Below are 60948 nucleotides of genomic sequence, written 5' to 3'. Positions count from 1 at the left end.
GAAACATTTGCAGTTATCCTACTGTACTAATAAAACAATATTACAACACAACATAATTACATAAGCACAGTGAATAACTGCACACAGTGCATACATTACAAAGCATATCTTTATTCAGATTTCAGAATGAATACTTTGATATTTGTAATACATGTTGAGATGTCTCGTTCAAATATTCACTTCTACAATGAATATGAATGTATTTTTTTAATAAGAAGGAGAAATTACCAACATTAAGCAACCATTTACAGGCTTAAGACATCTGCATTGTAAGAAAGTATAGTTGTAACGTTTCCATCCTTTAAAGGAATCCAGGGATAACCAAAAAGTTATTTTAATAAGAAACACGATCTCAAAACAAAGGTTACACTTCATGACAGGACAAAGACTCAAGGGAAACTGAGGACTTTAAAAGGAACCGGAACAAACGAGTAAACGAGATAATTAATTGGAACACAGGTGAAAAGACTAAAAGATGATTAACAAATAACAGGAAACAAGAACAGGAAGAACCAAATAAGGGCAAAAGGGAACTAAACAGAAACAGACAAGTAACAATAGTGAGGTTTCAGATATAAATATTCTGACTTGTTAGGTGCGTTTTAGAATTTCGTTTTTTTTAACTGATTACATTTGATTACTTTTCTAAATTTCTAATGTTTTCAACTGTTAATCATTTTCAAACATGTAAACCAGACAGGGTTAACCTTACAGTAGAACTCAACACTAATATCTGTCAGACTTTCGAAATCCTTCATCACTTGAATTAAGATTATAATATTTTAATTTTAAACGAGACATTGGATGCAAAATATCTTCATTTATATATAAATGTATATATAGCAGTATGTGGACACAACCCTACAATGATAAAAATTCACTCCTTTTTTTTAATCCCCAAAAACCTAAACCGTCTCAATTATCAAGCCATTTTGATTTTGGAGTGAAAAACTAGTGCTCTCTTCCACCTTCAATACCACGACTGAGGTGAGACCCTTGAGCAAGGCACCAAACCCCCAACTGCTCCCCGTGTGTATAAAGGGCATAAATGGCTGCCCACTGCTCCGGGTGTGTGTTCACGGTGTGTGTGTGCACTTGGATGGGTTAAATGCAGAGTACAAATTCTGTGTATGGGTCACCATACTTGGCCACACGTCACTTCACTTCACTTTTACTAAATTTGTTTATGTCTGGCTACGCAACTCATTTTACTCCAGACTGTTTTCTGAATGACGGACAATTCAAGGCAGGTTTTGTTAAAAAGTTACAATTCAAGGATGGATCAGAACCCATTGTTCACGATCCAGTCAGGTCGGCAGTCTTACCCATGATTGCGGTTTTGAGTAATGAACCAGGCTGGGAGTTTTTAAAAGCCTCAGGAATCTTTTGCAGGTGTTTACAGTTAATTAGTTGATTCAGATGATTAGGTTAATAGCTCGTTTAGAGAACCTTTTCATGATATGCAAATTTTTTGAGAAAGGAATTTTGGGTTTTCATGAGCTGTATGCCAAAATCATCAATATTAAAACAATAAAAGGCTTGAACTACTTCAGTTGTGTTGTAATGAATCTAAAATATATGAAAGTCTAATGTTTATCAGTACATTACAGAAAATAATGAACTTTATCACAATATGCTAATTTTTTGAGAAGGACCTGTACATACACCCATATAGGAAATATAAGAGTTATCGGATAAGCATGTTATAAACTTCTGAAAAATTGCTGTTTCATATTTTAGAGCAGTCACTGCAATTTATGAAAGAAATCAGTTAAATCTGTATGTGGGAGTGTGTGTGAAAGAAATCAGATGTAACACCCTTTGTAATCATTAACATTTTCATAAGTAACTGTAATTTAATTACAGTTTTTTTTCTTAGTAACTGTAACTAATTACAATTACTTTTATTTTGTAATTAAATTACGTAATTCCGTTACATATAACTAGTTACTCCCCAACACTGGATGTAATAATGAACATAGCAGTCATCATTTACTCCCAACATCTGAGCCGCTGAAGATGCAGAGGATTAACTTTACTTTCGTTTTGAAGGGAATGCGCCGATCTGCCTAAATGCATCCATGTTCGTACGAATCATTCGTGATCCAGCTTCATCTACAAAAGAAGTGAGCATAAGGGTTTTTTTATGAATCTTTGCAAATCACCTTTCCTAATAACATGCTAGTTAGCCAGTTTCGCGGCTAAAGTAAACCGTACCGCTCGTCACTCCACAGAAGATAGGGGCGGGGCAAGCAGAGCTCATTAGCATTTAAAGCAACATGGACTAGAATGGCTTGCTGAAAACAGAGCTGATTTTGACTGGGTAAAAAGGTGCTTTTTACACTACCATTGAGAAATTTTAACCAAAGTATGTTGTAGACTTTTCATTGAGACCCTAAAAAATAATATCAACTTGTGGAAAATGGGCATCTGATGACCCTTTTAATACAAAAAAGTGAGAAACACAAAAACCTGAGATTTGACATCCATAACAATATCACTCAAAGCTTTTAAGAGTTCAAATTTTTTGAGCTGAGTCAGCTGTAATCATTAGGCCATCTTCTTTGTTGGACTCCTCCTCCACATCATCATAATCTGTTATTAAAATCAAATCATGTCAAATGTGGATGAATATATATTTTTTAAATTTTAAATTTTAAAGATTATTAAAATATAAATAAAGATAACATAATGAGAACAACAGGGTTATAGTAACTTACCCAACAGGTTTCTCACATCTTCACTGACCCTCATCACATCATCATACTCCTCCTGAACTCTCTCTGATCAAGAATGACATAAAAACATGTCTTATTAGTTTATAAAACTCTTTATTCTGCATTAGCCTATATGAGTGGCTTTGGAATATAAATCGCAACACGTTTCAGATGAAAAAAACGCGACTTTTATTTCTGAAAATATCACATTTAGGAGGTTTATAACGAGTGGTTCCCTGCATTATTACAGCAAAACGCGTGATTACAGTCTACTGAGCCGCTGCAATGGAGCAGCTCTAATGCTGTTAATTCACAGACTCTCCTCTTTCTCGTTTGGCTCTCAGCGAAGGCGGTCACATTTTTATCTCCCTGTCCTCCCCTTACCTTCCCTTCCCTGCTTTACTCTCTCGTCTCGTCTATTGTCTATTTTCTAATACTTGAGAGACTCTCTCTGCACTGCTCTCCAAACTGAAAAATGGATTTGATCAACTGGTCTCTCAATGCAATTGACACAATTTTCTCGACGAGAAGTTTAGGTTCGGGGGAACCTGATTGTACCAACGGAACTTTTGCAGCTGGATATACGATGGACGCATGGGAAAGGTGGCGGATCGTGTGTCTGGCGGCTCTTTCCGTGGAGGACATTGAAGATATCTACCTATTCGGATCCATGATAACATGTCTTCTGCTGATTGGATTAGGCTTTGCCCTGGGTTATCGTAAAATTCAGGAAACGGGTACAGGGGTCAAAAGCCTCACTAGGCTGCCCGTTATGATTGAAGCAGTAGGCAGAGCGGTCAGCTCTGAGACTGAGACTATTAACCGCAATATGGAGTCTATCACGGAGAAGCTTTAGGATTTGAAAAGAAAAATTGTTGGATTTGTAGACCAGAATGGACAAAGAGAGGTGCCGTGAAAATTGGAATACGGCTACTCGCACCAAGACTAATCTTATCTTCTTTCGGCTCTCTCAAAACAGCACGGCTTCAGACAAGGTCGTGTTGGGAAACAACGCGGGAAGAGCACTGCAGTGTGACGCTCTTGCATTCCTTCTTCCCTTCCACAGACAACTGCGGATTGTTGACTCTGTCTGGCTCCCGATCAAGGCTGTCTCCATAGCAACGTGCTGTGTCGCTATCACATTCTGCGGACTGAGACAATTGATTTGCTCCACAGGCACATACGAATGTGACGAGTCGGCTGCCTCCCCCCTTATCATCATCACCACCCCGTCCCGTATTCGCCGCCCTTCACCAAGCTCCCGACGGGAGTGGGTGTGTGAGAGAGGAGGGGCGCTGAAACAGCCAGGGCTGGCGGCGTGTGATGAGGCGCACCTGATGTGAATAGAGCCTCATCACCGCCGCCGTTTAAATGCCGAGCGCGCCTCTCCTCTCCTCCTCTTCCCCGTGCATGCACGCTGGTGTCCTCGTGGGGCCAGGAAGGGCACGTCGAGTAGGAAGACGGCCACACCTGTTACGGCTGACGGGCCAGGATGCCGGGCCGTTTAATCCCCCAGAAGCTCCGGGGGCCAAGGAGTAGGACGAAGCCGTTCGAGAGAATCATTCCCTCTCACTCGCAAGAAGCCGTGGAGCCCGCACGGGGACGGAGGAACAACGGGGACAGCCTCCCAGCCACCTAAGGGGTAAGTGACATTCTCTCTATTTGTCATTTTACCCTGTGGTTGGTTGAGGCTGTCGACTGATACCCGGTTTCTCTGTCCCGGTTCCGGCGCGTTGCGAGAGGGAGAGTTGCCCGGAGAGGAATTCCTGCCCCGCCCACTCCGACCCACTCCGGATGTCGCTTGGGGGGGGGGGATGTGACGAGTCGGCTGCCTCCCCCCTTATCATCATCACCACCCCGTCCCGTATTCGCTGCCAGGCTCACCAGGCTCCCGACGGGAGTGTCTGTCGTTTGCTCCTCCCGCCACAACATACACATACGCACATACCGACTGGCGCCGAGAATGGCTGCAGGACCGGATAGCTGCTTGCCGGAACTGGATTACTCCCCTGTTGCAGTCGTGTGACTATGTTGTTGATTATGTGCTTTTTGTTGCTGGGGTGTTTTTTCTGTTCTCACACTGTACTCTCATAAGAATATAGTCTGTGAATTATTTTTTTTCTCCCCCCTCTCCTCATGCCAAGCTGTATCTCTTCCTATAATACCTACATTTCACTGCTGGTTATACTCTGTATGATTATATATGTGACAAATAAAATTACTTACTTACTTGTCTGAATAATTTTTGGTTGATTGTAATCCATTATATACCTTTCTATCAAAGTTATCTTGCATTATCAAGCTAAATTTGTTCTGACACAGTTTAACTCTGAGTTCGTCATATTTTATTACCATTTTCTAAACTATAGCGAATAAACTGTGGTAATGTGAGAAATGTTGAAGGTGTCTGAATAAATTTAGGTTTGACTGTATCTATTTGATAAAGGAAGTTAACCAACTAACATTATACATACTCTTTTGGTTTCTGTACCCAATATTTAAAAATTTACAAATGCAATGAAAATATCGGTATCAGTACCCGGTATCGGCAAGTACCAAAAATAAAAGTTTCGGTATCGGGCGAGTACTGAGTAGTGGTATCGATACATCCCTAAAGAAAAGCATTTTTTTCCGGTGTACAGAAACACTGCAGCTTATATTCAGCATCAAAGCCTGAACCTGAACACAGCAGATACAAACACTAATGACTGACTGCTCACTTACTGAAACTGTTTAAATAGTTTATTTTTGCTATAGATTTATAAATTATAATAAACTGAAAATTTAAAAAAAAGTTATTTTTGAAAATATATATATATATATTTGGGGGATTTTACTTGACCATTATGTTTTAATCAAGAGCACAATAAACAGTATGTTAATACATTATAAAATGAATGGACTGAATGCGTACAACATAGCAAAGGCTATTCGGACAAGATTTGTAAATAAACATTGGTTTCTGTTCTAAAGATATCAATTTGCCATCATATCAAAGACATCTGTATAAGTGTGTTTAACACTACATTGTGTAATTCATCCAGCAGATGGCAGCAAAACATTTCTTTTTGTAAAGAGGAGCAGACAAGAGTCTTTTCCTTGTGTCACCACATGAGGGAGCTTCTCATTTTTCTGGACAGAAAATGTTAATTTATTTGTTCACATGTACATTACAGCTAAAAATATAGTTTATTTCATGTAGAGCATTTTCTCTTTTTTTGACCATTCTTTGTAAACCCTATGGGTTGTTTAGGAAAATCCCAGTAGATCAGGAGTTACTGGAATACTCAGACCAGCCAGTCTGGCACCAACAGCCATGTCACTTTCAAAGTCACTTAAAACAGCTTCCTCATTCTGATGCCCAGTTTGAACTTTAGCAGATTGTCTTGTCCATGTCTACATGCCTAAATGCATCAAGGCATGATTGGCTGATTAGATACAGTATTTTCATTAACGTGCAGTTGAAGTGGCCAGTGAGTGTTTATATTAACACAGAGGTAACAAAATGGGAACTCTGTTTAGTGGATACTTATCTTCAATCAACCAAAATGAAACCTGCAATTACATACTATTGTTTGTAAGCAATAAATAAGCTTTTATTAAGTTATTTATTTTATTAATAAAAGTTAAACTTTTATTCATTTTTTTTCATGACTGCAGGTAAGGACAATTTCCAACAAAATAATTAAAAAAATACCCAAAAGTATGAAATTGCCTTGACGTCACACAACAGGCAATTACACTTGTTTTACAGTATATTAATGGATGTGACATGAGCTGCACTGGGATTCTAATGATCTGTTATTAAGCATTATTAATTCATAATATATTGTTAAATTATAAAGTGATTCATATGGTTTATGGAGAAGAAATATGCATTTTAAATGTGTTACAGGTGTTACATGTTGTTGAATTACACATATAACAAAACACTTCTAAAGCCTGATAAATGATGCATATAAAAGTAAAACGCCCAGTAGATAAGATATATGCATATTTAATTATTGGTTAAAAACACATCTGATCACATAAGATAATATTTGATACAGACTTTTGTGTGTTTCTGTTGTAGAAGTTAGGCTACTTAATGCATCCAAAATAAATGCAAAGATCAGCATTTATCAACTCTCAAAACTCCAGTACTTGCTGTGGTGCTGCATGTTGAGGGCTGTTTAATCACTGATGCTCATTTAGGCTTATATTTAGGATGTCTTTGATTGTCAACATGGTTGTGCTTTGTTGTGGAATGTCTTACTGAAATACACATAACATTTTGTCTGAAATGTTTTTATTGATATTAACAAGGCCAAAAAATAATACAAAACATCTCACAAAGTCAAACTCAAACTCAATTTTAATACAAAAATATAACTTGAGATCTGACATCAATAACATATCACTCAAACTTTGTTCAGATTTATTGAGGCGCTTCTTTGTTTGTCCTCCACATCATCATAATCTGTTATTAAAAACAAAATCTTAAAACCATGTCAAATATTATCATTAGAAGAATATTTTAAAAGTCAAAAAAATGGAAAACTATTTAAAAGATTAAAATATGAATAAAGATGTTAATATAATGAGAACAAAGGGTTATAGTAACTTACCCAACAGGTTTCTCACATCTTCACTGACCCTCATCACATCATCATACTCCTCCTGAACTCTCTCTGATCAAGAATGAAAACATCATATTTATAAAACATTATCTCATTTGAAAGATCCATTTTCCCTTGATTACACAGGACACATGTCTGATACTCATGTAAATATCCAAATGGGGATTAGAATAGAAGAAAGGAAGAAAAAGAAAATGTAGTTCTGTGCGTCTCACCTGTTTCACCTTGAGATCTCAGTCTATTAATGATGACATCGTCATAATTCTCTGGTGTGTTCACTACACAAAAAAATTCATCAAAATTGAATAAGCCAAATAACTGTAATGCAATGTAATTTGTAATGATCTTGATTTTAAAGGAATATATAAAAAAAAATACAAAACTAAAACACCTTTTTTGATCTCAGAGTTCAGTTCGCTCGTCATGACATCATCATAGCTCTCAGGTGTTTCTTCTGCAAATTCACACATTCATTACGTTCAGAACAAATCTGAAATATCTACCTTAAATATACTGTAATATTTCAATTTAAAAGTGTGTTCTATGCTGTTGTAGAGTAAGAGAGAGACACCTGTCTCACGATCTGCTTTCAGTCCATCAGTGATGACATCATCATAGTATCCCGGAGTGATTTCCTTCAGCATCTCTTCTGCATCAACAGACAGTATGTTTGGAAACAAAGCCAAAATATGTTCTTATTGCAGATCATGAGACTGAAAATGTATTAATCATTTGATAATGAATCATGTTATCAATTAAAAAGGTCACTGACCTTTTAGGCCACTGCCGTTGGTGACATCATCATAATATGCAGTCTTGAACTCTTTTGCTAAAAAAAAAGGAGAGCAGACTGTTAATATATAATTGAGTAACAGTATTTGAATAATATTAGTCATTAGTAATAGTCATTAATCAAATATGTAACAGAATTTATTTCTTTAGTTGTTTATTTATTTAGGTGAATTCTTCAAAAAGGATTTGAGTGGAATGTGACATAAATATGCCCTTCATCTCTCTGACCTGAGAGAAGCTCATCAGCATCTTCATACCCAGAATGCAGTTCTTCAGAGATGAGACTCCCTGTTAAAGGAGAGCAGTCAGAAACATGTTTATCATTAAAAAACAGACTGAATACTCATTTCCTCTGGATCATAAAGAACATAACAAAGCACAAATATTAATTATTCACATTTAAAAGCATTATAGGCAGAAATCCCTTTTTGTTGGGCCTATTAACAAACACACAAGTATCCTCACATGAACCCATTCCTAACTGCCTTCCAGAAATACACACACACACACACACACACACACACCTGCACTTACACTTAAAAACATGAACATCTCCTTATGATAATCTAAAAATACACACAGGAAGAGACACTCACTGACACACACACACACATATATAAACATGCACCTGCAGCTCTGTGGTTTTCTGTCAGGAATTCTGTGGTTTGAAGCAGGAGGTTTAACAGGACTAATAATAGATGAACATCAACTGTCTGACAGACTCTTATTAATGGTATTAAATGAGATTGATGGCTCATGTCTCACCCCTCTGAGTGAAGTGATTGTGTCTGTGCTGAATCTCCTCATAAACGGCCTCAGTCGTCGTCCTGTGTCTCCTCTTAGAGAGAGCTGTGAGTGTAGACAGACAAACCTGCTGTCAGTTCACAACACATGACTGATCACACACTGAATAAGACACAATATGATAGTCTCTGGATCTCTCCTACCTCTCCTCATCACTCTGTTCTGCTGAATCAGTATAAGCAGCGGCACTAAGAGCAGTAAGAGCACAACTCCCAGTACAATCACAAGCACTGGGGGGACAGAGAGAGATGCTGCTGGAGGAGTTTGTGAAGGAGAGACTGATGTTGAGCGCACTGGAGGAGAAGCTGGAGGAGAAGCTGATGTTGTTGTGGCAGGAGTAGTGGACACTGGCAAATCTGTCGAAACAAATGCATTAAAAATCATAATTATCTTAAATACACATATATTATTAGCTCTAAAATGATTAAATGAATATAGTTTATCAGTGTTTGGCAGTGACCTGCACAGGTGAGTCCAGCGTGCTCTTTGTGGGAGCAGTCAGTGTGGTTTTTCAGGGAGAGAGGACAGTCCCACAGGTGAATCTCATTCCCTCTGCACTCGACTCTGTTCAGCCACACAACACCTTTACCAGCACCAAAGACTGAATTCCCATCAGCCCTCAGTGCTGCTCCACAACCCAGCTGCCTGCAGACCACCTGAGCATCGCTGATGTCCCACTGATCATCACAGACGGAGCCCCACACAGCGTTATGATACACCTCCAGCCTCCCAGAGCACCGGCCCTCCCCTCCACTCAGTCTGAGAGGAATATGATCTGAAACAAACACATCAACCAGCACTGAGCAGCTTCAGCACAACATTTACAACAAAACACACACTGAAACTGAAGATATAGTTTAAAATGCAAATTGAAATGCACTGATTTTAAATGCAAATAATGTAATGAACAGATAATAATATATGAGGCAAATACAGGCTTAAACATCTAACTAATATTAACAAATGTATCACCAGGAAACTTACTTGAACACTGTCTCTGGTGAGGAGATGTCGAACATGTCAGACGACTCCGAGCAGACTCATCACTCTCCTCCACTGAAAAAAACATTAGTGCTGTGACTGCTGTCAAACGATTAATCGCAATTAATTGCATTCAAAAAAAAGTTTTTGATTACATACTGTAACTTGTCGGTGTACTGTGTATATTTATTGTGTATATATAAATACACACACATGCATGTATACATTTAAGAAAAACATGTTTAGAACATGTTATATTAAAAACATTTATATATAATATCAATTATATGAATATAAATATACACATGTATTTACACATGTAAATATTTTCAAAATATATAATGTATGTGTGTGTATTTATATATGCAGAATAAAAATACATAGTATACACATATTATGTAAACAAAGTTTTTTATTTTGGGCGCGATTAATCACAATTAATCATTTGACAGCACTAAAGATTATACAATCAAGACTCTTGTCACCTGCTCGGTTTAGTTTTGCAGAAAAATTAGTTTACTTACCACATAAACTTGACCATATATTAAATCCCAAAATAATTTAATTAATCAATTAATCTTACTCGAGCAGATGATTTTGGCCACTTCATCTTCACCACAGTAGTTCTGTCCCCAGGGTAAAGATGGACACTGCCATAAAGTGGAGTCATGTGGTCGACATGCAATTTTATCCAGCCAGTTAGAAGCTGATTTCATTCTTGTTGTAGAATCAAACAAAAGACCAGATCTTCCACAGTTCAGCTCTTGACAGATCAGACTCGCTGTGTCTCTGTCCATCTGGTTCCAGCATACATTACCCCAGGATCCATTGTAGAAAACCTCCACATTCCCTTCACAGCCCTCAGTTAACCTGATCTCTTTAAACTCTAGATAGAAGTGTTAAAAATACCAATTAAAAAACTAAATAAAAAAGGGCATTGTGGACATGTGAATATAATATGACTATATTATATACAGCAGCTCTTTTACCTGAGCACACAACTCCTACATCCTCCTTGTGATTACAGTCATGTTGTCCCCAGCCTGGAGAAGAGCAGCTCCACAGGGACGTCTCATTCCCCTCACACTCCACCTCATCCAGCCATATGGGTCCAGAACCAGGACGAAACCAGGCTGGTACCTGCTGGTTACTGAGGCCCACTCCACACTGCAGCTGTCTGCACACCACATGGGCATCTTTAATATCCCAGGAGTCATCACACACTGTCCCCCATGAGCCGCTGTGAAAAACCTCCAGCCTCCCTGCACAGTCTCCCCCAGAACCCACCAGCCTGATGGACCCACGACCTGATATTCAGAGAAAGATAAACACATTATTGATCACTAACAACTGAAGAATCTGCCCAGATGTTGTTCTTCTCACCAAGGCAGGTGATTGACAGCTGTTGTGTGGAGCTGCAGTTGAGAGTTTGTGGAGAGCTGCAGTTCCCCAGATGAGCTTCACTCCCAGAGCACTGGAAGCCCGTCACACACTCATGACTGTGTTCAGGACTGGATGAAGAGGAGCCGTAGAAGTTGAGCACAGAGCCACAGCCCAGCTGTCTGCAGACCACAGAGGATTCAGTGAGACTCCAGGAGTCCAGCAGAACTCTCCTCCAGACCTGATGGATGAAAACTTCCAGCTCCCCCTCACACTGTCTCTCTCCAGACAACCGCACCAGACCATCATGAAGAGCCAGAGCAGAACCTGAGTGAAAAGTGTGACATTTTATTAAAAATTGCAAGCAGTATTTCCAACTAATTTTCAGGGGAAGTTGCTAAAGGCAGGTTGATTAGTTGCTAAATGACATAATAACATAACCACAATGCAAAACGGTGTTATTGCTTAGAACACAAAATGAGATTACTCAAATTATAATAATCTCAGTGGAAAATCTGATTTTAAATGTGTTAATTTAGATTTGTTCATAAAAGTAAAAAACATATATTTTATTTGTAAATGTAAAGTTAACATAAAATTCACATTTTTATTATCAGATATTTTCATTTTTAAATACAACACTGAATTAATGAATAGCTACACATTTTAAAACATTTTATTTATTTTCTACACATTCTGAACAATTATAGTTTTAAGCAGTATATTGGCAGTTAATATGTTAAATTAATAGTTAATATGCTACACTGTAATATATATAACCTTTATTTAACTAGGAAAGTCACATTGAGGTTAAAACCTCTTTTACAAGTGAGACCTAGTCAAGACAGGGTCAGATAGCAGGATTAAACAAATAACAAACCACAAACAAAACCAACATCATCAATGAATACAACAAAGAATACAGTAGCATAAGCATTTAGGTATTACCTAATACCCTGTATAATACTGTTCACAAAAACGACATTAATAAGATCGTGTTGATAATGAATTTAAGTGGAAGTAGAATTATCAAAACATCTACACTTAGCAATGACCAATTCTTTTATTCTATGTTTAAAATCATTTAAAGAGATGAGGGATTGTAGTTTAAGTTTAGTCTGCACATCATTCCAGGACCAGGGACCATAATAGAACAGACTTAGCTTTCCAGCCTCTGTTCTAATAGCCGGCACTTTAAACTGTAACCATTTTTGTGACCTGAGATTATAGGAATTTTGAAATGATAAAAATTTCCTATATAGATATTTTGGAAGTTTTCCTAAAATAACTTTATAAATTAAAATATACCAATGTTCAAGCCTGCGCAAATGCAGAGATGACAATCCTACCAAACTGTAAAGTAAACAATGATGTGTCCTAAAACTAGAGTTTGTGATATATCTGAGAGCAGAGTGATAAAGGGAAATGTCAGAAAAGTCTGTAAGAAAAGTCTGTAAAATTAGGTCAAAGTCTATGTTAATATGAAGTATTATTTGTAAAAATCTGTATTGATTTTTCACAGGTGTTTTACCTGCATTTTAAATTATGCAGTGCTGTTTGTTGTATTTTAAGCACTAACAAAATGTCTGTAAACTTAACAAATCTGACCCAATTGATTATCAATTATAGGTACAAACTAATAACATCATAAATGAACAATTACTACTGAACAATTGCAACTAGCAATTTTATTCCCATACAATGTATGTGCTGCTAGATAGCTCTCTGAAGAATGATGTGCTGTTTGGCTGGCTAGCTTTTGAATGAGCCACTTTTCAAAAGTTGCAAAAATCAATGTTTAAAATAGCTAAATTTGTTGCTAGGTTTTTAGTAAAATCCCCTCACCAGAGCAGATGACTCCAACATCTCGTCTATGAGAACGTTCAGCTCGACTCCATGAAGAGATGGAACATTCTGAGAGTTTTGTTTCATTTCCGTCACAATCAAACACATCAGACCAGATTTCATCACTTCCCTCTCCAAACCAGTCTGATCCCACAACAGACACAGCAATCCCACAATTCAGCTGTCTACAGAGGACACTGGCAGCTCTCATATCCCAGCATGCATCACACACTGTGCCCCACTCATTGAGGAACTGAAGCTCCACTCTTCCAGAACAAGAGTCTGAACCATTTACCAGCCTGAGATCAGTGTAACCTGGAGAGACAACATAGTTCTTACTGAAACCAAGCATAAAAATAAAAAAAACAAGAGAAAAGAGATAATCTGAGCAATTCTCTAGTTCTAATCTCTGTTTAATAAAGATCTCAGAGTGTGGTTTTGATCAAACAAATAAATTTTAGTATTTAACAGATGGAACTGTATTCTTTACAAAGAGGTTAAACATTTTACCAGAGCATATCAGTCCTATGTCATTATCATGGGTGCAGGTTATTTTATGTGAAGTTGACAATGGACAGCGTCGAATGTGTGATTCATTTCTTCTACACTGAATCTCTTGTGTCCACATCTGAGCATCTCCTTTCCCAAAAGCAGCTGCTCCCAGCACCTGTACAGGAGCCCCACAGTCCAGCTCTCTACACACAACCTCTGCATCCTGCTGGTCAAAGACAGCATCACACACTGACATCCACGTCTGATCATGAAGTATCTCTAACCTCCCAGAGCACAGATGGGATCCATTAACAAGTCTGGGGTGGCGACCTGTGTTTATATAACTTAAGTAAATATCAATGTACAAAATGTGTAAGCATTTCATTATCAAGATAAACATCAATTCCATTAAATTTATTTTTCTAATAAAACGTTTGGACTGGCTTACCTGTGCATCTGACTCCAGCATCTTCACCATGATCACAGTCACTGACACCCCATCCTTCTGACCCACAGTTCTTCAGTGTGGACTCTGATCCAGTACAGGCTACTTCATCCATCCAGATTTGTCCTGATCCTGGTCCAAAGTGAGCCTCACCCAGAGCCTCCACAGCCTCTCCACATCCCAGCTCTCTACACACCACTGCAGCATCAGTCATATCCCAGTCATCATCACACACTGTTCCCCACTGACCATTATGATGAACCTCCACTCTACCACTGCAGGGACTGTTACCACCAACCAACCTAATAGTCTCAAAATCTGTACAAGGAAGGGAGAAAGGAATTTCATCACCAACAAGCAAAAAAGTTGAGAAACACAAGATGTAAAAAAAAAAAAAAAAAGTTAGTAAATACAAATATGTATAGATATTTTAAGATGGATGAGATAATAGTACAACTAATCCTTTCATCATTAAATTGTTAGCCTTTAAAAGCTCAAATTCTTAATACAATTTAATTACTAACTAATGAACAAGTGTCATAAGATATAGTTTCTAGATATTACACAGGCTTCTATTCAATTTCTAGTGATATATGGCCATCATAGATAAACTGTTCATCTAAACATGTATAATTTCACGTCTTTCTGTCTATTTTGTACTTACAAGATGTGGTTAGCGTGATTACAGAGGAGAGTAAAATGAGTCTCAAACATCCCTCCATCTTCTTCTGCTCGTCACACCGTCTCTTTGACTTTCAGCAAAAGTTTCTCCGCTGCTCCTCAAACACACTGAAGAAACTGGCTCCTGTCAGCCCCCTAAAGAGAGAGAGAGAGACTCACAGCTGCCAATGACACTCACTGTTACCTTATTAGACACAACAGAGGAAATCATCAAACACAATCAGTGACAAATCAGAAAGCAGCATTTTGATTTTCTCCATATATATCAATAAAGTGTCAGGCTGATGAGCGGGACTCCTCCTCCAGCGTGAAGAGACACTTCACTGAGGACAGACTCGTGTCAGTCAGAAGTCAGTGTGGAGATAAAGTCACACTAAACTTAAAGCAGATTGATACAGAAACACTGCAGTTTATATTCAGCATCAAACCTGAACCTGAACACAGCAGATACAAGCTCTGGTGATGGACTGATCACTTCAGACAATTCAAAATTTACTAAAAAAAAGCTTGGCATTTGCTGGCATTAGTTATTTTTTCACTATACTGTTATAATGTTCTAACCAAGAGCGCAATAAACAGCATGTTAATACATTATAAAATGAACAGGACTATTTGTGTACAGTACAACAAATAGAGGGCTATTCAGACAACATTTTAAAATAAATATTGGTTTCTATTCCAAAGATATATTCATCTGGTATTATATCAAAGACATTTCTATCTGTAGATGTGTGCTCAACACTGTAATGTGTAATTCATCCAGCAGATGGCAGTACAACACTTATTGTGAAGAGGAGCAGATAAGAGTCTAGTAATCCCTGTGTTACCACGAGGGTGCTTCTCAATGGTGAACTTTTCTGTGACAGAAAAAAAAAACTTTCTAAAGAATGCTACAAATCTAATTTATTTCATGTAGAGCTCATTTCACAGCACTTTCTTTTTACTTTTTGTCTCCTGCTATAATATATTGTAATACACAGAGAGACAGAATAATATACACTGTAGCAGTGAGAGTGATATTTCTGGTATTTTGATTCAGTTGCATAATAACGGCCTTTAAAGTAGGATTACCAGACCTCCCCGTTCTCCAGGAACAGTCTGGATTTCTGGTGTTCTGACACTAACATGGAGCTTTTCCTGTAAAATGTTCCCAATTTTTCAGCACGGTCAAAACAGCTGCAAAGTCTGACCACCATAGCCTGCTGGTCAGGGGTGGCTTTACCATTTTGAGGGCCCTAAGCAACGTGATGACCCCCGGCCCCTTTTTCCCCGAGGTGCACGACAAGATAAAAAAGTCGCTCACCAGTCGTGTGCATAATCCGGGATCCTCGCTCCTGTCTTCTGTGGACGGAGCTGACCAAGTGGGGTATGTATTGTTTCTATGATATTTTCCTCTTTTTTTTATCTGCCATCTCTCCCTATCTATAGTCGATTGGCTAATATACGTCCTGACTCCTGTGCACTCAAATAGAGAGCTCTCTTCGCTCTATCAGTACAAGACACGCCCCCTTACTGCTGATTGGCTACACATGTTTTGGGACTTGGTCAGACACTGCGGTCAAAAGCATTTTTCAAAAATGGCTTAGTGCATGTGGCCTGGCCGCCACTACTTAGGCTAATGTACATAGCGGAAACCCTGATTTATCCTCCGTATACTGATGTTGCCTTTTGTAGAGACAGTGAGGGGGACGGATCGGGTCACTATGAATCTGGGGGGGTCATGCACCCCCCCGTCCCTAGTGCCATCTGCGCGCCTGCCTCTAAACCTTGCCGTGCCACTGCAAACCTCGTTGGCAAGGCTTTCTCCGCGGCAGCCAGGCCGCTTCAGCACTGCACGTGATGCCGATACTCCAGGTATATCAGGCCAAGTTGCTCAAGTCTCTGGATGAGGACGGGCCGGACCCCGAAATGTTTAAAGAGCTTAAAAGTGTTTAATCTGCCACGGATCTGGCCCTCAGAGCAACGAAAGTGACAGCTCGAGCGATCGGCCGCAATATGGCGAATCTTGTGGTGCTAGATCATCACCTGTGGCTTACTCTGACCGAGTTAAAGGACTCGAGTTAAAAACACCCATCTAGACGCTCCCGTGAACCCCTCAGGTCTCTTCGGAGCGGCGGTGGAGGGTATGATGAACAAAGACCAGGAGTCAGATTGTGATTAATTAAAGAAATTTACTGAAGAAATAGTTTGCAGTTGTATCCGCAAAGTCAGCTTCAACACTCACAATGGAGTTCGTAGGCCGACCTGCTTTACAATACAAAAATCACCACAATTATACTCTGACAGAGGTTGCTAATTGCGTCAATGCATAAGTCATCAAAATTCTGATTGGTTCCAAAACCTAGATAAACTTAGACAATTTCCACATATGGACACAAGCTTGGAGCATATCTTCTGATGACTATTTTAGTGACAAGTGATCAAAGGTCTGACGCAATATGTCTCTCCAAAGATGTATGTCTGATACGCTGGACATCAGCAGCTGAATGTTTGTCCTGGACTGTCTGAGCTTCTCCCTATACAGACAGATACTAACACACATACGCAGAGAAACACTTATCTTACTTCAAGGTTGCCTCAGCCCTAAACCTTATCGGGCATGGTCTCACACACACAATGAGAGCAGCTGCATAGAGAGTAGAAAGGCAGACTAAAGCCATATTCAACTTATTCTCTAACATGCATAAATGTAACTTTGATTAATAATTATTCAAGAAATATTATAATTAATATTATTATGACGAAGGCCATTGTAGATCTACATCCACTCCTTCAATAGAAAGGTTTATAAAAAATTTAGTTCTGTGCATCTCACCTGTTACACCTTGAGAGTTTGGTCTATTAATGATGACGTCATCATAATTCTCTGGTGCAAAAAACATGGAAATATGAGTCAACTTAAATGTAAACCAAAAAACCCATTAAGGCAGTAGTTTAAAATTTTATCTGTAACAATCTTGATTTTAAAGGAATATTATTATTAATATTTAAGTGATGAAGTAAAAAAACTTTTTTAATGTCAGAGTTCTGTCCGCTCGTCATGACATCATTATAGCTTTATATAGCATTATAGTGTCTTCAACAAATTCACACATTCATTACATTAAAAACAAATTTGAAATAACTGTCTTAATTTAATTTAAAGTATATTATATGCTGTAGTAGAGTAAGAGAGAGACACCTGTCTCACGATCTGCTTTCAGTCCATCAGTGATGACATCATCATAGTATCCCGGAGTGATTTCCTTCAGCATCTCTTCTGCATCAACACACAATATGTTTGGATACAACGCCAAAATATGTTCTTGTTGCAGATCATGAGACTGAAAATGTATTAAACATTTCGCAACTGAATCATGTGATCATTTAAAAAGGTCACTGACCTTTTAGGCTATTGCCGTTGGTGACATCATCATAATATGCAGTCTTGAACTCTTTCGCTTAAAAAGGACAGCAGACTGTTAATATATAAGTAAACAACAGTATTTTAATAGTATTGGGTCATTAATCAAATATGTAATAGAATAGTTCACTTCACTCACTCAATTTATTTATGAAGTGACATACTGCCAAGTATGGTGACCCATACTCGGAATTCGTGCTCTGCATTTAACCCATCCCACGTGCACACACACAGCAGTGAACACACACACACACCGTGAACACACACCCGGAGCAGTGGGCAGCCATTTATGCTGCGGCGCCCGGGGAGCAGTTGGGGCTTCGGTGCCTTGCTCAAGGGCACCTCAGTCGTGGTATTGAGGGTGGAGAGAGCGCTGTACCTTCACTCCCCCCACCTACAATCCCTGCCGGCCCAAGACTCCAACCCGCAACCTTTGGATTACAAGTCCGACTCTCTAACCATTAGGCCACGACTTCCCCTTATTTATTTATTTATTTATTTATTTATGTGAATTCATTAAAAAGGGATCTCTTTTGAGTGGAATGTGGAATAAATATACCTTTCATCTCTCTAACCTGAGAAGCTCATCATAAAAAATCATAAAAAAGATAACACAGCACAAATATTAATTCATCATTTTTTAAAAGCATTATAGGCAGAAATCCTTTTTTTGCTCCTATTAACAAACACATGTATCCTCACATGAACTCTTTCCTCCTTACGACAGTTTAAAAATACTCACAGGAAGAGACACTCACTGACACGCATAAACATGCACCTGCAGCTCTCTGGTTTTCTGTCAGGAATTCTGTGGTTTGAAGCAGGAGGTTTAACAGGACTAATAATAGATGGACATCAACTGTCTGACAGACTCTTATTAATGGTATTAAATGAGATTGATGGCTCATGTCTCACCCCTCTGAGTGAAGTGATTGTGTCTGTGCTGAATCTCCTCATAAACGGCCTCAGTCGTCGTCCTGTGTCTCCTCTTAGAGAGAGCTGTGAGTGTAGACAGACAAACCTGCTGTCAGTTCACAACACATGACTGATCACACACTGAATAAGACACAATATGACAGTCTCTGGATCTCTCCTACCTCTCCTCATCACTCTGTTCTGCTGAATCAGTATAAGCAGTGGCACTAAGAGCAGTAAGACCACAACTCCCAGTACAATCACAAGCACTGGGGGGGGGGGGGGGGGGGGACGCTGCTGGAGGAGTTTGTGGAGGAGAGACTGATGTTGAGCGCACTGGAGGAGAAACTGGAGGAGAAGCTGATGTTGTTGTGGCAGGAGTAGTGGACACTGATAAATCTGTCAAAACAGACACAAACACATTGAAAAAAAATCACGATTGTACTGAATATATAAAAATATTTTTTTTAAAAAGAAAAATTTTCAGAGTTTTCTGTGACCTGCACAGGTGAGTCCAGCGTGCTCTTTGTGGGAGCAGTCAGTGTGGTTTTTCAGGGAGAGAGGACAGTCCCATGATCTAAAACACACACATCAACCAGCACTGACCAGTTTCAGCACATCATTCACAATAAAGTTTAATGTTGTGATAATAATAATAAACAACCCATAAAAAACTAACTTGAACAATGTCTCTGGTGAGGAGATGATGAGGTAGAACATGTTAGATGACTCCAAGGAGACTCATGAATCTCCTTCTCTGAGATTAAAACATGTTGAAATTTAAAAACTTCACTGAACAGACACCATCAGTAATAATTTTGTTAAGTAAAATTTAAACATGACTACTTCAGACCAAGCTAAATCAGCTAAACATCCTACCTGAGCAGGTGATTTTGGCCACTTCATTATGACAGTTATTCTGTCCCCAGGGTGAAGATGGACACTGCCATATAGTGGAGTCATATTGTCGGCCATTTTAAAAAATCAAGCCAATTATGAGGCTTCAGTCCCTCTGAATAAATGGGTTCACTGCCAGATCTTCCACAGTTCAGCTCTTGACAGATCAGACTCGCTGTGTCTCTGTCCATCTTGTTGTAACACACATTTCCCCAGGATCCATTGTAGAAAACCTCCACATTCCCTTCACAGCCCTCAGTTAACCTGATCTCTTTAAACTCTAGATGGAAAGGGATGAGAATCAAACATTTACCAATTTTATTATTGGAAATATTTGGAATATTTGAAAAAAATAAATGCTATCACACTGGCAATTGCTGAGATCATTTCAGTAATAAATTTGTAAATATATATATATATATATATTCACAATAAAAACAGACTAGATTCCATAATTGTATAATTATTCTATTTTTATTAAGCATATTATATTTACCTTTACATTTACATTTAGTCATTTAGCACATACTTTTATCAAAAGCGACTTCAAATGAGGACAATGGAAGTAATCAAAACAAGAAAGCAATGATATGCAAGTGCTTTAACAAGTCTCAGTTAGCTTAAGACAGTACACATAGAAAGGTCTGTTTTTTTTGTTTTTTAAATTACATAATTTTTATTTATTTATTTATTTAGTCATTTAGCAGACGCTTTTATCCAAAGCGACTTACAAATGAGGACATAAGAAGCAATCAAAACCAACAAAAGAGCAACAACGTGCAAGTGCTATTACAAGTCTCAGTTAGCCTAACGCAATACAGATAATTATTATTATTATTGTTATTTTTTAATAAAAAGACAGATAAAATAAAATTAGAATAGATAGTGCTAGAGTTAGAGGGTCAAGTAAAGATGGAACAGATGAGTTTTTAGCCGTTTCTTGAAGATGGGTAAGGATTCGGCTACACGGAGTGAGTTGGGCAGGTCATTCCAGCAGATGGGAACAGTTAATGAAAAAGTCCTTGAAAGTGTTTTTCTGTGTCTTTGGGATGGTACAATAATTCGTTGTTCACTTGAAGAACGCAAGCTTCTAGAGGGCACATAAGTCTGAAGTAATGAATTTAGGTAAAGGGGTGCAGAGCCTGTGGTGGTTCTGTAGGCAAACATTAATGCCTTGAATTTAATGTGAGCAGCTATTGGTAACCAGTGCAAATTGATGAACAGAGGCGTGACGTGCATAATAAATAAAAAGAAAACAGATAGAATAGAAAAAGAATAGAGCAAGCTGGTGTTAGAGGCCTTTTTTTGCTTTTGTTAATTGTATAATAAATACAAAGAAAACAAATAGACAGAATACAAAAAAAAAAACATTAGAAAAGCTAGTTAGTTTTTTTTTTTTGCTTATTTTTTAAGAATAGAATTAGATAGTGCTATAGTTAGAGGGTCAAATAAAGATGGAAGAGATTCTTGAAAATGGCTAAGGACTCAGCTGCTCATTTAAAAAAAAGTGACATTTCATTTGCTGTTTCATTTGCTATTTCATTTCAATAATGTTTTTCTTTAATATTTGGTATTTTTAGGGTATTTCAGATTACTACACAATATTCACACTTAAATAATGCATTATTTATTTCTATATAAAATGTAAAACAATTATTAAAAATACTTTTTATACTAATTTTCAATTAACACAGTAATTAATGCATACAATGGAACAAAAACACTTCATGCAATCCAAAACACATAAATGCAATTCAATAACTGACCTAAACTATATATAAAGCCAATAAATGTATGAATGAATAAATAAATAAAATACAATAAAAAAACACAACATCAACAATTCATTCATTAATATTTATTAAATAATGCTAACCAAATGCATAATGTGTATCTTTATCCACACTTTGTGTTATGAACATCCAGATAGTCAAATTAAATTAGGTCTCAAAGATAGAGGTAAGCTGTATGTTTTAGATTCAGAAGAAGAAAAAAAACAGTAATTTATTCAGGAATCAGACTACATTGGTCACACAAAGTGTTTTGTGCTGAAGATGCAGCAGGGGAGATCAGGGACAGTTGTGACACTTTTTTCCATTTTAGCAATACATCAAAAACCATTTATACTGGAATAACCAATTTGTTATATTATAAACTTCAATCTGTCAACTTCTGAAACAATGTATTTAACTCTGATGGTTTAAATCTCTGTACCCTATAGTTTTTTTGGGGGTCTCCAGAGACCCCAGACAATAACATTTAATTTTGTAACAAGATAATAGTTTTTTTTTTTACAAATGTAATTTTACTCTGTTTGTTAATGTTTTTACTCAACATTTGTGCAGTTTTTGGAGGATTTATGATATCTTTTAAATTTCTATAAATAAATAAATAAATATTTATTTAAATTACAAATTTACAAAAAAACAGCATTTGATGTAAAATTCACTTTATAAAAGGCCCAGATTTCTAACTTTCATTCATGGGGATAACATGGATCATTTTAAATGATTTAATGTAACATTTATACCCATTTTTTGGAAAATGCAGTTTTAAAATAAAAAAATATCACTTTAACCACTAGATGGCCATAGAGCTCCACTATATGCTATTTGCTATTTGAGAGACCTGAAAGATATCTTTTCACAAGTTGGATTCAGTTGGATTCATATCTAAATATTATAAAATCACAATTATAACAAAAATAAAATATTTTTTGTCAAAGTTTAGTATTTTTTGTAAACCCCCAGTTTTTCAATAATGTTACATTATGATTAGAATCAAACCTGAACAAAATGTTACAAAGAGAAATGTTGGAGTCTTAAGATTTTATCATTTATTTCAATTATCTATTTTTAATATGATTCTACAATTTTAATCAACATTTCAGTTACTAACTGTGACAGAACAGAAATGAACAGAAATGAACAGTTATATTACATATGAACACATGAACTGAACAGCAATAACAAGTGAGCAAATAAAGCAGTAAAAAGATCAAATTTAGTAAAAGAAATCAAACAACGAGGAACAATAAGTGTGTGTGTGTGTGTGTGTGTGTGTGTGTGTGTGTGTGTGTGTGAGAGAGAGTGTGTGAGTACACATTGTCGGTGTCAGTGTCACCACTTTATATTTGTGTTGGTTCTGCATTTTGGATGATTTTATTTGACAAATTATAGCCTTACAAATGTGTGTGTGTGTGTGTGTGTGTGTTTGTGTGTGTGTGTGTGTGTGTGTGTTTGTGTGTGTGTGTGTGTGTGTGTGTGTGTGTGTGTGTGTGTGTGTGTGTGTGTGTGTGTGTGTGTGTGAGTGTGCACATTTTCAATGTGTCAGTGTCACCAATTTATTTTTGTGGTGGTACTGCATTTTGGATGATTTTATTTTACAAATGATAAGAGAACAGTTTTTATAGTCTCAAAAATGTGTTCCTCTATATGTGTGTGTGTGTGTGTGTTGTGAGCAATATAATTTAGCATTGTGGATGTTTTTTGCATTGGTGGAAGTGTGCCACTTTATTTGTGCCATTTCTGTCGATGTGTTCTGCGTTGTTTCTGATTTTGATGATGAATTTTGTCTATTTTGATTGCGGGGTCTCCAGAGACCCCGAAAGCCATGAGTGTCACAAATTTTATCACGCTAACATAAAAACAGATATCATTCCAATTTATTTATTTTTTTGTAGATCTAGAAAGTGTTGAGAGCCGTAGAAGGTTTCATACCATTTGGACAAAGGGAACATTTTTTAAAAATTGAGCAAAAGTCATTTGGGGTCAAAAAGACCCCGTAAACAATCAGAGGGTTTTAAGTGGTTTTATGAACTATGTACAGGTTGCAAAATTGATTTTAATACAGTCTCTCCACTGTTACAACCGTCCCAGTGTACAGGGACGGTTGTAACACATGTCAGGGACGGTTGTAACATGTCTAAAATATACATAATTAATCAATCATATACTCAAAATGGAAAATATTATTTATCAGTCATGTTATTGTGACTATTCATTTAATGTTTTTAAGGAATGATTACCTTTTTTTCATACTACATGACAAAAAAGAGGTGAAACCGTCAAATTATAATACAAGAAATTTATTTAATGGGTAGAACACCTCAAAAAAGTTTAAACATGAACTCAAACATTCTCAACAACAGAGAGAGGGCTCAACCCATAATATAAATCAGCTGCCTGCATTAGGTAGTCTTTTAAGAAGAGCTCCTGCTCTAGTGTGAAAACCCTTTGCGGAGTCCAGTATCCAACTCTGGGAAGTGTCTTTGATCCCTGGCTCCTCTTCTTGTAGAATCGGTGCAGGGTCACATGGCAAATGCCATATGTTTTGGCCACTCCCCTGACTGACTTTCCCTGTCTTATTTCATCATAATATCAAATCATTACGTTAAATCATTATTTAAAACTACAAAAAGGGGACAACAACGGAACAGAAGAAGTTGGCATTCTTTCAATCTCTACAAGGACTTGTACGGCAGATCAACATTGTTTGTCGCGGACAACTACTGATGTATAAAGCTATGTACTATAATAAATGATTCAGGAACACTTGTTCTTTGCTTTGTTTTATTTTAAATAAGGTGTAACATTAAACTATATTACAGTGCTCATAAACGCACACAAAACTCAAGTAGCTACATACGGAGGGAGTCTGATAAGAAATATAAAGGAAATTAATGAAGAGGTATTTTTAGTCAGAGAGGCCCAAAGTCAAAATAACAAACAAAACCAATCTAATAAAATAACAGCAATATAAATAACCTACCACAAAGAAAAGAAAAATAAATACAATCAACCTAACTACTTTTAACATAAACATCATGCAAATGGAGGTCTAAACAAAAAGGCAGGTCTCTCCTACATTTCTACCACATTCCAAACTAAACCAACGAAAAAAAAAAAAAGAAAAGAAACCACTCAAACACTAGAAACACATTTTGGTCTGGCGGCTAGCAGGAAGCCCGGAGCAGTGCGACCGGCCCGATGTCATACCATCTCCCTTCTGAAGAACGGAAGAGGTGTTTTAAAGGGAACCGCCAGCTGCTAGGCGGCAACACTTAGCAAATCAGCGGCGATCTGAAACTCAAAAAGAAAACACCCAACCGAATACAAATAACATTAAGAAACAAACATCATAACGTAACAATTACATTCAACTGGTATACCTTGGAGACTAATAAAAAAAGAGCAATTAATATGTCCTTCAATGCTGTTTTTGTCCAGCAGATGACAGCAAAACACTTCTTATCGCAAAAACGAATAGCCAAGGCAAGGATCTTGTCCTGGTCTCACCGCATGATGGAGGTTTCAATGACTAAGTTTTATATTTGGCATCTGCAATCTCGAATATTTGGCCTTTTTATGTTTAGCATACAACACAATGATGCTGCTTCATCCTATTAGAAGAAAAAACATTTAGCATTACATCCCAAACAAACAAACGCCACTATGAGAACTATTAAATATTAACTTACTAAATGTCACTATTTGAGTATCAACACCACCTGCTGTTTCCTATTCAGTAATATGTATTGTAGCCTAATGTATGTAATTGTAAATACATAAAATACATTTTCAGTAGGCCTAGCTATGCAAAAGTTTAAGCAGAGAACAGAAATACTGTTTTTGAAATGTTGATAGAAAGCTGTGCTTCTGTGTGACTAGAAACGTCCTGTTCTGACCGCGAGCTGAACCTCCTCCTCCTTCCTTCTCGCGCTGTCATCCGAGCATTGAAACTGAGCGGTCTCTCTCCACAAATTTCACTCATTTACTGGATTTAATTAGGCTAAACAATTTTATACTAACATAATTGTCGGCATAAACCCGGAAGAGTGAAATACTTGTTTTATTGTTCAGGTAAGAGCTGTAATTTTGTCTTTTCATTAGGCCTATAGGAATCGCTTTCTATAAGAACTTCGTTTGCATGTAATTTTAGTATGAGGCTTCGTGAATTCAGTATTTCATTATGTGTTTAGTTTAAATTCACAAATGACAAAGAACACTGGCATTCAACTTTTATTGCTAAACACTGAGGAGCAAGATTATCTGTCTGTCAACCAAGTTCAGCAGAATCATTTTAATCGACTTATGCTTAAATATAAATATTAATACTTGATAGCTCCTTGATAGTTCATCTTCTGTTCAAACAGGAAATTTCACCACAGAAACCTCTTCCTTTTCCCCTTGACATTGTGATGGTGGGACATCAGGTCTGCACACTGATGACATCAGCAGTGACTTTGTAGATTTGCACTGACAAAATTACAGTCACTTCTCATGATCTACATAAACTTGACTGAATTTAACTAAATATAAGTTTTCTTATCATTTAATCTTCCTTATATTCCCATACATCATTTTATATTTAGAAACTTTTATAATTTTATTGCATAGAGTTAAAATATTCAAGTGTTCAATTAAGCATTAAATGTTTAGTTTTTACAGTTGTCACTCAAAGCTGAAGTGAGCCTGAAGTTTAAGCTCGAGGCTTGTAAATCTGTTCTGCTGCATGCACACAAACACACACACATATACACCAGTAATCTGCATTTCACTTCTCAGTCTAAACATTCCTAAAGACGCAAAGAACTGTTGATGTGTTGTGCTTTTTCTTGCACTTCCAGCTGGGACCCACTGCAGAGATTCAGTACAAGACAACAATGCATTACATCTCCTCAATTAATCAGGAGAATTCCTCGTACTGGATCTAGCTTTGATGTCCAGTGCGTTTGTGCTGTTACGTCTCTCCCCTGTATTGCATCCTGACCTGTAAAAGACAGTCAAGGCAAGTTATACAGGAATCATGTCAGAGACTGGACATGTTAGATACACACGGGTTACAAGCAGTGGCTCAGACCAGGATGAGCAGCAGGAAAAGCCAAGGAATAGTGAGAATAAAGATGCAGAATGGGGACACATTGCTATGTCGGACAAAATAGAGGACTTTTTCCGGATCTGTGACAGCGAGGGAAAGGGCTTCATCACACGTACAGATATGAGGGTAAAGTAGGGGTCCTTAAAGTTTATTGTTATTTTATACTGTTATACTGTTAATATCAAGACTTTTTATTTTATAATATATATATTTATGATAAATTTTATTTTATTTTATTTACATCTGCCATGGCATTGGTAACTATAAAGCTCTTTTTTCTTTTTTTTGGTTCTGGTTCAGGTTCTAAAATATTCAGGGTGTATATGTTGCAATTTTTTTATCCCCCTATTTAAAAGTTATTATTTTTTATTTACAGTGTTTATGATAGAAAATTGTTGATATAATTTTCCCATCTATTTCTTCTGTATCTTAGAGGCTACACAAAGAATTGCCACTCACTGCTGAGGAACTTGAGAACGTCTTTGACTCACTAGATCTTGACAAAAATGGATACCTGACGCTAGGAGAGTTTTCCTCTGGATTTAGTAAGTTTATCATCCCTTTCCAGACAAAAGAAGCTCTTCAAAAAAAGATTTGTTATTTGGTGCAATATTTAGAGCATAGCAAATTAAACTTTTTCAAGGTGTTTCTGTAATGGTTCCCCAGGTAACTTTCTTCATGGACGGAGAGTCTCGATGACAGAGGAACTAATGACTACACCCTCTAAAAAAGTTCCAGAAGCTCTTGATCAGAGTTCAGGGGATGACCAGCTGTCAGAGAATGAGGATAATGAAGAGAGACATTTCAGCATGTTGATGGAGAGCTTGGGTGCTAGCAATGTGTTTGAAGAGTCAGTACTGGTGTTTTACAGTTTGCTCTGCACATTGCATTGCACAAAATGCTTTATATTTATGCTTTATATTGCTGCAAGTACTAACAGTTTGCTCTACATTTCAGCCCGAGTGAGGTTCGCAGCCTGTGGGCTCGACTCCGGAAAGATGAGCCTCACCTCTTATTCAGCTTTGAAGAGTTCCTGGCCCGTGTTACATATCAAATCAAAGAGGCACGACAAGAGAGGAAGGAGATGGCGAGTGCCCTCAGAAGGTGACATGTTATGCAGCATAAAATGAGAATGAATTAAGAGCAATACCATCTAAAGTCACCCATGTTTAAGAACCAAAAATCTGCTTTGTATTCTTAATTTCCACAATGTTATTTGTGACTAATATCTGCTTAGAGGCTTAAAGTAATTCTCTATAGAATGCTGCTTTATTCATATCCAGTGACCACTAAGCTTAAAAGCTAACAGGATTTTACATACTTTTTTGAGGGGGAATAAATCATATTTTGATTAAATCTTGGGCAGAATGATGTGATTTGCAATATGTATTGGTTAAAAATATGAAATAAGAATCCCCAATTCCTCAACACACCCGCCTGGAAGTTTCTGGTATGCCTAGAAAGACCTTGATTAGCTACCTCAGGTGCGTTTAATTAGGGGTCGAGCTAAACTCTGCAGGACACCCGCCCTCCAGGACCAAGTTTGCTAAATGCATGTTTTAACATTATATGCCATTGTCTCATCGCACAGGAAAGCAGCCACACATGACACTGAAATTTGCAGATTATATGAGGAAATGGAGCAACAGATCATGAATGAAAAAGACAGAGCAATTCTGAAGGTAAAATATGTTCTTTTAAACTGTTGCCTGTGCTTTAACGCTATTGTTCAGAAGTTCAGGGTCAGTAAGATTATTATATTATTATTATTTATTTTTTTAATTATTTTTTTGAGCAAGGACAAATTAAATTGATCAAAAGTGGCAGTAAAGACATATATAATGTTACAAAAATATTTTTTAGATAAATGCCGTTCTTTTGATCTTTCTATTAATCAAATAATTGTGAAAAAAAGTAGCAAATGATTATTTAAAATGGTAAAAATATTTCACAATATTACAATTTTACTGTATATTTTTTAACCAAATAAATGCCGCCTTGGTGAACATAAGAGACGACTTTCAAAATTATTAAAAAAATGTAACCCCAACACTTTTTAACAGTAGTGAATGTGTTCAGTTTATGCACTTAATATTGCGTAGTCCACTTTGTTTCAAACTGTTTTCTATTTCAGTTTGTGCATTTGTTATAACTTGTTCTTGGCTTGGTGATAATGGTGCATTGTTAAGATTAAAGCTGTCTAAACTGAAATGAATTAGTATGCTAATTCTTTCTTCCAGGACTCTAAAAATCTGCAGTCACGCAGTCAAGACCTCCAGCAGCGGCTCCGCTGTAAAGAACAGGAATTGGAGCAGCTTTTCCAAAAACAGAGGAGGGTTAGTGCCACGATTAAACATGATCTTACAAAATCTTAGCGTTTTGTGCAACTCCCATCCTTCTCACTCACACCTTTCAAGTCACTCTCTTTGTGTCTTTATTTTTCCAGTTGGAGCGACAATGTCGTGACCTTCATAGCGAACACAAGGTGAGTCGACTGGAGAACGTTAAGCTCAAAATGACCAATGAGGAGCTGTCTCGTGAACTTGAGCACACCTGCCAGGAGCTAGTGTTGGCTCAGGAGCAGCTGGGCATTCTGCAAGAGCAGGCCTCTCGACTACAGCAGGAAAGAGAGATGTCAGTCTGTGCTTTTATTACGTACACACTCAGATCCCATCAGTGTCTAGAGTTTCTCATAAACACAAATACTCTTTCCCCTCACAGGGAGATGTACAGAATCACAGAAGGCTTGCAGAGAGAAAAACAGAGCTTGATGAAACAGTTGGATCTACTCAGGTGAGCTTAGTATGCTCTATAGATAAAGACAAACGACAAATCTTAAATCAAATGTTGTTTTTCAGAGAAATGAATAAACATCTACGTGATGAGCGAGATATTAACTTTCTGGTAAGTTTACCAATTTTAAATTATTTTTGTTTATTTTCCATTTCTAAAATGACGTGAAAATATAAATGACAAAACACAGCAAAATTACAATAATTACAAAAAATGTATATAAAATATATATATATTTTTTTTTTTGTTTGTCCATTCAGTTTTTATTTTAGTTTTAGTAATTTTTGTACTTTAACTTAAAGTACATTAGAAATTAGGCTTTTTATTTAATTGTATTTTAGTTCACATTGATTTGATTTCAATTAAAGTAAATGTTTATATTTTTTTTAGTTTTAACAGCACTATGCTTATGATCTTAAAAATGTTTTGATCTAAAGTCTGATGCTTAAACACATTTGAAATTAATTTAGCAAGCACTAAGCAATTGTATCTACATATTAAATTCAATATGAAACTAAGAGATAGATATATGTATATATGGTTCATTTTAGTTTAGTTTGAAGAAGCTTAAGTATAAGAAATTTTTGTACATAAAATGATTCCCATATTTCCAGTTGTGAGTTTTCATAAATTTGATGACTGTACTGTTATTCTAAAATGTGGAAAATATTATTAATGGAAAATGAGTGGGAGTGTTCAAATTTGACTTTCAGTTTATACCTGTATATCTAATAAGAGCAATAAACACAACATTTCTCCTTGTATTTCACAACAGAAACGCAGTAATTCAATGAAAAAATCCTCACGCAAGCAAAGACTGAGCACATCCTCAATGAAATGCACTGAGAAAAACCCATCTGTCAGAAAGTGAGAAATCCTCACATATTTTCTTAGAATACCTACATATGATTTATTGACATGGAAACATTTCTCTCACCTCTCTCTCTGTGTCATTTCAGAGAAGTTGATAAAGAGGAAGTGACTCAGCATTCTAACAGGAAGACCTCCTCTTTAGCAAATGGTCTCCGTTCACCCTTCACCACAGGGGATGATGGGAAGCCGGAGGTGGATGGGCAATCTGAAAAAGTAGCTGGGGACTCAGGAGGTGTAAATATCGATGTGGATGTGGACGATTCACCACCGGATGGATGGCCTCTACGCAGAGTTATATCCATCGAGGAGGACCACCTCCCACACCTGCTGCAAGGAGACTCTCATCTTCTCCTCCATCAGCTAAGTGAAGAAGAGCGGGGCAAAGACGAAGATCAGACCAATCAACAAACAAGCTCCCTGTACCCGTACAATGCATCCCTGGCCTCTGCTGACTCTCCACCACCAGTAAGAGTGAAGAAGTCATCTAAGAAGAAATGGATCAGAGGAAACATGCCCTCATCAGCACGGGGTCAGCCAGTCGGAAAGGAGACCCTCCAGCAGGCAAGTGAACCCTCAAAAGATGTTGATTATCATAACAGAAATGATTAACATATAGAAACCTTATACAGTAACAAGTTATTTGATTCAAGAGAGGGTTTAAAATGGATAGTTTTAGCACAAGAGGCCATTAATATTGACCAGGGATGCCCAGTTGTCTAGACCAGGGATGCCCAAGCATGTTCCTGAAGGGCCAATGTCCTGCAGAGTTTAGCTTCAACATACTTGCCTAGAAGTTTCTAGTGAGTCTGAAGACTTGATTAGCTGGTTCTGATGTCTTTAAATAGGGTTGAAGCTAAACTCTGCAGGACAGTGGGCCTCAAGGAAACAGGTTTGGACACCACTGGTCTAGACTATATATCCCTGTGTGCACTTTTCAACAAAACTAGCCTTTAACTGTATAGAGATCACTCTGGGTATTTTTGGCTGCAGGGTCCTGCGGAAAGATCCACTGCATCCCCTCAGCGCCTATTTAAGGTCATTCTGGTGGGAAATTCCAGCGTTGGCAAAACTGCACTGCTGCGACGCTTCTGTGATGGACAGTTTCATTCTTCCACCGCAGCTACTGTGGGTAAGTTGCTCTCTCACTCCACGTGCAATTTACAATATAACTTACCGGTATTACAATTTAACACATGACTTTTTCCAATGGGGGATTCTCAAGAAATTAGGTCCTGCATATTGGTTGTCCTTTTACTGGAGTTTGCCTTGTTTGATTAGAAAAATGGATTACCCCTCTCTCTTGTGCTAATTGTTGTGGTTAATATTGGAGATAATTGGAACTGATTTAACAAAGTTTGGAACTGATTTAACAAAGTTTGCAACCTTTGTCAACCCGAGTCTGTGCATCATTTGTGCGCTTTTCAGTGCATTGCGTTTAAATGTACTGTATGTGCAAGTGTGTATATCAGATGGATTTTTTTAAAGCAGCCAGCATCACATGAAAGGACTTGAGAAGTCACACCCTGCATTTAAACCGTGGCACACATTGCACAACAGATTGTCAAACACAAATTCACTTTCTGCAAAATTTTACACTTGTATGTTCCACACAGAAAAATGACACAACAGTACCTCATAGTGACCATTATACCTTACTGCAGTTTTGATTTCATAAAGAAACATGTTTTTAACAGTATTTTTATGCCTTTATTTTTTGTGCATATATACAAAAGTATATAAATATAAAACCATATATATAAAACCAACCAAGAAAAAAAAAATTCAATTTCAGTTGTGCTGTGCAGGCATTGACTACAGTGTGCGGACACTGAATTTGGGGGACAGTCATGTGGCTCTTCAGTTATGGGACACTGCAGGTCAAGAAAGGTGAGGCCCTCATACCTACATAGTACAAACAGAGTTTTGCATTTATATAATCATTATTGTCTTGTTTAGGACATTTACAGTCAGCTTCAGGTTATGTTCTTCATTTTGGTTCATCAGTCTGTACTGTACTGTTTTTTTAAACGGCTCTAAAAGCCTTGTTGTCTAATCTATTGCATAACCAAAACATAATCTCGCTTGTCACTGATGATAAACATCCAGCATTTAAAAAAGCAATGTCACTGTGCCCTGCAGGTATCGCAGCATTACCAAGCAGTTTTTCCGTAAGGCAGATGGCGTGGTGGTCATCTATGACATCACAATGGAGGACAGTTTCAGATCAGTCCGCCCCTGGCTGGCCAGCATACTGGAGGCCGTAGGTGACCCTATACCCGTCATGCTCCTTGGCAACAAATCGGACAAGGAGAACGAGAGAGAAGTGCAGACAAAAGAGGCCGATATGCTAGCAGAGGTGTGGACGTCTCTTGTGCTCCCAAACACACAGTATATCCTTTTTAAATATTAATATTACCTAATATGCTTTGTTTTTACATCACCTTATTCAACACAGTAAGCAGAGATTAATAGTAGTTTGCTGTATTTGATAGGAAGCAAACCTGATGTTTTACGAGTGCAGTGCTTATACTGGAGCTAATGTGCTGGAGGCCATGATTCATCTGGCCAGGTAAGAACTCAAAAAACACACGAATGCAGCATGTTATCAAACGTTGTCATATTTTGTTTAGCTGTGATGTTTGTAACACCTCAGTCAGAGCTGCAACCCACAAAAAAGAGACCGTTATAAAACTGTGAGACAGCTAACCGACATTATCAGATGCCAACCAGAAAGCTTGCGACTTTCTTTTTTTATCTTCAAAGTGTGATCAAGAATGCGACTTTGCAGATTGTGTGAACCTTATGTAGTTTACTTACTTTAAAAGTCCCACTAAATATGCCTGGTGGCAGCCATGTTGAGATCACATGACCAGTCCAATGCTACCAAATTTATCTCAGTAACTCCACTATAATCAGACACTTTCAGCTGCTGAATAAATTACATATGGGAGTGAATTTTTATTTTTTTATAATTTTTTTAAAATATTATTATTATTATTATTAAGTAGTTTTAATGAACACTAATATGTACATATAACTTGTTTATTATTATTTTTATACTATTATTGTTTTATTTTTAATTAATGCTTTAAGGGTCCTGAGGGAACAGGAAGACAGAGTATGGGTAAACATGGTCAGACTGGTGGGTCCACCATTAAAGAAGAAAGCCTGCTGCAAGTGACCACACACACACACACACACACACACACACACACACACAGGTGAAATCACTTTAAGCTTTGTGTCATCCTCAAACCCCATTATACTCAATGTAAATAATTTAATGCAGACTGAAAGAGGACAAATTCTCTTATATTTCTATAAAAAATTTATAAAAAGGTTTTTCATGTCTATTTGTCGAAGAGCATTGTATATGTGTGCTCATCTGATGTGTGTGTCCAACTGTATATAAAGTATATTATAGTCTTAGGACAATTTATAAACTAATTTCAATGATCTTTGTACATATTCTATTTGTTAAATGTATTGTGATTGACAATTGGTCTCATTATTTCGAAAATGTGTTCAGTCAAGTTGCATGTGACGAATGCAGTTCAACCAACTTATCCCATACAACCGAGTGAGAGCAAAGTAATTCAGGAGAAAATGGGATTGTGTGTTACTTCCCATTTATTTAGCATTACAATAGCCTCATTCAACCCACCTGAAGTCTTGCTAGCATCATGAAACCTGGCCAGAAAAACCTCATTGCTTGAACAAGAAGTGCTTCAGTTAACATTCGCAGAGACAGTTCAGTTGATGACAACAACATGAAGCACTAAAATCTTCAAATATATTACTGAGTGAAGAATATTGGCTGGATTCAGTGTCAAACATGTTGTGCTTCATTCGCTGTCTTCATCTGAACTGCTCTGGGATCGTTTTACACACAGGTTGTACAGTATGTGACAATGACCTGACAACTGACCAAGAACACAAAACCAAAAATATTCTTTAGTTAAAACTGTCACATTGTTACACTAAAATAACAAATCTTGTAGGTCCTGCTTTTGATAAGAATGATTTAAAATAGTTTAGCTGCTCTTAGAGGTCCTTTAGAAAAATCTTAGTGAAACCTGAATGAATTAGAATAAAGCAAAGGTAGAAAACATGCCAGTGGTCACTATATTAAACAACTCAACACTAGCACAATAAATATAACACAATAAAAGCACTTAAATATAAGCAAAACATCAAAATATGAAGTGAAAAAATGCCATTCATGCTCTTCATGTATGCACCCAAACTGAAGCCTTTGTTCGATGAGGCACTGTTGTACGATTTCATATTGGCATATGTTGTTCAGTAACACTTTCCTATCTTATAAGGTTAAATAAACACAAGCTTTGACATTCTCAGACTCATTAACAGTTACATTCAGAGTGATGTTTTCACAGTCTATCCTCTATGTGCATTTAAGAACGTGACACGTGATGACGCTATTGCTGTTAGTGCTGGACTGGCACTGATGACATCACCGGGTCCTGCGGTTCAGCAGCCTCTCTGATCCAGACAGAGGCAGAGGAGAGGCACAAGCAGTCTCTCCGCCGAATCTCCCTGGGAAGCGGTGGCCCGCTTGTGTTTTAACGCATCTTGTAGTCATGGGAGATGGCTGCGTCGCAGAGCTGTCCTTTGAAATCCAGCTCAAAGGTGAAGTCCAAGTCACGCTGGAAGAAATCAAATTTGGTTTTGTCAGTACTTTTTGTCATCTTGTTTCTTTTTTTCTAAACCAGTGATTTTCAATCAGAGGCCCGGGACCCACTAGGGGGCCTCAGCACACTTCCAAGGGGGGCACAAGTTAGCTTAAAAAGCTAAAACGGCTAAAATGAAGATGTATTTCTTGTAAATGTATAAATTCTTGATTGGAATCAGAATAAATATAAATTTTTCTAATTATGTCAAATTATTCAAATATTTTGTCTAGGAGTTGCTGGATTAATGATTTTAAATGGTTTAAAATAAGACAATACAAGACGAGCTAATTTTTTTTATTTTTTTTTTTTAATTATAATATTTTTTTAATTTGTTATACTCCTGAGAAAATCTAAAAATGTAATTTCAAGACCTAAAAAATCATGGCAATTAAGAACCCATGGAAACTAGTTATGGCAAGTTCTAATTTATTTTATTGGGTAAAAATGGCTATTTTCAATATGGCTAAAAAAAATGATTTAAAATAAGACAAAACAAGCTAGATTTAAATCTATTTTTATTTAGTATAATACTTTAATTTGTTATTCTGTATGAGAAAATCTAAAAGTGTGATTTCTAGACCTAAAAACAATATAAGCCCCCCCCACAGAAAACGTAAGCCATGGAAAATTTGAAATAAATGCATGCATACATAAATATTTCTTATGTGTATTTATTATATTAATTCCTTATACTAGGAAATGTAAAGAGTTTTAATTCTAGAACTGAAAACGTTATTGGTCATATATAACTAGTCAATTAGTAAAATCTCAAAAAGTCTTTGAAAAATTGTCACAAGATTAAATTAAATATATATATTTCTAGTTATAAGTTCTAAGTAGAAATTGGTATTTGTGAATAAAATATAATTTTAAATCCTGTTATCACAAACAACTAGAAAAGTCTTATTAAAAGTATAAACCCTGAATAACATTCAGTTCAGAAAATTCTGGAATTTAATTATTTTAATCATTAATTTATTTATTTTTAATATATTGTCAAGTTTCTGTAAATTCAAAGTTTAATCTGCTTTGTAATCGCAGCAAAAGTACCAGAAATATCTCGAGGGACCTTCAAATATTGTATTTGACAATGGGCAGCCTTGGATCAAATATGTCAAATAGATTGAAAACCACTGTTTTAAACGTTAGATTTCTCACCACCTCCATATACAGACTCACCTCGTTATTCTCGTTGGGCTTCACGGTGATGCTGCCCAGGATTTCCTCTCCTCTCCTCACCGTCAAGTAATCCTCCAGATAAAACACCGTCTGCTTCCAGTGAGTGCTGGGAGCGTCGGGGGCTTAAAGGGAATGTATGACTTGTTTAGTACCAAATTTATTTGCAAGAGATAAGGTACAAAATAAGTGACAGTTGAACCTGTAGAGAATCCCGTCTTCTTGTGACACTTGGTGAACTCCATGTTGAAGTACGTGACGAGAGCGTGAACATAGTCATTCCTCTGAATCTGCAGGCAGAAGGCCGAGGTGAACGTCAGATCCTCCGGCTTCACCGTGTAGATATCCACCTCCTGAAAGCGACATGTCACGTCTCACTTTTTGGCGTAGAGATTCTGTTATGTAGAGATTATGATTGTCCCACATACTAGCACTAACCGTTCTTTGATACTTCAGCTGTGATCTACAGTAAGCTTGAAGTGTAATGTGGTTTGTCATATAGCCTTAACCCACACATCTCAACAGATCCAGTTTCAAAGACTTTATTGTTTGGATGTGGCCATATTGCTGCCTGTATAAGATGAGGAGTTGGCACAAGCATTGGCCTTGGCGAACAAAGATCCTATTACTCTTTGTGCGAACAACAGATCAGTAGCAGCATTGACCCTTTCATTCATTCAGTTCAGCCTTTCCTTTAGTACACCTCACAAAGAGGCCCAAATCATTCTCCTCTTCAAAAAGTTTGATCCCTCAGGTGATTCAGAGCTGTGCTGAAAGCATTGCCTTCTCGTTCTTTCTTTCTTTTTTCTTTTCATTTGCTGGGGGCTATCCAGCTTTCTCTCTATACCCTACATTGTCTCTTTTTCTTTTACCGTCTTTACTGTCAAACCGATCACACACTCGCTCATGCAAAATAAGGTTTTTATTGCACATAGTTTGATCTTTTAGAACTCCGCATTCTTAAATGAGACAAACTTAAATATATTACATTTATTTCAGATGTTTGTCTGAAACAAAATGAGACAATTGTTGAAATAATGTAAGACTATAGAGTTATGGATGGGGAAATATAGATAGCATTGTTCAGATAGATATTAATAATAATATCTGTTTATTAAACTTTGGTATCTAGATAAAGTTTAGTACAATTTGAGACATTGAGATGTAAAATTACTGTGGTCTTTTTCTGAACAGAATTAGGCTAAAATTTAAGTAGTGTCTTGAGGTGTGACACAATAAACCTATTTTAAACATTTTTTTTTAAATTATTAAAGCAACTAATTTACTATTAAAATGATTAAAACAATTTTAGATAATGTCACCTAAATAATAATTATAATAATTATTTAATTATATTATCTTGAAAATTATAATCTTGAAAGGTCATGGAAAAAATTGAAATAAACGTACATCTAGTTATGTCTAGATACTAGATAAAATATTTTATCTAGTATCTAGGAGAAACTGCTATTTGCAAACTGTATTTATTTAAATGAGGAAAAACAAACAACAAACTATGCTGTAATGTCTAAACGAAGATGTATTTCTTATTTTAATAAAAAAAAGTGACAAACCCATGGAAATTTATTAATCTTAAAAAATAATAAAATAAAATCATGGAAAAATTGACATTAAACATTTTCCAATTATGTCAGGTTGTAAAATATTTTAATGGGTAGAAATTACCATTTGCAAGATTTATAAATTATTTCAAATAAGCAGCTAAAAGGTTTGAAGTATATTTTATTTTATTCCTTATTCCTTATTTATCTTATTCCTTATTTTCCTTAATTATATTATTAATTTAATCTAATTCCTGTTTAGGAGAAATAATTGAGATTATATACTTTTAGATAATGTGACTTAATAATAATTATATTCCTGACTATAATATAATATGAACTGTCTGTGTGTTTTGCTCCCATTGACCTAGTTTTCCCTTGTGTGTGACATGCCCATATTTGGTTTTCTTCCTGTTCCTGCTCCTAATGGGTTCATTGATTCCAGGTGTGTCTGGTCAGTTTCCCTCATTTAGTCATGTATTTAAAGTGTTGTCTGCCCTATGTTTCCTTGTCGGATCTTGAACATCAAGCTGTGCTATGTGTGTCTCCAGCCAGGCCTGTGTTACCCTTGGTTTGTTTATTAAAGACTGATGATTGTGAGAATTCTCCGCGTTCCTCACTCCTTCGCTCCAATGCAGTAGCAGATCGTGACTATTATATTACATTATGAATTTAGTCCCATGTAGAAGAAATAATTGAGATACTAAAGAAATCTCATTTGTAATTTAATTTATTTTCCTCCCCTTTCCTACTGTATAGCATGAGATGCTTTATTACAAAATACATGCCTTCAAATTACCTACATGATGAGGTTATTAGCATTATATCCTATGAGGACTCTAATTTAAATGAATGATTGGTGTTTGTGCATGTGTTGAGATGAACACACGTTACCACGCTGTCATCAGGCGCTCTTTACTGTGAATTATTGTTACGTAACACCCACGCTACATATGGTCCAAAGTAGCCTATCACGCAGTCAATCAGTACTATGATTCAGTTTAGATCTTGCTCATGTATACACACATATAGAGCACATACTGGTACCTTAATGAGGCAGGAGTTGGTCACGACTTGTTTAGGATCTACTATGTCCACCAGGGGCTCCATCATAGCGATGTTCCGAATGCATGTCATGTCAAAACCATAGACGTTTTCCCACCCTGCAAGCATAGAGAAAATATATTTTTAAGACTTTTTGAAACTCTGAAAAGTAGAATGTCTGTCTGGCTCTGTCTGGTCGGCCCTAAAATAGACTCCTGCCTCCTCTGTCTCTGGCAGCATTTGATTATATCCCCTCACATGAGCGTTAGGCTGAGGCCAATCTCAGACTTCCATCCAAAACAAGAAGGAGGGAGAAAAAGCAAACCTCTTGCTGCGGGGGAGTAATGGAACCCAACAGGAATTTTTCCTAGTGTTTTTCATTTCTTTTTTTTAAGCTAAATAAAAGTGAGGGATCCAAAACGAGACACTGATCAAGCCACATTGCAGAGCGAGAAAGAGATATGATACAGTATTAAATGATCATTTGATGCAGTGCCTGTTGACTCTTGGCAGTAAGTGTGTGTGTGTGTGTGTGTGTGTGTGTGTGAGAGTACTCACAATGGATTTTGAAGTCTTTGTATTGCCGATCCTCAATGGCAACCACGTACAATGTCGCTCTGTCTGGAAACATGAAACCACCAGGTTTCTGAAAAATGACAGTAAAGAAAATCTACAGATGTCACATCTGAAAAAGATGAATGGGTATTTGAAGTATGTCCAGTTTATTTTTCTATTTTTAAATTAGAATTTGATAAGTCATAAAATGATAGGTCATAAATAAAAGGACACAAAACACAATATAATATGGATTAAAAATAATACAATATGGAATCCACTTTAATAATTATTAAAATGATCTAAAATCAATAAATAATAGCATAATAAATATAATAATTTAATATATTTTTAAATTAGAATTTATAAAAGGATAAATATTATGAGTAGTATAAATAATAGGTCATGAGGTCATCAAACACTAGTATAAAACAAAATAATGAACAATAATATTGTAGTAATTATAAAAATATTATTTTAAAATCTTTTAAATAATAATTTAATGTAATTATATTTTTTATATCTATTATACTATCTAAAGTAAATAATCTATAATTATCTAAAATCTTTTAAATGGTTATTAAAATGTTTAATATATTATCATTATAAATAAAGAGGTCATAAAGCATGGAACATGGAAGTTTATTATTAATATCTAATCTTTTAAATGGTTTTAGATGTTTAATGAGGGTAGTTTCAGCAGTGTCCTAGTGTGACAAGATATAATTAATTTTAATCTACAAAAGTGTGTTCTTGGCATATGCGTGATTACATTCCTATTATTCCAGTGACTTCACATCATTCTGTCTTTTCCTTCCTGTTCAATGGACCATAAAAATGTCTAACAAGCCACTTGTCCTCTGGACCAAATTGTCATTCAGTGGTAGACATTCATCAGCAGCCCAATGACTAGCCACTCATTCCCATTATAAATGATTATTTTCAGCATGGACACATGCTTCACATTTTAATTAGTCACATAACCTTGGCCTTGAGACAGCCAACACACACACACACACACACACACACTAACCAGCCATTTATCCCTGGCGTAGATGACAGTATTGAGCATAGATTCGTAGAAAAGACAGTAGCCCATCCACTCTGAAATAATGATGTCCACCTGATCCACCGGCAGCTCAGTCTCCTCCACCTTCCCTTTAATGATGGTGATAACTGCAAAATGAAAGAATGTAATTGGATGAGCTTATTTGTTATATTTAATGTACAATTAAATATTAAATATATTATATTTTATTCCATAATATATTTGTAAAATGATCATTTTTGGTACAACAAAATTTCCAGTTTTCCTTTTTTCATTCCTAATGGATAAAATCAAGTATCGCCCCACATTTTGTTTTACTCATAAATGTCAATATAATGTAATATTTAATAATTATAATTAGTATTGAACCTAGATAATCTATAATTATGTAAAATCTTTTAAATAGTTTTTACATTTAAATTTTTAAGTTTAAATATTGTTGGTAGTGTAAATACATAATACAACACATAATATAATCTTATTTTATTATTTTATTTTTATTATAATTACTATATAAATTAGATGATCTGTATTTATAATCTAAAATCTAAATGTATGAGCTTACTTCAGTTTAATTTACAATTAAATATTAAATGTATAGTAAATACAATTATTATTGAGTGTATTTGCATATTAAATACAATTTATATTGTATTCTAATTAAATATATTTATAACAACAATACTTTGTTTTTCCTAATGGATCAAAAGAAGTCTTACCCCACATTTATTGCTTCACTCATAAATGTCACATTACAGAAATCAAATGGGTTACAAACCCAGTGTTTAGTCATAAAAAATAATAACCATAAAGAGAATATAAAGCTATGTTTGATTGGATTTTTTATGGTATTCTCTTTCTCTCCCTCTTCCTTTTTCCCATCCTCACCATTTTTCCCATTTTGCAAAGGCAAGTTGCCAATGACCAGCTACCATGCTTGTGTGTGTCCGTGTGTGTGCGTGTGTGTGTGCAGCAGTGACTCTCTAATGCTGACTCAGGTTCTCACTCGCCTGCTGCTCTCCAGTGTTAATGAGAGCTGCTGTGGACAACTAAACAACAACTTCTGCCATCACAGCACAAGAGGAGAGTGTCAGCTACAGGAAGTGACTATGCTGCTTCCTGTGTCATGGAACTCCACTTGCCAGCAGGAAAAAGTATGACTCTTCTATTCCACACATGAATGCAGATCAGACCTAAACACTGTGCTGTGACCTAACAGGAATGAGCAGCGGATTCTAAATCTTACCATTGTCCAGGTGATTTGACTTGATGATTTTCTCAGAATACTCTGATATACTGGAACATTCAATCTATAAAAAAAAGATAATTAGCTTAATTATATTAGCATAACTATCAATGTATTTACATTCTTCTTAATGTAGTTGTAACTAATGCAAATGAACCATATTCATTCTAGCACTCAAGCCATGTAGAAGACTTTTTTCATGTATAACTTGATTTTATCGGATTCAGATTTATATTTAAAGAAAAAAAAAGAATTATTATAAATTATTTTGTGGAATATACTATTTGTATCAATCTGCTTGTCTTTGCATGCTCCAGACTGTCAATCTGTGTGTTAGTGGCAATGATGTTTCATTGGTTCTTTTTGCGAATTACATTGTTCTGCCAGTAGGTGTCTTTTTTATGTGCCAGTCAATGATTCATTCATTCAACCAATTCATTCATAAACTCTTCATTCCGGAATTAACTGCATGGCTACTGTCTTGATGCATCAGTCATTGAATTATTTACTCAACTAATTCATTCAAAACCACTGATTTACTCTGGAATGAAACAAGTGGCTACTCTCTTTATGCATGAGTCATTGAATCATTTACTCAACTGATTTGTTCAAAACTACTGATTCATTCAGGAACTAAACAAGTGGCTACTCCTTTATGGGTGAGTCATTTAATCATTCACTTAACCGATTTGTTCAAAACCACTGTTATATTCAAAAGAACATCACTTTTGTGTGTTGCTGGGAGATTAAAGATTGCTTTGTTTGGAATTGTTTTTGTTGGCAGAGCAAAAATAGACAGAGCAACTGGCGATATTTTGTCTAAACCACAGTAATATTGTTGTTCTGGATATCAGCACAGCCATCTACTTCAGTTTCCAGCTGGTATTATGCATATTACATATGCATATTATTCCCATTCTCTTGCATTTGCATTTTTGTGTTTTCAAACCATTATTTTCTGCTGGAAAAGTCTCATTCTTGCTTACCCTAAGCCTAAGTGTGTTTAACAGAAAATTAATGGAAAAAACAAAAATGGATAAATGTTATCACTATCTGGCAAATGCATTTTTTTTTTTACATTTTAAACATCTATGAACCTGTTAACCCTTTCTGCTTATATGTATTTGTGTTCTGGACAGAATCAGAGACCTCTTTTACTTAGTGTGGCTTAGAAAAGATGAAACCACAACTAAAACTGGACCTAGTGGGTGGATCAGTGGAGTGTTATCTAACTACAGACCAGAGGGTACTGATATTATCAGCATGGTCTCCCACTCTGTCTCTCCCGATATACAAAAAAGAGTAAGATCTGCAGAAATGCCTGCACGTTGCCCTCTAACTCAAAGATATTTTACAGAACAGCATACATACTTGTAATGAGTAATTTGAGTTCTCACCCCATATACATGCTTGGCTCCTGCCTTGGCAGCAAACATGGAGAGGATTCCTGTTCCGCTGCCCACATCTAGAACTATCTTATCTTTAAAAATGTGTTTATTGTGGTACATGGAGTTCCTATAGGTCAGCGTCCTCACCTCATCCTTTAGCATTTCCTATTGAGAGGAAAAAAACAACTTTAGTTTTAAATTAGATTTTGTTGAACTTATCGTTAATGTTTGTACATTACAACTACCTTACCAGACCCAAAATATATGATCGGTAGTGTATAGGTGTACATATTTTACTGGTGCAGTTTTGCGAATTCATTTGCGAGTCCATGACTTTTATACCTCGTTTCCGCACCTTTTCTCTTGGACTGGGCTATGGAGGACAATATATAGGACACAAAGCACAGTATCTCCAGGATTCTTTTTATAGAGACAGGTCTCCATTTAGCCTGCTGGGATTAACTGATACACATCTTTCCAACCTCTCCCTCCGCTCTAATTCTCTCTCCTTTTCTTTCTCCCTTTCTCCATCTCGCTATCTTACTATTGTCCTTCTTTTTTCTGATATCAAGAAATGTTCTTTTATCTTCAGAAAGATCCAGTTTGACCCTTATGCTATACATACGCTGGTATCAAAAGTGTGCTCTCTCAGTTATAAGATAGTTTCAGTGACGTATTTAAGTTCTTAAGATCGGCTGCTTGTGATTAAAAGTTCTAAAGCAGAAACAACTTCCTGATATTTTCCCTTCCTTAAAGCAACAGAGATGAACAATGTAAAAACACAGTTTCATCTTAGACTTGCATACATCATCATACTTGATGGTAAAATTGGACTCCGGTTACCTCATGAATTCCAAAGTGGGCATAGGAGTCAAAGTAGTAGTCTCTTGATGTCATCTCCTCCGGGTTGAGTAGCTTGCCCATCTTGCCTCGGCCAGGACAGGCAGAAAGCGAGGAGACGTGTGGTGTGTGTGGGGGGTGAGGAACATGATGAACGGACGTCACTGGCTTTGGTAGTGGAGATGGTTGCAAAGACTGGGATGAGGGGGCATTGGAAATACGCTGATGCTGCTGCTGCTGGCGCTGCTGGTCAAGACAATAGTATAACAATAGACTCACTGTCCTACATAACCACTTATTGGTTTAATAAGTATGTTTTTGCATTTGGCAGACAGTTTTATCTAAAACAACCCTTACTCCTACTTCAATCAGTTCTTGCACACCTTGGGAATTAAAGCCTTGACCTTGGTGTTATTAACATTATGACCTACTGTTTGAGCTATGAGGCATTATGATATTTAGTTTTACGTCATTAGATCAACAGTTATTTAGTCATTTTTGTCAGTTTATTTTCTGCAAATATTCATGTGATAAATTGAGAAAATGTCAAAAAGCAATTGAAAAAAGACACTGGCATTTTTTCTGCAAATGTTTTTTAAGTTAGATATTTTTCAATGTGTCTTTCCATGAGATAGATAGATAGATAGAACTAATTTACAAAATAGAGTTTGTTTGTATGTATGAATTAATAAATAAATAATGTGGAGAACAATTAACAACATGGACAAAAAGCATATTTCTGCTAATATTTTTTTAATTTCTGCAAGATTTTTTCAAGGATTTGCAAGGGTTTTTTTTTTTCATGTGATAAATAAACATGCCAAAAAGCAATTAAAAAGTAGACAGTTTTGGAAATATATGTGTGAAAAACAATTAATGAAACAGATGGATGAAAGGCACTGAGGCACCTTTTTCTGCAAATGTTTTTTAAGTTCGATTTTTTTTTCATGTGATAGAGTGAGTGAAAAAAGAAAGGAAGAAAGAATAAATAAATAAAAACTGAGAATAAAAACAGCTGTAAAAATACGTTTTGAAAAACAATTAACAAAGCAGATGGACGGAAGACACCGAAGCACTTGATGTTTTTCACCTTGTGTTTTTTCTTCACCTTGCCATTCAGGGCGTGTGTTATTTGGTGACCTATTAACAACGTCAACATTAAAATCAGGTATGCAAAGGTGAATATGTTAATGAGCTGGAGATGGAGATGGGGAGGGGGAGGGGGCAAAATACTGCAGCACCAAGGACAGCGCTCAGCCGTCTCGCGATGACCCAGTAGACTACATAAAAGAGCAATGACTGCTCAATTCAACAAGCACACGACCAACTTTATCGTCTTACTGTATCGTTTAGGTACGACTTATAGACTAATCTGTTGCGTTCGAGATTTCAGATAACATCTTGCATCTGATATCCGCCTGCTTGATCTTTACGCAACCAATACGCGCAACATAAATATTAATATAAACCTCTATATTTAGCGTTCGGTGTGGTCTGTGTGATCGCTTTCAGGACGTTGTCCTGGGAAATCGGACGTGTTCTGCTCAGCTCGGTTCACTGGGGTTTTTAGCCTGTCTTACACACCACCGGACCCTGATTTGTATGACCTCCAAACCAGCGCGTCATTTTACGCAATCGTTCACTTAAACACATAGGGAGCGACTAGAATGAATCTCACGCGATTTAGAAGTAGATAAATTAATGTCTGGACGAGCATTGCTGTATTATAGATGACTTAAGGAATCTTTGACTTACCTCCGAGCTCTCCGCCTCCGCCATCTTTCTCCGCAGGAGCACGCACCGCGATGAGTGCCTCAGTCCCATACGAGCCAACGGGATCCGGATTAACTCGATGAGAACAAGTGTTGTCACTAAATGTCCTAGAAAAGTTTTAAAACGTACTGCAATAATCAACACTAGATTAGCATTTTAAAACGACCCATTTGTTAATTTGCACAGCTGTGTTAAATAAACAATAAATGCCTAAATAGAAACGAATACTGAAATTGTCATAAAGACTTCTTGGATAGTCCCTCAACTCCATGATTCCGACTCCTACTGAAAGACAATCGTGCAAAAGTTCTTCCACAGGTTCTAAGCGCCACTTGGAGACCAGTTGAGCCCCGACGCGTCAGCATCCACATCACCTGCCGCTGCGCATCGCCGCGCTACACGGAGTCTGACAGACTAGATGCATCTTTTATTTCGGTTTAACATGATGATCCATTATTTTTCAGTTCTTAACATGTCATCGGAGCCTAGCTGTCCACTTCGTGGCTTTGCGGTCAGTCAAGTGCGTCTGGATCGCGCTGAAAGTTGGAGTTGAAAGACTGCTGACTGAACTCGAGCGCAGCGAGTGCTGAACTGGAGCGATATCAGTAGCTGAATTAGTGCCTCCCACACAAGTATCGCACCTCCACTTTCTCAAAATAAAGGACACAAGGCCGACTACATTTTAGTCCATTTCAAGGCTGAACCATGTACTTTTTTTTCATTTACAGACGCTTTTATTCAAAGCAATTGCATTCAATGTACAGCCTACATCTTATCAATTAATTCCCTCGAACTCATGACCTTGGCATTTCTAAGGCCATACACGTCTTGTCTGGACCTTTAAATATTTCAAAAAAACTATAGGCAGTAGTGAAATATCAAGTTTGATAGTTTTGAGGTTGTAAGAATCTCCTTTTCTAAATTTCGTTTCAACAAAATTTCAACTGAATAAATTTAATAAAATGTTCATAAAATCTATATTGCATTACTTAAAAGAAAATAATTAAAATATAATAAAATACCTAACTACATAATACTATTATTGTTAGAAATTGCAACAATATAAAATAGAAATATAATACATTTATACATTTAAAATTTTAATTAAAACAATAAGTAAACAATAAATAAACAATCATCTCCTGGCCAGAGGAGAACTGGCCCACCAACTGAGCCTGGTGTCTCCCAAGGTTTTTTTCTCCATTCTGTCACAGAGGGAGCTTTGGTTCCTTGCCGCTGTCGCCTCTGGCTTGCTCAGTTGGGGACACTTAATTTCTAGCGATTATCGACAATTTGATTTCACAGATACTATTTAAACTAAACTGATCTAGACAATGACATCTCTTAATTCAATAATGAAATGCCTTTAACTGAAAATTGAGTGTTTAATCTTATTATTATACATTACTGACACTCTATCCTCCAATTTGATACGGTTAAGTGCTTTGACACAATCTGTATTGTTAAAAGCGCTTAATAAATAAAGGTGACTTGACTTACAGTATGTTGGGTATCCCAGAGACCCTAGTAATAAAAATAACTAAATGCAATTAACTTTTAAGGCTTTAGAATGCTAATCATGAGAACTGATAAACAACATTTTAACATTTTATTTTCTATTCTTATTTGAATGTGCTCCATGAAAAATTCTACATACGCTTTTAGTCCCAGAAACCCAATACATATATAATATATATATATAACATATATACATGCATATATAAATGTAACCTTATTATAGGTAACAAAAATATTTCATTATTTAAAATAAAATGAACATTAAACAAAATAAAATAAAATCTATATAAAAATATTTTATTTCAGCTTGTTGTCAAAGCCATATTTTCATTAAGTGTAACTTGATGTACTAAAATAAAAAAATAATAAAAAAATTAATAAAAAACTATAGATATTTTTTTTACTTAAAATAAAATAATAGATTAACAATAAAATAAACATTAACTTAATTAACATTAACATTTTATAAAATATTAAAAAAACATATTTGCAAAGCAACATTTCTCATTTTCATTTAGTTTAATTCAATGTCCTGAAATAACTAAAACTGAAATAAAAATGTATAAAAAACTATATGGACATATAATAAAAATGGCAAACATTAACATAAAAAATACTAAACCTAAATAAAAATTAAAACAAAAATAAAAAAAACTCTCTCTCTCTAAGTTATATCTCAATGATACTAAAATAACACTGAACACAACTTAATACAAATACTTATATTTTCGTTATTGTATCTTTCTACATTGTGCTTTTGCCTTCACATTTCATATAGGATAAATAGATTATTGTTTGAATAATTTTCATCATGCATATATAATTAGACATCCATTGATTTATGATAATGCATTTAATTTGTTTTTAGACTGCAGCACATGACCGCCCCCATAAAAATATATACATTTTCACAAAATCTTTATTCTTTGCATTTATTTATGGTTAGCGCAGAAGAAAGTTTACCAGCCGCTGTTGTCTGTGCCAATCTATGCCCACAGTGGAGCGAGATCACAAGTGTCTGTATACACAGAGAGGTGTGGGATTCTAGATTTGGAGTCGAACGACGGCCCCCTCATTGTTTTTACATGCCACCCACTCATCTGCTTGTGTAATTCCTGGAGCTAATGTGGGAGGCAGTCCTGGCCAGAACATATACTCTTTATCTTCCTGTCACACACACAAACATACATTTTACATACTCAACGAGTTGAAAGATCAATATCCTCTCCAAATATCCAAAATTGTGGAATTAGCAATGAAAATTATATTTTCTTAGTCCTGAAAATGTCAACACAATAAACAAACTCAATCAGTGCTGGTTTCAGAGCATTCCCAGTTATGGAGCTCATGGTGTGATCTACTAGACTGAAATAAAGGTACGCTCTATTGTATCCTGCTGAGAGGACTTCCAACACATGGGCTGTTCATGTATAACACTGAAGGACGGATGCCCACGCATGCTGAGTAATACCACACACTCGCACACAGCACCACAACACCATACACTGTCAATCTCACACACACACACACACACACACACACTCATGCACGCTTAAAACATATCCAGGAGAAAATGTGGGCAGCAAACAGCAAAACACTAATTATTTTCTGAATTTCCAAAAGCCTGTTGCTCTTTTTCTGGCATTGAGACTGTTTGTGTCAAGTAAGTAGTACCTTGAATTGCACATATGTTTTTCTTTCAGTTGTGTTATCTCGCTCTGAAAGGAATAGTCCACCCAAAAATGAAAATTTGTTGAAAATGTACCCTCAGGCTGTCATGTAGATGAGTTTGTTTCTTCATCTGAACAGATTTGGAGAATTTTGACATTACATCACTTGCTCACCAATGGATCTTTTGAGGTGAATGGGTGCCGTCGGAATGAGAATCCACACAGCTGATAAAAATATCTCAGTAATCCACAAGTAATGGAAGTTAACCATAAACTGCTTGTTTGTACTAAACAAATCCATAATTAAGATGTTTTTTAACTTCAAGCCATTGCTTCCAACTAAAATCTATCTATAATATTGCTTTCTCTAGTGAAAAAGTAATCTCTTCTGAATCAGGAGAGAAATATGCACCAATAGAGCAAGCACCATTTACAAACCAAAACAAGTCTATATTTTCTCTCTCTATATATATATATGTTGGTGGATTTTGATGTGAGAGGATAATTTATTGAATTATGGCTTATTAACTGTATTTTGGTCAGAAGTGATGGTTTAAAGTTAAAATCATCCATTAATGATGGATTTGTTTCTTACAAACATGCAGTTTGTTGATAATGTTGATCACATGTGGATTATTGTGATGCTTTAACAGCTCTTTTGACTGTCTGTCACAAATCCGGTCCATGAACTTCCGTTCACTCACCACCAGAGGTCACCCGCTCACCGCATGGACTCTTGCATTACACCGCTGTTGTACTTCACCATTGGACTACAATTCCCATCATCCATTGCACTGACTACACATAGCTGTCACCAATCTCACATTGCTCTGATTACATGGCTGATCACACAATCACACACTTTATAAGCCTTTATAAGCCTCTGTCATTGCTGAGTGTTGTACAGCGTATATCATTCTCCTAGTGATAGCTACTCTACGGAGCCCACGTAGTTGGCCTTGCCTTGCCTTGCCTTGCCTGTTTTCTAGTGTTTTGATTCTTGCCAGTGTTTCCTGGATTTACCCTTTGCCTTGCCATTCGGACTCTGTTAGCACCTCTCTTGGACTATTGCTCGTGTACCTGGATTATCTCTCTGCCTTGCCCTGTTGGATATTGTTTGCCGATCGTCGACCCATGCTTGCCCTAGGATTACTCTTTGTCTTGCCTGTGATGTTCCTGTTTGCCATTGCATGCACCTTGCTTGTTTTGTGACCTTGTCTTTCAATAAAGCCTTGCAAATGGATCCGCACGTTTCACGTCTCGTTACACTCTCATTCTGATGGCACCCATTCACTGCAGAAGATTCATTGATGAGCAAGTGATGTAAAGCTACATTTCTCCAAATCTGTTCTGATGAAGAAACAAACTCATCTACATCTTGAATGGCCCGTGCGTGTGTGCATTTTCAACAATTTATTTTTTATTTTTGGGAGAACTATTCCTTTAAAAAATGACCAAACGGTTTGTTTTTTGGTTGCATGTCTTTTATCTGTGTGGTGAAACGGTCCTGAAACAGCAGGATTGTCCTTGGCCTTGTTGGTCTGCTAAATGAAAGTCTTTTCTGAAACTTGGAGGAAGTGTGTGCGTGTACATTTCTAATCTGAGTCAGTAGGTTTCTTTTGTCCTTTTCACTATCCTGAGGACCATTTTCATGTGTCCGTTCACACATATACACACAAACTCCTGCCGTCCGCCATGAAGGTGGCATTTAATAGCTTAGAACTGAGGACGGCATGAGGACACAACAATAAAATAACAGGGGAGCAGCAGACAAAACCAGACAGAACCAGGTGGGAATCACAATGAGACAAATTCAAAAGGATAAACATCAGTTCAATAGGCTGAGCTCCTTTTCAAAGTTCTCTGTCATCTGCTGCATTGTTAATGTCATCCTTTCTTCACATCTTCTCGGTGTTTGTATGTTTGTTGTCCCTCGTGTCACCGCTTGTACCTGGATTTCCATCTGATTTGACTCCCAGAATTAAAACTTTCCAGTCTATTGTCGATCAACAGACGTTTTATCAGGAAAAACAGATAGAAGATGCAGAACTCTAATCTCAAATTCAATGTGCTTTAGTTTGTGTTCATTTCCATTAGGAGTCCTAATAGAGCCAGAATACAGATTAGCGATGGCATTTCTCACTTTAAGTGGTTTCTTTGCTCTCTCAGTAGACTCTTACCATTAATTCAGACGTGATGGATAATATTTTCCTCTCTAATGCTGTTTCAGCTAGAAAACTGTGTTACAGACAGGTGACTGCAGCTTATATCCGCTGCCTATGGCGGCGTGTGTTCTCCTAATGGGGTTTTGACTTTATTAGGTTACTGGGATTGAGGTTTGAAAGAGAAAGGCCACAGAGGAACTTCTGTGCACAAAAGGGCAGAGGGTACAACTGGTGTTCAAGATCATGGAGAGTCAACAGAAAGTCAAGCTGCGTGCATTGAGAAACTGTCAGGATTATTTCCATAATGTGAAATGCTATTGACGTCCATTGGGAAGCATAATTTACTTTGTCCATGCCTTGTCTTTGCTTTCATCACAGCTGGGGGACATTGACCGATGTAGGTACTTAAAATAATTAAAAGAACCTTTATGACAAACCTATACTTTCTCAAAGCTAACATGACTGTAAAATAATGTTTTAAACATGAAAAACATAAATGCAACATAAAAAAGTCTAGTTGAACATAAATGATTACACAAATAAGAAACATGTTTGCAACAAATATGATTGTTTGTGTAGGGAATGCCCATTTCCAGATGAATAATAATATGATTTTGACTCAAATAACATGCTTAAAATATAATACATTTTAATAAAATAATAATAATAAATATAAGATATAAAATATAATATACACTTTCTCCGCTACTCATATAATAATACATGATTAAAATACAATAAATATGAATAAATATAATAATAAATATAATATATAAAATATAATATAAACTTTCTCCATGTTATAAGATAACATTTTCATTCATTACTAATAATTCATACTACAAGTTATGTTGCTTGTTCCACATGCAGCTAGAAATATTTTAGACATGTTCATACCATGTTCAAACTTGTTTTCACAATGAACATATTTACGCTGATGTTAAGCAGTTTGAATAAATGCATTTTGAAAATTATGAATTATTTAAAAGAAATCAAATAGATGCAAATAATTCATAATAAACTATTTTAGATAACATCTGGGTCTGTTTCTTACCTGTTTTCATTTATGACTGAAAAATATGCATCATATTAAGTTTGTTATAACTGTGTAATATAATTGGAATTTTACATGCAATTAAATTACATAAATCTTAAAGGGGTAGTTCACCCAAAAAAAATGAAAAATCTGTCTTTTGTTCACACTTACGTCATTCCATTTTTTTAATTTTTTTTTTCTGTTGAGCAGAAAAGAAGATATTTTGAAGAATCAAACAGTAAACAGTTGACAGTAGCCATTGACTTCCATAGTATGAAAAAATAAAATAAAAAATTTGGACATTCTTAAAACAAACCTTATTTTGTGTTTGGAACAACCTGAAGGAGAGTTTTCATTTTTAGATGAACTATCCCTTTAAATTCAGACCTAAATGTTTCACAGCTTAAAGATTAACAGGTTTTTACAGTTGCATTCTGTTAAAATGTCATTACAGGTACATCTCAAAAAATTAGAATATCGTGAAAAAGGTCAATATTTTTTGTCACTCATTTCAGAAAGTGAAACCCATATATTATATAGATTCATTACACAGAGTGAAATATTTCAAACCTTTATTTCTTGAGATGTTGATGATTATGGCTTACAGATAATGGAATCCCAAAATGCAGTGTCTCAGAAAATTAGAATATTACATAAGATCAATAAAAAAAATGATATTTTAAACAGAAATGTCAGGCTTCTGAAAAGTATGTTCATTTCTATGCACTCAATACTTGGTTGGGCCTCCTTTTGCATGAATTACTGCATTAATGCGGCGTGGCATGGAGGCAATCTGTGGCACTGCTCAGGTGTAATGGAAGCCCAGATTGCTTTGATAGCGGCCTTCAGGTCATCTGCCTTGTTGGGTCTGGTGTCTCTCATCTTCCTCTTGACAATACCCAATAGATTCTCAGGTCAGGCGAGTTTGCTGGCCAATCAAGCACAGTATCCATGGTCATTGACCCAGCTTTTGGTACCTTTGGCAGTGTGGGCAGGTGCCAAGTCCTGATGGAAAATGAAATCAGCATCTCCATAAAGCTTGTCAGCAGAAGGAAGCATGAAGTGCTCTAAAATTTCCTGGTAGATGGCTGCGTTGACTGTGGACTTCAGAAAACACCGTGGACCAACACCAGCAGATGACATGGCAGCCCAAATCATCACAGACTGTGGAAACTTCACACTGGACTTCAAGCAACATGGATTATGTGCCTCCACTCTTCCTCCAGACTCTGGGACCTTGATTTCCAAATGAAATGCAAAATTTACTTTCATCTGAAAAGAGGACTTTGGACCAATGAGCAACAGTCCAGTTCTTTTTCTCCACAGCCCAGGTAAGACGCTTCTGACGTTGTCTCTGTTTCAGAAGTGGCTTGGTAGCCCTTTTCCTGAAGACGTCTGAGCGTGGAGACTCTTGATGTACTGACTTCAGCTTCAGTCCACTCCTTGTGAAGCTCTCCCAAGTGTTTGAATCAGCTTTGCTTGACTATTCTCTAGCTTGCGATTATCCCTGTTGCTTGTGCACCTTTTCCTACCCAAATTCTTCCTTCCAGTCAACGTTGCATTTAATATGCTTTGATACAGCACTCTGTAAACAGCCACACCTTTCAGTAATGACCCTCTGTGACTTACCCTCTTTGTGGAGGGTGTCAGTGTTCGTCTTCGGGATCATTTCCAAGTCAGCAGTCTTCCCCATTATTGTGGTTTCAAAGAACAAGAGATACCCAGAATTTATACTGTAGGGATGGTCATTAATTGAAACTCAAATGTAAATATTCTAATATTTTGAGATACTGATTTTTGACTTTCATGAGCTGTAAGCTCTAATCATCAAAATTAAAACAAAAAAACTTTAGAAATGTTTTACTTTACATGTAATGAATCTAAAATATATGAAAGTTTCACTTTTTGAAATAAGTTACAAGAAAAAATGAACTTTTTCACGATATTCAATTTTTTTTAGATGTACCTGTATTTTCAGTAGCCTGTTCAACATCACTGTACGTTTGCAGATCACGTGAGTAGGCTACAGTTCAAATTTAACCCCAGGCGAGAAAACGATTGCTGTTGTTTTTTTCAAAGAATGGGACAAAGCAACTTACTTAAAAGCACTAATAACTGTTATTAGTCCACGAGCAGCCTTTGAAGATGAACAGCTCGCTGTATTTAATCTCATGAAATGAAGGGGCGGGCTGTAGCTGCATTTCCTCCTCGCATCCTGCGCTGACCCACCGATACCCCCGCCGACTGGACATGCGCCTGCGGAGCAACAAGCCTTGCTGCCTGGGGGAAAGACCTCTATCTACTGTTAAGGTAAGTTTAAACACGCTGTTTTTGGTGCTTGTCCCAAACGAGGCATTAGAGCAGGTGGTTCTAGACAAAAATACTAAAGTGTGCATCACACCACGCAGTTTTATTTTGTTGACGTTCTTGAGCACGGAAAGTGTCGCAGGATCAACGCAACTGAGAAACATTGATGCGTTTTTCGGTAAAGTATAAGGCCAAAGTCCGGGGGAGGAAAGAAAGGGAATCGGCTGCATTGAATCACCACGTTTTCTTTAGTTTTTTTTGGGACAACCACCATTGCATGTTCATTATGTGGGGTGTTGAAGGAAGGAAGAGGATAATAACGTGAATCGAAATAATTGAAATGCACAGAGGAGTAATTTATCATGCTGTTTAGTCACATCGCTCAGAAATGAAAAGCATCCATGGCTTTAAAAAAATGTGTTTTTTGAGTCAACGTGTCACTCGTTGGCGAGTAAACCACCTAAACACACAGAGAGGTTACGTTAACTTCACAGAGTTAACTTAACCCAAAAATGTTTTGGTAGGCTTGTTGAAACCTCTTCCTATCAGAGACCAGCAAACCAGATTATTATTATTTTTTCTCAGCAGTGTGTACTTTGTTAAAATTGTTTTTTGAAAAGTGTAACCCTTACAGTTTGTTGAAAAAATAGCAAAAAGGTGTTAAATCCCCCCATTACACATTACATTTGATGATATGTGAAAGTTTCCTTTAATAGCACCTATATTATTATGTTAGCAGTATATTTTATGGTATGTTTTTCAAGAAAAAAAATCTGTTGGTTTGGTTTAAAGCTTAATATTTTCTGAAATGTTTTAATAATGCAACATTTCTTTTGAAGTAAATCAGTATGTGGTTCAATAATAGGCTACAGCATTTTTGAAGTAAATCAGTATATGGAGTAAATAAGAAGACCTGGCTTCCTTTAAAATTCTTGAAACAGAAACCCATAAGTGGTAACCCATAACGACACAAAGCCTGCATGTGTTCCAAATCCCAACCAAAGCCACCGGTCTGTCAGCAGCATGGACGAGAGGATAGTTTGTCTTTATCAGGCAGACATTCACAGTGAGGTGAATAATAAATGCAAATGCAATGAATAAAACATTATTTTGTACTAAATCCTAATTCCAAATTCTGCATTTGGAGTCCATCACCATCATAAAAAATCTGTATTTACTGCTAAATAAAGGTAGATAACCCTTTAGATAAAGCACTCTAAGTGATTACCACTGACACACAGCGAGGCCTTTCTCCATACATTTACTACACGTGATCAGCAAATCAATATGTCCCCGCAGTCATTCTGAACAACTTCTTTATGCCTCAGTATCCGAAAGAAATCGATAAGTCTTACTGTGAAAATCCAGACTATAAAATCCATTATAGCAGGGATTTTTTATAAGACAAAGTCTGCAGTCTAATTTTGTGTTTTGGAACAGAACGTGTCAGTCACATTTCTAATCTGGTGCTGCATACAGTGTCCTCAAGATTTTTCAAACCAGCAGTGTGGGTTGGACTGTGTGTAGTTTTGTTTTGTTTTCAACCATTTCAAACCAAACACCCTCATTTTATCGGCCATACATGGCTGCTGTTTTGACACTCACCGCCTCCACACTAGGCCCTGAGACGTGAGCATGTCGTCTGTCTGTGGCAGAAACCCATGGGCCACAGCTGTTAATTAACATGTCAAGGAAAAGAACAGTGTTTGACTGCCATCTCTCCAAAAGCCTGTTTACGCTTCTGCCCACCTCCTCTTCTTTGTCCTTTTCCCATTTTGCCTTGTAAATTCACAAAGAGTGAGCAACCATGAGAACTTCTCTTCTGTTCCACTTCTTTTTTCTCTCTTTTACCAACAGGAGAGATGGGCAGCTTGTATAAGGATGAGCAGGGCGACTGGATCACGGTCTGTCTCAAGTACCTCCTCTTTGTTTTCAACTTCCTGTTTTGGGTGAGTCTCAGATCAACTTTTCTACTTGAAGGATTAGTACTCCCCAAAATTAAAAATGACTGAAAATGTACTCGCCCTCAAGCCATCCACAATGCAAATGAGTTTGTTTCTGCATTGCAACAGATTTGGAGAAATTTAGCATTACATCACTTGTTCACCAAATGAATCCTCTGCAGTGAATGGGTGCCGTCAGTATGAGAGTTCAAACAGCTGATTAAAACATTACAATAATCCACAAGTAATTCACATTACTCCAGTCTATCAATTAACATCTTGTGAAGTGAAAAGCTGCGTGTTTGTCAGAAACAAATCCATTTTGAAATATTTTAGCTTCAAACAACAATACTCTATCCATAATATTGCTTTCTCCAGTTAAAACATTGTTTTGTCGGAATCAAGAGAGAAATATGCATAGTTCAAGCACCGTTTACAAGCAAAAACAGTCCAAAAAACAGTTCTAAATGAATGTTGCGTTGAATTTTGATGTGAGAGGACAACAGGGGATTGATTTTTATTTTTTTTCACTGGAAGAAGCAATATTATGGATTATGGATTGTATTTTGAAGCAACGGTTTAAAGTTATAATGTTGATTTTAGGTTGTTGTTTCATTTTGTCATGCATAAAACAATGTTTTATTTCCATATTCTGTTATCGGCAGCATTCTTCTGAAATATCAAATGCAGTGAGAGGCAAATGACAAGGAGATTGAAGAAAACATGTTTTTGTGAATGAAAAAACGTGACGTTCATATCATAACTTAAAGCTGAGTTTTGTCCCATCATCTTCTCGCTCTTGTTCCCCTCCCCCTCTTACTTCCACTTCCCACCAACCTGTGCATTGGCTCAACAAGTACAGTGCCCTCTAGAGTTGAATTTGTTTCTGAGTTGAGAAAGACAAACCTGCTGTCTGAGCAAAAGCATTTCTCAGTATGAAGTATTATTTAATTAAATTCAGTTACATCTCTACTGCAGTTTCAGACAGATGGATTTATTCCATAAATCCTGGACCAACAAAGAGAAGTCCAGGAAATGATGCAGAGCCACACCTTCAACCATAATGCTGTGCATATATCCACTGATTTAAAGGGATAGTCCACCCACAATAAAATTCTGTCATAATTTCCTCACGCTCATGTCAATCCAAACTCGTATGACTGACTTTCTTTTGTGGAACACAAATAGAGAAGTTCTGAATAATGCACTGGTTGTTTTTTAATGCAGTTACAATGCTTCAAAGTTGAAAAAGGACACAAAAGCACCATAAAAGTGGTCCATATGTATTTAAATCTGTACCTCACTCACAATTCTTATTCACTATCTTAATATTCACCTTTTGTGTTGCATGGAAAAAAGAGTCATGGGTGAGTAAGTAATGACTCATTTTCATTTTTGGGTGAACGATTCCTTTAAAGCTTAACCTCTGAAATATATTAAGCATATACTCTAGTGATTCATTAAATGTTAATTTTTTTTATAAAGAAATTTCCTCCTCAAACTCAGAGTCCTCACTGTCTGTCGTATGCTAGCAGCCCCAGGGAGCATTAAAGAGACAATGGGACTTAAGGATAGTTGTTGTTTGAGTTTGGCACTGGAAGTAGAGTGTCATGGAAAGAGCTGGAAGTGAGGAGTCTTTTTGGAATTTCCTTGCTTTCCGACTTGGATAGATCTGAGAAACAGATAAATGAGTGTGTATGCATGTAGATTAATGGCGTCTTTACTTTGCACAGCACCACACAGGTGGATAATTAACCTGTGCTGAAATCTCAGGGTAAATGAATGATTATTTGAGTTGGTTAAATAATGACATGCCTGTCAAACGATGAAATAATTGTTTATCATTTGAAACAGGAGTTTCTGTTGATGCGTATAATTAACGCCATTGTTTTTTGGATTTTTTTACTCTAGCTACTTTCTCATCATTGTTTGTCCCTAGCCATCTATCCAAAACTACAGTTTTTGTCTTTATTTTTGTCTATAATTTGAAGACTTGTTTTTGTCATCATTATTTCTTAAAGGGTTAGCTCACCCAAAAATAAAAATTAGCCTGTGTTTTACTCACCCTCAAGGCATCCTGGGTGTATATGACCTTTTTCTTTCAGAGGAATCCGATCGGAGTTATATTAAAAATTGTCCTGGCTATATACTTTTACTTTACTTACTTTACTTTTGTCATTTAGCAGACGCTTTTGTCCAAAGCGACTTACAAATAAGAAAAAGTAACTAAAACTAAAAAGTTACAACTCTATAAATACTATCTACCCACATATTTAAGAAAATAAAGAAATAAAATAAAATTAACACATGCATATAACAACAACATTTCAATAATAAACATATCAATGAAAAAATTAAATAAAAAGCTACTACTATCCCTTGCCGGTGTCCCTGCCCGGTGGAGTCGCACGGTAGAGTCGATGGTCTTTACACTCTTTACTTTTTTACTTTTGTCATTTAGCAGACGCTTTTGTCCAAAGCGACTTACAAATAAGAAAAAGTAACTAAAACTAAAACTTATATAGCTATATATATATATTAAATTTTTTTTTTTTATATATATAAATTTTGTTAATAAATTCAAATATATATACATTATAGTTCAAATGTAAAATTACATTTCATAAAATAATTTTTCCACTATCTTCCTGACCCTTAGAATTAAACAGATAATTTGTGTGTGTGTGCTGCCCCATTCTTCAATAAGCAAACATTTCATTGTGAAAGGTTCTACATGTGTGCTGTCATGTGTATTTATATTCATCATAAAGTTCTGGATGTTCAGAACAAGCCGTTATTGTGGCTTACTCATGATAAATAGCATTTTTGGACTAAGAGGGACATTTTGAGTTTTGTTTCATTTTATTTGACCCTTTAAACTTGTAATATGTGTATTAGAGCAAGCGTTCTCTTATCTTGATGTATTTTTCTCTTCCAGATCGGCGGCGGGGTGGTGATGGGTGTCGGGATCTGGACGCTGGTCGATAAAGGAGAGTACCTGAGCCTGCTGGCCTCCAGTACATTCGCCGTGTCTGCCTACATCCTGATCCTGGCAGGAGGGCTGGTGATGGTCACCGGGTTCTTGGGCTGCTGTGCCGTCATACGTGAGCAGAGGAGCTGTCTGTCCACGGTGAGAGAATAGAGATGAATGAGAGGACATCATGTTGTGCCAATTTATCCATTGTGCTCCACTCATTAGATATAATTGCTCTAGATCCCGGCCTCTTTTTGGTCATCTCAGTTATTGTCGCTTGTAAGTCGAGGTGGGCGGCACTGAGTGTCCATAGACAAAGCAGAACCGGCTCCATGGCAGCCGTGACAAATGAGCTGACAGGCATCTGCTTTCTTGCCTTTTTTTTTTTTATTTTTTTAAGAGAGTACCTTGTGTTTGTTCGAAAGGGAGAAGGAGACAAGCAAGGTTGTGACTGCCACTGCAGCAGTGCTATTTATAGCCCACTCTCTCTCAGATGTAGGAATCTACGGAGGAACGCCACCACGCTAGGAATTAGTAATGAGGATACTGCCTTGGTCTGATCTGAGTGCATTGCATTATGGGAAAAACATATAAATGCATAAATGTCCACACGCGACAGCTGCCATGAGGTTAACAGCTGCTTGGTGCGCTGTTTTGTTTGAATAACCTTGAATCGGTTCATTTAATTTGCTTCAGTGCTTGTGTTGGTGTTTATATAAATTACATTGGACCTCCTGTCCTTATTTTGTACCTCTAGAAGAGAATTGGCAAATATATGAATGTGTGTGTGTGTACAGTGTATTTGTATTTGTTTGCCCTAATTTATTCTTTTCTCACACATCCACTTTGACAAACAGTTTGGCCTTGTTTACACTGCAGGTCTTGATGCTCAGTTCCGATTTGTTGCCTGTATCTGATTTTTCTGGCTGTCCATTTACACGTTCTTTCAATTGTGACCCATATCCGATTCATGCGTTTACACTTGCCATACCATCTGAAACATCCCGCATGCGTTGTCATTTAGCGCCTCTACACGTGCTTCCTCCCGAGAATAATGTGACCTGTGCTGACAAAACGAGTCGAGCAAATGTGAAAAATGAGTTTTTATTTTTTTCACATCCTCCATTAAAAGTCCTTCAAAATTATGTATGATTTTTTTTGGAATCGGACAAAAAATGACTGCTACACGCGTTTAAAGTCAATATAGAGTCAGCAAGGTTGATTATGAGAAAGATTAAAGCTTTCCTCCAGTTCTTTTCTTATTAATAATTAGGCTAATCTATTAATAATCACAATATAGCTGCTTTTTTATTTTTTTATCTTTCCTATTATAAATGAGAACAGAGGCAAAAAAACAAAACAGTAGCCTAGAAAGAAACAAATAATGCATTACCTTTATCATTTTACATCTAAACAAAAGCATTCATATAGCCTATGAAAAACAAATGTAAAAATCACTTCAGTGTGTTCATTACAAATAAATTGATTATTAA

The 60948-nt window shown here is 36.5% G+C and overlaps 4 protein-coding genes across 9 annotated transcripts in view; 2 read left to right on the top strand and 2 right to left on the bottom strand.

Moving 5' to 3' along the window:
* Window positions 1–6991: 6991 nt before the first annotated feature.
* On the bottom strand, window positions 6992–16250 carry LOC306861488 (scavenger receptor cysteine-rich type 1 protein M130-like). The gene is made up of 19 exons (XM_079403758.1): window positions 16060–16250; window positions 14740–14891; window positions 14079–14393; window positions 13649–13960; window positions 13139–13453; window positions 11297–11620; window positions 10903–11220; window positions 10497–10799; window positions 9917–9988; window positions 9393–9707; window positions 9076–9288; window positions 8894–8977; window positions 8357–8416; window positions 8109–8165; window positions 7908–7985; window positions 7728–7790; window positions 7552–7614; window positions 7325–7387; window positions 6992–7176 (listed from the first exon to the last, which is right to left on the bottom strand). The coding sequence occupies exons 2-19, from the start codon at window positions 14795–14797 to the stop codon at window positions 7118–7120; spliced, it is 3072 nt and encodes a 1023-aa protein (XP_079259884.1). The 5' UTR covers window positions 14798–14891; window positions 16060–16250; the 3' UTR covers window positions 6992–7117.
* A 9438-nt stretch (window positions 16251–25688) lies between these two features.
* Window positions 25689–34879, top strand: LOC306861204 (EF-hand calcium-binding domain-containing protein 4B-like). Of its 2 annotated transcripts, none has more exons than XM_079403344.1 (17): window positions 25689–25832; window positions 26126–26976; window positions 27284–27395; window positions 27517–27700; window positions 27808–27954; window positions 28442–28532; window positions 29091–29186; window positions 29297–29484; window positions 29572–29643; window positions 29709–29754; window positions 30419–30510; window positions 30603–31077; window positions 31507–31645; window positions 32322–32403; window positions 32656–32872; window positions 33009–33085; window positions 33610–34879. In XM_079403344.1, exons 2-17 carry the CDS (start codon window positions 26779–26781, stop codon window positions 33695–33697), a joined length of 2304 nt encoding a protein of 767 aa, XP_079259470.1. In that variant the 5' UTR covers window positions 25689–25832; window positions 26126–26778; the 3' UTR covers window positions 33698–34879. The 2 variants fall into 2 exon arrangements, with proteins under 2 accessions (XP_079259470.1, XP_079259471.1); XM_079403345.1 differs by having other exon boundaries at window positions 25697–25832; window positions 26600–26976.
* A 220-nt stretch (window positions 34880–35099) lies between these two features.
* Window positions 35100–45893, bottom strand: LOC306861865 (protein arginine N-methyltransferase 8-B-like; the record flags this gene model as incomplete). Its single annotated transcript, XM_079404352.1, has 10 exons — window positions 35100–35183; window positions 36390–36511; window positions 36589–36739; window positions 38996–39111; window positions 39551–39638; window positions 40581–40723; window positions 41842–41905; window positions 43239–43394; window positions 44073–44315; window positions 45825–45893. The coding sequence occupies 10 exons, from the start codon at window positions 45891–45893 to the stop codon at window positions 35100–35102; spliced, it is 1236 nt and encodes a 411-aa protein (XP_079260478.1).
* Window positions 45894–54247: 8354 nt separating this feature from the next.
* Window positions 54248–60948, top strand: part of LOC306861235 (tetraspanin-11-like) — an 18823-nt gene continuing 12122 nt past the window's right edge. For 3 of the 5 annotated variants that reach the window (XM_079403389.1, XM_079403387.1, XM_079403390.1), the window contains exons 1-3: window positions 54477–54541; window positions 56396–56487; window positions 59420–59611. In XM_079403389.1, the coding sequence (XP_079259515.1) occupies window positions 56401–56487; window positions 59420–59611 (279 nt within the window). In that variant the 5' untranslated portion in view covers window positions 54477–54541; window positions 56396–56400. Of the gene's footprint in view, window positions 54542–56395; window positions 56488–59419; window positions 59612–60948 lie in introns of all 5 variants that reach the window. The other 2 variants (XM_079403388.1, XM_079403391.1) reach the window with 2 other exon arrangements.

This window comes from Barbus barbus, assembly GCF_936440315.1.
Source record: "Barbus barbus genome assembly, chromosome: 42".
NCBI lineage: Eukaryota > Metazoa > Chordata > Actinopteri > Cypriniformes > Cyprinidae > Barbus > Barbus barbus.
The sequence above is the reverse complement of the archived record's forward strand: the minus strand, read 5'-3'. Positions and strand labels throughout refer to the sequence as shown.

What these genes read in the sequence shown, in the direction of transcription:
- LOC306861488 (XM_079403758.1), bottom strand. Translation starts at nt 14,797, where the DNA reads ATGGAGGGATGTTTGAGACTCATTTTACTCTCCTCTGTAATCACGCTA. An exon ending in GAACAGAGTGATGAGGAGAG is followed by an intron (nt 8,978 to 9,075) that starts GTAGGAGAGATC and finishes CTACACTCACAG; the next exon opens with CTCTCTCTAAGAGGAGACAC. An exon ending in GAGATCTCAAGGTGAAACAG is followed by an intron (nt 7,388 to 7,551) that starts GTGAGACGCACA and finishes ATTCTTGATCAG; the next exon opens with AGAGAGTTCAGGAGGAGTAT.
- LOC306861204 (XM_079403344.1), top strand. Translation starts at nt 26,779, where the DNA reads ATGTCAGAGACTGGACATGTTAGATACACACGGGTTACAAGCAGTGGC. An exon ending in AAACAGTTGGATCTACTCAG is followed by an intron (nt 29,644 to 29,708) that starts GTGAGCTTAGTA and finishes GTTGTTTTTCAG; the next exon opens with AGAAATGAATAAACATCTAC. An exon ending in GACACTGCAGGTCAAGAAAG is followed by an intron (nt 32,404 to 32,655) that starts GTGAGGCCCTCA and finishes TGTGCCCTGCAG; the next exon opens with GTATCGCAGCATTACCAAGC.